The following is a 60948-nucleotide window of genomic DNA, read 5'->3' on the forward strand; positions in this document are numbered from 1 at the left end:
TGTGAACTGAGATCATATCCAAGAAATTATATTAACTTAAACATTTCTATGGCCAGTAATAGAATAATTTCTTTTTTTTTTTTTTTATTTGGAACATGCATCCCATATTTATAATGGAAAGCAACTGGGATCATAAACTTGTACTTAATTTTAAAAGCTTATTTCCTTATTTTAATGCAAATAGTATAAATATTTGAAAATGTAAAGTTGTTCCTTTGAACTCAATAAACCTCTTCTGCCGCATGAAGTACAGCAGGAGCATATGCCTTTGTCAGACCCTGACCTCCACTCTATTTTTAATCAAATCAAATGAAAGACTTCTCTGCAGTTTTGTTGTTAATTGCCTTCCAGACATAGAAACATACTTTTGTGTTTAGTCATTCAAATATTTGAGATGCTGGAAACAAAAATAATCAGGAAACCTTGACTGGGCTAATTTTCTTCATTTCTCCATCTGAATGTGTCCATCTGTCAAAACATTCTTGCGCAAAACACGTAACGTGAAGTACCGGGTTTGAATTCTTTCTGTGAATAGTTTGCTAATTTGTACAAAACCCATTTAAAATTCAAACCAATTTCCCTATCTGTGCTTTTTTAAGTTATGTCTTCAATGACAGAGGAAATAGAGCTTTGGCTACAGCCAGGTCTAAGGCAGAACTTTGTGGTTTCAGCAAGGTAACCCTTGAATTTGCCAGCAGTGCTGTGCAGGAGACCATTTCCCTACCACGCAGTTGTTGGAGGCATTCAATTTCTTATTCCCAGCCCCAGGACAACCCCCAAAGTATTCTCTGTTTTCATTAGGGAGGTAGAGGAGGAGTGAAAAGGAAGTTCATCAAGTAATGATGCTGGAAGCTAGAGCAACTGGATCCAGATCCATCCATGTTCCAAGATACCTTTGTTCAACTAAATTAGGAAAGATGAATAAAAAAAATGTAACATTCATCTTCAAGCTCAGTGCTCCAAACATCCAAGTTGTGGGATTTTGGGGCTTAAAAATTCCTGAGATGGACATGGGTCTCTTCTCCTGTATTGCACAGGTGCTGGAGTGGTACCTGATGTTTCAGCAGAAAACATTTTTGGACACAGAGAAGACAAAGAAGCTCCAGATAAGGAGGAATTACATTACACCTTAGATCTATCTGTTCAGTTTTTTGCAGAAATTGCCCCGCAATTATTTTGTTTTCAAAACACATCTTGATCCCACAAACATTCTGCACGTTTTCAAGAGGTGACGTAGGCGCTCTCACAATGCCAAATTCTATTTTTGTTTTCCCCAGAGTATAGCAGGAACACAACTCCAAACCAACAGTCTTTAAAATATTCATACCATTTTACACGTTCAGCGCACCCTGCTGACATTCAGCATGTGAGAGAGTTTATAAAAACAGGGCCTAAACCTGCTGACTCTCCAGAAAAGAGCAGGACTTGTCCTGTGATCTTAATAACTTTATTTGCATAAACAGTGCTCAGTTGAATCAGAAATTATAAAGCTGTAAGTACATTCAGCAACAAAGGTGCTGTGCCTTCGCTGCCAGACAGATAGGGATGGAAGTAAAGAGTGATAGAAATTTCATGTGGGCTTTTTCATGTGTTCATCCTTGTGGAAATTACCAAGGATAAGTGAAACAGATATTAAAATGCAGTCAGTGTTCTTCGTTCCTTGTTCACCAGGTGACCTTAATAATCCCTTTTCAATGTCATGTAAAATATGTCAGAGATTTCAATAGTTTTGGCAGCTTTTCTCACAGAAATACTGTGAAACTCAAGGGAGAGCACAGAAAATAACCTAAACTGTAACGCTTGGGTTAACCAACCTCGACAAGGATTTATTCCCTGAAATGGATGGGATTTGCTGGATTATGGTAGTACCAGGTGGAGTTTTAATTAAACCTCTATCCTGCTCTTGGGTCTACAATCTGTGAATTAAAAAATGCCCTTTCTTCGGAGAGGAAGGAGAGAAGGAAGGGAGGAGGTGATGCTTTGAGATGCAGGAAGTTGCCCACTAAGCACAGCGTGGAAAAACAAACTCCTGCTTGAGCACCTTACAGACTTTTCACTTGGTCTTCCTCAGGCACAGCTTCCTACTCTGTAGTTTCTTTTTGAAGCAGCTTAGAGACACGAAGTTAGTACAAGTAATGTTTATATTTCTCCTCTTATTACCCTCCCTTTCTCTGCTTCAGCCTGAGAACTCCCACACTTGACTATGGAGTTTAGGAAAGGAACAGATGGCAGCAGGTGTGATCAAAAAGCTTACGCTGCATCTGGACCTGCAGGTCTTCTCTGGCCCATTTGCCCACTCCATCCCTCATCTGCAGTTTCAGCAGTGAAGTCAAGCGTAGTTTGCTTCATGTAATACTCCAGCTCTTCTCTTGAATGGAGATATCAAGTGGCATATCGGTTTCATTTCAATGCTTCCCTTTTTTGCACAGTCTTTTGTGTGACTTCTGTGGGTGCCAACACAGAGTCAGTCTTCCTATGATACCCAACATAAAAAAATACTGGAAAACTCAATGTAAAAGAAATATAATTTTATAGATTTAATTTTATCTTTGATACTTGCCATGAAACATACCCCCACCAGCATAAAACCGAACATTTAGAGTGCTTAAAAAACTTTTTAAAACAAGCCTACGAAATACTGATATTTATTAATGAGAAGAGTATAAAAAATCTTTGTCCAGCCAAGAAATACCCGGAGTCACCACCTGGAATACTAATTTGCCTTTACGGTATTCACAACATCCAAACTCCTATCCAGATTTGTCTGTGGTTTGTTCTTTTGGGCTTGACATCTGCTGTATATCACAGTCCTCAAGTGAATACGATATTAGGAGACATTTAAGCACAGGTAATTTGAAAAAGAAACGTGAAAGCAGAAAAGCAGGTGAAACAATGATCAGAGAGACTTGGGTCACGGTCGTGGCAGGGACAGATAAGAGTGGTGTGAATTGAAGGGGTCACAGTCCAAGCCAGCAGAAAAGAGAAAGTCAACCAGCTCCCAGTTTCTCTGGTTAAAATGAAAATGCTTGTTTGTCCATCGTACTCTTGAAATACAGAATGTTACTTTGGGATTGAAATAGTAAAGATGTGTTAGTTAATTATTAACCTTGTAATTAAAAATGAACCAATTCTAACTGTAGAATTTAACTAAGAATTTAATTTACAACACATTTTCTGAAAGCTGAGTATAAAATTGGTCATTAAAAAGCTTTTTTTGGTTCTGATTATTTTTAGAATATAACATGTGCTGTTTTCTAGAACCCTTGAAGCCGATCTAAAAAGAGTTGGGCATTCTGCTAATGAAATCTCTGGGAAGGCAGAAGGTACAGCAGTGCATGTTTGTATCCTAAATCTTTGTTCTTGAGAATGTGGCCATTCAGAGTTTTGCTCTGACACTTGAACAGCTCAGCTCTTAAATAAATGTTGTGCAGGTGTGTGTTGATGCTTTGGCTCTCCAGTATCTTTAAAAGGTAAAGGGTGAATAAGAGGCAGATTTGCAGAAAGCCATATTTGCCTGCTCAGTGCCATATACTGCTTTATTTCTGTACTTATTTCACTTCTGTAACTTGGATTTTTAGCATTATCTTTCGAATTACCATGTCAGAGAAAAAAGAAGGAACAGTTCTGCAGGTAGTGGCACACATGAATGTGTTTGTTGTGGATTTATCACATAGGAACTGAGTGTTCCAACCAAAACTATTCTATGATGCTATGAGTTCTGTTTTTTCTTTGTTTCTCTAACTAGTTTTTCATCTTTGAACTGAACGGACCACCACAGCACTATGGACTGTGAGTTGTAAACCCTGCATAGAAATGTTAATTTGTTGACAAAATGTTTTCATTAGTGTTTTTTTCGAAATCATGGAAAGTTTTCCATCACTCATATCAGTCACCTAGCTTGTTTTCCTTGAGACCTCATGCATCAGGCTTCTAAGAGGATTTTCCATATGGGACTGGGTAGGACAGATACGGATCCGAGAACTTTGTGAGTAGTCAGTGGTCAGAAGGGCATACACAACAATGCTCCGTGGCCAAAAAGATTTCCATTGAAAAAATGATTACAGGGCAAAACCAAGAGGTGGCTGACTGCCTAAGGTTTTTGGTTTCTCTCTATGTGAGATTAGCTAAAACTCTTCCCATTTGCCTTGCCAATGCACCAGTGCCCCTCTGACATTCAAGGAAAGAGGAATTTAATTTGCCATGCTGCCTTATGTGCTGCAAAATCTGACATTTTTATCTGGACTATACGATGTAAAGCAGTGAGCTGAGGGACCAGGTTCGTGTTACAGCTGTTGACAGCTGATGTTTTTCAGTCGGTCATGCAGCAGAGCAGAGCTCCGCTTTCCCGTTCCCAGCGAATGGCCGAGCCACTGTTGCAAGGGTGACAATGTGTAACGATGGAAGTTGGGAAGATAAAATTGAAGTTGACATGAGAAGCATGTGACAAAGAAGCCCCACAACTGAGATACCCATAGCTGAACAATCTGTGAGAAAGCTGTTCAGCACCTGGCTGATACCCAAGGAGTCACGTTAGTCTTCTCATCACAGAGGGTTGGGGAACGCTCCTCAATAAATTCCAGTAGCAGACCTGGAATGAAGTGGAGCTGATGCAAGCTGGCACCGTTTTAAAATTCACCGTGTGTTCTAGTTGAGTTAAGGTGTATTTCTGCTGCTTTGTGCTTTTTGCATCCTTGATCTGCAAGAGTAATAAATAGAGCGTGACCTCCTGCAGTTGCCATTGTAGCGTCACGGGCACTGAACTGTTCAACCTGCAGTGAGATACCTGAATGTCTGCAATTAGGAATGCAATGATTGTTCTTTTTGAGCAGCTCAAAATCAAGCCACACTACTCAGTTTATAGTGATTTTAACACGCCTTGTAGCCAGCCAAGAAATAAGCAACAAAATGAAGCATTTCCAACATTAGTCATGTCCAGCTTTCCTTGGACCATCACTTCACCTAAAAACGTGTGGGAACCCAGAAGTTATGTGCTCGTTTTGACCTAGCCAGCTTAATTAACGTGGCTGCATTTCCTACTGCCTGGAGCTCCTGAAAGCTAATTGTTAAGCATAATGCATTACATTAATCCAATTTAGACCTGACAAAAATTGCTTTTCTTCTGCCAAGGCATCTCCTGAACTGAGAACTGTCATTCCCAAAGTAAGGGGCACAACCTTCCGGGGGACTGCAAGCCTAACAGCGGTCTAATTATTTATGCTAGTGTAATGAGGCTGACGACAGTGGGACAGACTGCCAAAAACAAGCTGAGGAGGTTTTTATGGGTCTGACTAGAATATTCTGAGCCGGAACATTAGCTCTCCAAATCCTGTCCTTTCTCCAGCCCCTGATTTGGACCTTGGAGAAGCTTTTTTAGGATGATGAGGAAATACATATTTTCAAATGTATTTTCTTTATCTCAGTCTCTGAATCTGCTAAATTTTCATTCAGATTAATATTTTCTTCAGTGGCTGTGATAAATATGGCAAGTATTATAAAAAATTCTGTAGGTCCTAATTGGTTTCCAATGACTCAGCAGCACATGTATAAATGGGGATAAAAAAAAAAACAAAAACGGAGGTGGGAGAACAAGAGAGTCTTTAGAAAACGCACTGACCATTTTACTGAGTTGCCAGAACAGTTTTGTGGTGCATAATTAAGGCGGTTTTGTTGGTGAAGAACTCAATGTTGAAGTAAATTTCTCAGCCTACCCCCTACCTTCTACTGCGCGAATCCTTAGCCTGTTTTTAAGTTAAGCAATGTTGTTCACCTTGGATTCTGAACAGTGGATTAGAGAAATCTTATTTGGAGATAAGGAATGGCCATTGGATCTCGCTTTTTATATTTCACTCCTCTGTTCAACATCCATGTCATAGAGCACAAGCACAGGCGACGTAATTTACTATTTCAATTTTTTGAAGTTAATAACTTCAATACTATTGGAGTTCAGGTGTCTCCTTATGCAAAGAGTGAGTCAAATCATTGATTATAATGCTAGAGGTCATATGGTAAATTATAAATTAAACGGTGGCCCTGAATGCAGAGACTTAGCCATCTTTTATCATACGCTGGATTCTTAATCACTGTCAACTCCCTATACTTTCCTTTTCAGTGAGGAGTAGTGATGTTATGCAATGTTACTGTGTAGATCGTGCCCTGTTTTTTCTAGTCCTATTTTGAGAAAATACATATGAGTAAAACTACATTTTTGGTGATGCTCAGTCTTCCCCCAGCAGTTAACATTTCATCTATATTAATGTGACACGACTTTATACTTTGTGGTTCTGGCAGATGGAGGAATGATTTTCTTCACATTTTTCATACGATGAGGAATTTACAGGAGCTGTTTCAGCAATAGCAAGCAGAGGAGGTTTTGATTTGTTTACCTAACATATGTGTCACATATAAAAGGCGATGTCTTTCCACCATAGCTGTTAATAACTAGCAGTTCCAAATGGATATGTGCCAATGCAAAATCCACCACCACGATTAGCAGTAATAGGAACCTCAGCTGACAGCAGCAGGGAAGGCAGTAAAAGTTAAATGCCTGTGTGGATTGTCCCTCCAAGTTAAAACTGGGGTACATTGGCAAAAAATAGCAAAACTCACACCATTGTTACCTCTGACACTGCTCTACTCCAGTAATAATTAAAGAAAATGCTGACGTCTGGGACTCTCTGTTTTTCGCGTGACATAGATCCACCCATGACCAGAATGTGAGTATCGATACCAACAAAACATCTCCAGCTACAAATACCTATAGATGACTTTCTAGTGCTTGAGGATACAAATAGCCTTTTGAAGAAGGTTAGCGTCGAGAGGCACTTGTCAGTTAGGTAGCAGTTACTAACTCCTAGCTGGTGTTGCACATGTGCTCCCACAAAGTCTGCTGTCCATTAAACGACAGCAAGAAATCAATTTTTTTCTGAGTAGAAAATTCTTCCAGGAGCTACAAAAACTCTGCAAAATAGTATTTGTGGTAGTGCTTCCATAGTATAGAATATGATCTTGGTCTGGAACAGGTATCATCAGCGCTGCAATAACAACAAACCCTCCGCCTTTTCATGACCCGTCGCTGAATTATGCTAAACCCTGTACAAACGAAGGAAAAAAATTAGGATTTGAATAACTATTTTATTGCATAATGTTAGCTGACAGAATACATTATAGCTTAGCTCAAGTGTCTTCGGAGCCATTCATGGTTTATTGTCTCACAGTGTCCTGTACGACATACTTTCAAATTATCAAGTATTTTCCATACTCTAGCAACGTGCCTGAGCACTTCAGAAATATTTCAGGCTTAAGAGTTGTCCAGACCTATCTAACCTTTGAATTTGCGAATGCAGTGAAACAGCTGATTTGTAGGTCAGAGTGTGCAGAAGGCACAGCTGGTAACCTTGACCTTGGAGAGGCTCTGCAGCTGCGGTTGCGTTGCAGCATTAGCAGTGACACATCTTTGTAACACTTGGCACCTCCTGAAATGTCCTATCTTAAACTCTGGGTTTGCATCCCATTCCTTGTGTTTAGTATGGACGGATTTAAATCTCACAGGCCAATCAAACATGTCAGTCCTCTCCTGGTCATTCCGAAAGCACAGGGCAACCACACAACAGAAGCTTTGCAAACATATGGGGAAAACCCTGTGGTTTCATCAAGAACTTGAGCTTGTGCATGAATGGGTATGTGCCTAATGGATGCACATAGATCTGGACACTCTTGCTGTGGAGTTTTCAGGGCTAGAGCAATTGCTTTGGTGTTGACAATTAAAAACATCCACGTGAGTAGATGCCTGGTGTCATACGCTGACAATGGTTAGAGCTTCAGTGATAATAGTTTGCCAGGAAGCAAGGCTAGTGAGAAAAAGCCAAATCCAATTAAAATGTTTTATCAGGTAAAGGAGTGTTTTGATGGCAGGACAGAATTATTCACTTTAGACTTTACTCACCATGCAAAGTAAAAAACTCTCCATAAAAAAAAAAATGTGTCCTCTTACCAACAATATGTACTAAACGGTGCTTCTAACTAGTTAGGTCTAGCAGCAACACCTCAGGAGCACTGCCTATCCAGATCAGATGCCGTTTCCCCCAGTTGTAACTGCTCCCTGGTGACTGCCCAGACACTGAGAGTGTTTGTTCGAGCTTGGGGAAGCTCAGTGTAAGGTGTCACAGCTGATGCAGGTTGCCTGCTGGATAGGAAAGGTCAGCCCCTATAAAATCACGAACAAACAGAGCTCCCAGGCAGCTGGAACAATCTCTCTAAAGAACAGGGCTCAGGCTGGGAGAGTGAAAAGCAACCAAAGAGCGTGTGTTTTACTGCTTATGAGAAGTGAGTTTCTGGATGAGTTTAAAGAGAAAATATCCCATGAAGAGAAGTTTATAACCCAAGTGCACCAAGTCCAAGTTTTTCACTGAGACGTGATTGCTTTTTAACTTCATGAATAGCGAATAGGGAAAAACCATGGAAACACATAATAAAACAGTAAAATGAATGCTAAAACTTTTAACAGCACTGAAGGCCACCATAGACCACAACCAAAGATGACAATTCTCTCAAAAGGGCCTTGCCCATCTGCTTTGAACTTGTTGAAACCACAGGAAGGTGTCTACGGGCTTGTGAGTAGATTAGAAAATTGCACTGCTCCCAGAAAAGAAAAAATAAAACAAAGTAAATCCCAACCCTTCATGTCTCCCTGCTGGCTGCAACACAAGACCTTCAAGCCTGGAGAGGCCTTAAAAAGTAGAACACTGCAGAATTTATCAGTAGACACAAGACACCTATCTAACTGCAGGCCTTATATAGAAGGACAAGAGAACCAGGTTGAAGACGAACAATAATACGAAGGGTCAAGGCACCTCTTGCCCACATGAGCTGCTGAAGCAGAGTGTTCATAAAAGCAGGGTTTACTTCTTATAGAAACTGTCTGTTGAAGGACAGGACACGGGGTATTCCTGATTCATCTTGTCCCAGAACTTTATCACATGTAATCTGCATAGTCCGTGTATGACACTTAGCACAGTGAAAAAAGGTCAGTATAAAAATACTGCTCTCTCATTCCTTACCCATACTATGAGAAAAGCACAGTTTATTTTAACAGGAAATAATACTTTATTATAAAATCTGCATGTAAACAAGTAACAAATTAATTGAATAACAGTTAATGGAAGTGCAAATTAACTTCATAAAATGATATCTGTTCTGTATTTAACTATATAATTTGTTTTCTCCCATTCTAATGTGCTTCTACTCCCCCTCCCCACATTTAAGTTTAAAAAGATCTATCATTACTTGGTTTATACTAAAAAGAATGTACGAGCCTGCGTACAAGTTTATGTTTTGCTCTGCAAACGAGACAAGTCTATGGTGATACTCATCATCCTCCTTTATCTTTGCATCTCCGGTATCCACAGGACAAGAGGAAATATAACATATGTACACAGTGAAATTGTGGGCACCTCGAGCCACTTAATTGAAGAGAGTTCATTTACTCGCACACATTGAAACTTAAACCTTTTATCAATGAAGCAGACATTGTAGTGTAGCTTCCAGACTTGCTTGTGCACCTTAAGGCATTTAATGAGAGTCTCAGTTGATAAGTCATTCTTGTTATCACCATGAGGATCATCCACACACTTCTCATAACAGTCAAATGCTTGTTCATCAGCCATGTGCAACACCTGGCCTTGCTGAATGCATCTAAAGCACAGATAAGTCATGGCAAGATTTTGATTTTGCTTTGAAAGCCATCTTCTTATTGTTCTTCGCCACAATTCTCCCGAGGAATCGCTTTGCCTTTTTGCCTATGCTTTCTCTTCTTTTTGTGTTGGCCATTCTCCTGGCGTTGTCTTCTTTACTGTCCTTGCGCAGCCTAATTTGCCGAACAATACCTTCAAACAGGTCCTTGACATTATGATGAAGAGCAGCTGAGGTCTCGATGAATTTGCAGTCGAACACGACAGCACAGGCCCGCCCCTCTGGAAGGAAAGAGAAAAAGGGGAAATGAGTGGAGATGGACTTTTTCTCTTTGTGCGTACTGGCAGAAAAGAAGAACAAAAGTTGCCTTTAAATAAGGAAAAGGCCTTCACTGCCACAACAGAGCTTTACTGCATTGTGGGGAAAATGCAAATTCACACCCATGGTTTTGCCCCCTTACTTTTCCTGGGTTTGTTGTTACATGGTTGGGAATCTCATTTGACCCATGGCACTGAATATAAGGCAACAAGAGTCCCATGGGCAGACAGACCATCCCAGGATTCTTTAAAAGCTAAAGGTGATACAGGAGTGGCACTCAGATGCACGCTTGCTGTTCGATAGTAAACTGTGTGAGGTACAGAAAGAAACAGCTTTTCTGGAAGGTGTTGAGGAATTATGCACCTCTGCCTTGCTGTTACAAGGGAGAGTTTCCATGCTAGCTACAAACAAAGCTGATACAGTCCAAAAGGTCAGGTCATTGAAGAGATAATCAGAGGTCATGAAGTTGCACACCACTGGATTTGACTAGGACTGCATTCAAAGTGCAAGTTGCTCAGTGTTTCAGATGTAAGAATACAACTCTGGAACGTTGCTGCAGTGCAAATTCCCATGTTCAACTTGTGGTAAATAACAGCAAAGTTGTAAGCTTGAGCAAAGTACTGATGTCACCACTAGGACAGGTCAATCATGCACTGAAAAAGGTGATAGCTTCCCGATGAATGCCAGTCAATTCCCTGTGCAGGCATTCAACACAGGGAACAAGGCAAAACCAGAGAACAAGAGAAGGCTCGTCATCAAGGCACTGATATTTCAGAGAATTCTTGGCAGTGAACCAAACTCAGACCAAAAGAAACCCAACAAAACCACCATGTTTAAGTAAGTGAAATTAATATTGTGTGGTTGGCAGGGGATACTGTGCTCTAGTTACCAAAACGCTAGCTGGAATAAGCTGAGAAAATTCCCACTGATTAAAACTGCAGAACATACACAAAAAAGAGTTAAGATGTGTGAGCCTGGTCCCACCAGCTCAACTCAGCCATGACGGAATCACTTCCAGAAGAAAGAGCGATGCACAGGCTCTATGGGATCACCCTCTCCAAAGGCTGCCTAGGTTCTACGATGCTGCAGTCCTGTCCCTTAACAGGCACAGCTCAGATTATCACCTTATGACTAGGAAGTGCTGCTGAACTCAACATACAGTGAAGCAATTCCAGTTAGCACTGGCCAAACCCAAGTCCTACAGAAACTCAGATGCTAAGGCTGCAGCTCTGAAGCACTTTTTCTCCTGTACTGCCGTTCAGAGCTTTGCTCTGTGCAGTCTCAAGTCTACATCTCCACTGGTTCCTGTGGTACCGAGTCCCTCAGCATGAACCAGCTGGCTGGACGTCTCTGCTATGCCTCCAGTCATACATTTTTCTACATCAAAACCAGCCCGTTTCTATTTGCCATGACCCTCCAGAGCCTTCACTACTAATTTAGACATTACTGTATGAATTAACAGTGTCTCTTACCATCAACTGAGACTTCCCGGGACCTGACCAGGTCGCTTTTATTGCCCACAAGAATAATAGGAATGTCTTCTGTTTGCCTTGCTCTTCTTAGCTGGATTCTTAGCTCAGAGGCCTTTTCAAAACTAACTTTGTCTGTCACTGAATATACGATAATATAGGCATCTCCCATTTTCATACAGTGGTTCTGAAGCCATTGGCTGTCATCCTAAAACAAAAGGCAAAAAATAGATTTGTGCACTGAAAAATCTATTCAATTATGTCTGATCAATGATTTAATTATTGGAATCACCTTAAAGATATTTTCTTTGCTTTATTGTAAAGAGTCAGGAAAAGTAAGCCAACCTCCAATTTCTTTTTTTTTTAAGATTGTTATTTAAAATACATTACAAAACAAAACTCTCTTGTTTCCAGAAACAATATCAGGTCTGCACTGATCAGATCACAAATCCCTAAGCATCAAGGGATGCACGCTCCAGCCCTATTCGGGTTTTTTAATTGCCTGTCTAGCCACAAGAAATTAATTGCAGGAGAGAACAAAGGCAGGATGAATTCCATTCTTTAGAAGACCTCTTGGCCTGGAGGTGTTCAACACCAGGCTGGAGGGACCTTGGGCAGCCTGATCCAGTGGGAGGTGTCCCTGCGCATCGTAGGGGGGTTGGAACTGGATGATCTTTGAGGTCCTTTCCAACCCAAACTATGGTAGGATGGTAGGATGCTATGATGTTAATGTCACTGTAACGTTACCGATCTGATCGAGGCAGATGCGGTTGTTCCCTTTCTACTTTTTAGAGCGAACAGTCGAACAGACGGAAAAAGAAAACCCATCTCTGTGCGTACCTGCTCCCAGATATCGAACACCACGAGAGATGCTTCTTCTCCGTCAACGATTATGGACCTGTCGTACGTGTTCCCTATGGGAAAAGAGTCGAGGAAGCGGGCGTTAGGCTCGGTGCCCGCCGCCCGCTGCCCGCGCCGGGAGCGGGGGATGCTCTCACCTGCCTCCTCGGCCTCGGCGCCGTCCTCCACGCCGCCGAAGATGCGCGCCAGGCTGGTCTTGCCCACGCCGTGCTCGCCCAGCAGGATCACCTTGTAGAGGCCGCCGTCCGAGTCGCTGCCCGACGAGGTGACGGAGTCGGAGGAGTCGGAGGCCCAGCTCTGGCGGAGCGGCTGCCCGGGGCTGTACGAGGTGCAGCGCACCAGCCCCGACAGCTCTGCGGGCGGCAGCGCTCCGCGCAGGTCCCGCTCGTCCACGGGCATGCTGCGCCGGTGCAGCGGCGGCTGCGGGAACGGCGTGCTGCCCCGCCGCCTCGACAGCTGCCGCAGCGGCTCCCCGCCGGCCAGGGTCATCGCGCTGCGGGGAGACGGCAGCGCTCAGCGGGAGGACCGACCGGGCACCCGGCCGGGCACCCAGCTGGGCACCCAGCCGGGCATCAGCACCGACCCGGGCATCAGCACGGGCACCGGCACTCAGCTGGGCATCTGCACCGACCCGGGCATCAGCATGGGCACCGTCCCGGGGTGGGCACGGGCACCGATCCGGGCATTGGCACCGGGCACCGGCACTAATCCCGGGGAGGGCACCGGCACCGATCCCGGGCACCGGCACCGATCCCGGGAATGGGCACCAGGCACCGATCCCGGGAATGGGCACCAGGCACCGATCCCGGGCATGGGCACCGGCACCGGGCACCGATCCGGGCATTGGCACCAGGCACCGGCACTAATCCCGGGGTGGGCACCAGCACCGATCCCGGGGATGGGCACCGACCCGGGCACCGGCATCGGTATCACCCGGGCACCGATCCGGGGTGAGCACCGATCCGGGCACCGGCACCGAGCCGGGAATGGGCACCGAGCCGAGCACCGAGCTGGGCATCGGCACCGAACCAGCACGGGCACCGATCCGGGCTGAGCACCCCCCGGGCAAGCATCCGCGGCCGCGCTTACCTGTCGTCTAAGCCGAGGAAGGTCGGAGAGTAGCAGTGCGAACGCCTCCGTGCCCGCCCGAGCTGCCGCCGGAGCCCCCGGAGCCGCCGCTCCTTATGGCCCAGCCCGGCTCCGCCCGCCGTGACGCGCGGCCGGGGGCGGCACCAACGGGGGACCCCGCTCCGCTGGATGCTGCCCGGGATGCTCCCCCGGGATGCTCCCCCGGGGCTCCCGCGGGTGATGGGCGGGCAGGATCCTCCCCGCGTCCCTTTCCCGGTCGGGGATGCGCTTCCTTCCCGGGATGCTTCGGATAACGGCGTGGGAGACAGCACTCCTGTGTCGGCAAGCGGGGAGGCTCTTCCCCGCATCCCTGCTCCCTCCTGGGATGCCTCCCTGATGCTCCCGCGGGTGGATAAGTGCGGGAGGCAGCCTTTCTGTGTCTACGGGCGGGCGGGATCTGCCCCCCATCCCTGCTCCCTCCCGGTCAGGGCTGCTCTCCTTCCCTGGATGCATTGGATACTGGTGTGAGAGAGCTCCTGCTGTACACAGATGGGTTTCCTCAGCGTGCAAGGCTCTGTGCATCGCCCAGGAGCTTAGGTAGAGCGCTGTGTCTGCGGATGAGTTAGGGAAAATACTTGCAAATTGCAATATTTGCATTACTTCGTGCTTGCTTTGCTTAATGATAAGGAGCAGGTTATGAGAAAAGCACCTGTGTGAGCTGAATGCAGGAACAACCACAGAGCCACAGATAAAATGATAAGAATAAATTTATTTTAGTTTCCTCATCGTCCGGGGCAACTCCAAACCAGCACCCAGGAAGAGGGAATACAAGTGGGAGCGCAGGCACCGTGGAGCTCGGTCCTTGCTGGAAATACTGCTGCTTTGCCTGTATCTATCAGGGAAAGGTGAAGCTGTGCTTTCATCTCTCACAGCAGGGCAGGAATCTCAACTGTTGTTTCTAGGATGGCCTCGAGTCAATCACAGGTCTGTGTTGCTTGAACACAGAGGGTTCTACTTATTAAACACACAAGAATAGACAAAGATTAGCCTGATTTGTGTGTTTTTCTACATCCCATGAGCTTGTCAGTGTGTCCACATGTGATGTTAACGGTTTGAGAGGCCATTATAAAACAGAAAGGTCAAATTCTTCCCTTGATTTCACCTGAGCAGCAAAGTGAGATGGTGAAAGTCTTATCTCATGAGCGGCACAGTCATGACCGTGTGATCGGGAGAAGAAACGACTGACCAGATAACTATACTGGTATTCTGAATGGCTCACCCAAGCATCGTGTATACAGTTTACTGTTCACCTAGCAACCGAGACATGTCAGACATTTTACAGCCAAAATAACTCTGGCTCCTGCTCCCAAAAGATTATGGGCTGATCGGTACGGGAAAATCCCTGTGACTCTGTATAGGGATGGTTGCCATCCAATAGGGGAATGTTTAAGGGTTTCCAAATCAGCTGCAGAAAGGAGGCTAAAGAAGGCAAGAGATAGGGAGGTGGTGGGAATGAAGTTACAGACGAGGGGAATAAAGTAGGGGAAAGAAAAGAATCTGTGGGACTGGGCTTTGGGGCTGCATAGCCAATACAATATAGCAACCTGGCTCAGGAACAGCTCATTTGTTACAGCACATTAAACTCCTGAGGCTCCTGGACCGCGACAAAGATAAACATGAAAAATACTTTGAAGGGACAGCCCACGGGGAATGGATATTATTTTCCTCTGAAATTAAGGGAGTTAATATTCTGTTATTTTCAGGAGCTAATTATAATCCTCCTGTCTGTGCTTTTAGGGTGGGTTTGGCCCCTTCACCCTGATAACTGCAGTTTGAAGTGTTAATGTGGCAGTTAAAGATCACCGAGTGCTTGCAGCGTGTTCTCTCTGCCTGTCTCACAAAACAACAACCAAAATAGCCTTGTCAGTTCGAATAGCCAGAGCCTGGTGGTGAAACGGAGTGAGTGCGTCAGTTAACTGCACTGAATTGTAAACCTCTGGTTAGCGTTTTAAATCAAATTTAAATAAGTTATGGGTAGCATCTGAAGCACACCGTGGTTACTTAACTTGGATAAAATGGAATCTCCCAAAGCCTCTTGATAAATCTGGATTTATATACAGTTCATTACGTAAAGACGCTTCCAGAAATGGTTTGCCTTCAGTTCACTTGTTAAAGATTTGAATTTTTCTACTTAAAATGCTCACCTAAAAAATCTTTTAAGTGGGTTTGTGAGTCTTTCAGACCAGTCTTTCCTGCATTCCTTTACTGTGTGTCAGGGTCACACTTTAGAAGTCAGCTTATACAGTGCGGGTATTTTTAATTCTTTTCTGTGTGAAAGAAGGGAAATCTGAGAAGCATCAGAGCCAAAGACACTGTGATGCTTTTGTGCCACATATAGCACTACAGACTGGAACCAAACTGAGAACAGGATTTTCAGTGGCAGGACTAAAAGAGCCGTATTTCATTCCAGGCCTTTTGCTGGTAAGAATTATGGATGTTTTCACGATGTAAATCCTTTATAGACCTGTCTTGGCCAAAAAATAACAGGAAAGGCATATATAAGAGTGCTCAGTAAAACCTTTGAGAGTGTTTCAGCAGGAAAAGTGAAAATAAAATAATACCTAATCAAAATAATACCAAAAACTCTGTGGCCAGGACTTGTTATGTGCCAGCAGCCAAGTGCAACCAAGGTATTAATGGTTATAGAACACCGCTGTGGTTATAAGATACTGCCCGGATCTGGCACTGGGTTCTGCGAGTTGTCCTTTAACGGAAAGTGAGATGGCCTCGGATTAGGTCCCTGGGGCTTTGCTTGTTCCTAGAGGGATAAGTACCAGTCGCACAGAGGAGCGCCGTGCCAAGGCTGCTAGGTCTGTTCCCATCCGCCACGGGATTCGTGTCTGGAACCAAAGAGAGGAGGAGATCACAGGGGTCACGTAGCTTGGTTATCTCCTTTCATCTTGATAGGTCCAGCTATTTTGTGAAGTTGGGAGGCATTAGCAGATAATTTGGATTAATCACTTGAGACACATAGCGTGTAATTCTATTTGCTGCCAATTATTGCTATATACTAATGTGTCCATTACCAGGCACCTGCTGATTTCAGTGGGGTGCGTATGAGACCACAGGTTTGAAATGCTGATTTGTTTCTCTGGAGGGTTTTCAGATCACCTCCTTCCTCCACTGACCTCCATTCCCACATCTATGTCACCGTGCTTCTAACAGATACATTCACTGTAATTTATTTCTATTTTAAAGTGATTTTCATGTCTTGCTTTTCTACTCTTATTTTCTATTGTTCTAGCTTCTACTTCTCTAGGGTTTGCTTTAATTAAATAAGTGCTCGAGACATGTACTGTACACATGATGTTTTTAGGAAGCCTAATATGCCATTGCTTATGTATTGAAATGGCAAGTGGAAATATTCTAATTGTATTGGGTTTTACAGCTCCATAAGAAGGGATTACATTTTTTTTTCAGTTTTATTTCATCTTCACATGATTTTCATTTTCCTTATTTCATATGCTTTTCACTTAAGGTGCCTTTCTTTGTGTTTTACTGTTGTAGCAATTCCAGTTTCTCTTTTCCTGTTGTCTGATTCCTTTCTTACTCTCTCTCTCCTTTTTTCCCATTTCAGTTTTCCTCTAGCTTTTGAAACGTATCATTGTTCCCACCTGGTGCACTCTCTTCATCTGAGTACCTGTCATCTTATGGAAAATTTAAAATGTGTAGTCTAATCCTAGTTTTCCAGTTAATTATTCCTGCCTGGGGTAATAAAGCTTGTGTCTTGGCTTTCTTTATGCTGTATTAGGTGCAGAGAGGTCTAAATGAGAAGCACAGACTTTGCAGGGAGTGCAGTGATAACTGAGCACCTATAGCCCAACACCTAACCTCCTCCCCTTTGAATTTTCAGACAAAAAAGCAGAATTTTAGGGGTTGAATTAACTATGTTATTCTACCTCATCAGTGTTCAAGATTAAATGCCATATTAAAACTATCATTTCTATTTTTTACATCAAATTAACATGATTACTGAGTTCCAGGTTTTGTTTTTGCTGCTGGAAATACCTTGGAATTGTTTCACGTGTGATTAGGAATAGTGGAAATCCTTTGAACAGCCCAAGGACTGGATTAGCAGCAGTGAGGCTGGGGAGAAGGTCTTGTTCTCAGCGTGGCTCTGCACTGGAAGTTGTTGGTTTCTCCTTATTGTTCAGCTCATCTGCGCTGCCTCGAGTCCAGTTCCTCAGCCATTATGTGGGTGAAGTTATTGCTATACAAACTGCAGAGACATCCACAAAGGTCTGTGCTTGCCAAGTTGCGTGAAGCGTTACTCCTGCAGAAGCATGAGTCTGGCCACCTCCCAAATACCTGTACTATAAAAGAAATAGCAGCATCTATTATTATTTTAATTACAGAACTGACAGAGTCTGGCCAGTGGGAGAAGAGGCAGAAGCAGCAGTAGGAAATGTGTTGGGTTTTTTTTAACCTAAGCAAGAGAGAGAGCCCTACAGGGAAATGGAGGAGGGAATAAACACCCAATATTATTTCCTTATCCTGCAAAAAATAAGATATAGTGCAAATGCTTTGTCAAGTTTTCCTCCTCTTCACCCTTAAAATCACAATTACTATGTGCTGAAGAGGCATGGGCTAACTGGTTCCGTTTGTGGGTTGTAGTCAAATACATATTAGACCTTTTCACGTGCAGCATGCAGTGTTTTGCATTATAGTGCAGTTTATATGTAGGGATGTAAAAGCAGGCTGCAGTTTGAACTGTACAAATAATTGTAGCGATGGTGAAGCCTTCAGCCCCAGCGCTAAATCCTTTGTCAGAAAGCCTGATAAATGTCACATCCAGGCTGAACCTGTGTTTTAGCCATTCCCAAGGGAGGGCAGCACAGCTCTTTGGCCAAGGGGCCATGCTTTTCCTCAGAATTACTCTTGCGTTTAATGGCAGGTAATATTTTTGATTGAGTTGGAGCTGCATCTGTGAGAAATAGGAGCTTTGGATTCAATAGAAATCAACATAGCTTGGCGCTCACACAGAGTGCCAAGGGGGAAATGCAGACAGAAACTGAACTAAATCCATTATTATAGCTACAAAATTAATCACACATTAGTTTCTCTCACAGCCGCTGTGCTTCCTCTCTGCTCCAGAGCAGAAATTCTAAGAGTCACTGATAGGTACTGCCAAAGAACACAGTACTGTTTGTGTTTTTCAGGTAGAAAATGATAAAATAGGTAATTTTTAAGTCCATTGCTTATAACAAAAAACAAAGGCCTCTATCGTTCTGAAACTCTTGCAAAAAATAACTTGGGATAAGAATAACTGGAATTGTGGTTCATCTTCCTGCTGCTCTGGATTTCTCACTGCTTTGAGTAACCTCGGATATTTCCGCTATGAGATAACCTCATGACAAACGACTCAGGTGAATCATTGCTCTGAAAAAAAGACACTGCGTGTGGCATATCCAATTTCATTTTTGCCTCTGTAGTTCCCCTACTTCTCTTTTAGCACACTGTAGTAAACTATCCATTTAGAATATATTTGGGAAAAGCAGTCTGTCCCAGTCTAACTTCAAACTTGCTCTAATTTCTAGTTTTTTCAGATTCACATTTACATTTTACTGACATGGTAACGACTTGTGTTATTCCCTGCTCCAAGAGTCAGGGTTTGGATACCCCCTGAGTTTCCTCATCGCTGCGGAACAGACACATTAGCACGTACCGTGTGTGATCAGCTGTTTGCTCCTATTGCGTTTCAAGTTTGGAGTAAAATCAGACCATGACCTAAGATATTTCCATAATTATTTTCTTTTATCACCCCTAATTCCTCTTTTTCAGCATTAAACTTGTCACGGCCTATATGCATGACATACATCACCCGTCCATGAGTGGAATGCTGAATATCCCATTACAATTCCTGTGGGATGTCTACTCCTTAGTGTGGATTTCAGAGGCCCTTTACAAGACATGCCTAGAAGTCTGATACCATGAAAAGGTTTCTGAATTTACAGATCGCGACAGGCAGTTGTTTAAGGAGTTGGCAAAGTAAGTGGCTGGCTCACTGTCTTACTGAGATGGACATAGTGGTAAGGAAGCAAATTGCAAATGCAAGATTTATTGTTTACCAGCAGTAGCTCTTGGCAAGAGGAATGAATCCATTTACAATAACAAATGAAAGGAGCTGTACTGGGTCAGACTCAGCTCACAGCCAGTTTCCAGCAGCTGTTAGTAGCGGATACCTAAAGAATGGACCGTAAGAATGCGATAAACATGACTAAAGCTCCCACACAACTGCCAGGCTAGAAGTATTCCTTTTGTTCAGAGGTCCTTGATGTGTTTTCTGCATATGAACTTTTCTAATTGCTCATATTTTTCTAATTGCTTTTTAACCCATGCAGATTTTGATATCCCTCAACACCCCATTTACTGCCATGTGAAGCAGAGAATAAGATTTCCCTCACGTCTCCTTCATACACATAATGATTTTATAGCTTTCTTCAGTAATTACCTCTCTCAGCTGAGGAACTTGGAGTGTTCAGTCACTCCCTGTATAAACACATTCCCTACTTGCCCTCCTCTTTCCTACTAAATCATTTTAGAAGTCTGGGGACAAGAAGCACACAGATTAAAAACACAGATTATTCAAACTGCATGTGCCCATGAATTTCACAGTGGATAGTGATGCTTTCTTTTGTTAATCCTGAGAATTCCTAGCATCTGTTTACACTGTCAACTGAGCACTGAGTAACATTTTCATGCAGCTGCTGTAATTCTCTTTTATTGAGGAACTAAGGATTTAATAAGCACGGAGTTGGATAGAAAACAGCCTGAAACTGCCCTTGGTAACCTGTAGTCCCCTGAGGAAATGACCAACATGCTTCTAGTGTGCAGGGTCACACAAATCTGTCACTGAGAGAAGGATGTAAGATAGAAACACGATTTGTAGTGTTTCTGACACTATAAAGTGAAACTTTAACTGTGCTGCCCTCTTCTGTGTACGAGGTATGAAAAGAGGACAGCAGTTTTTTAGGCTGTCTTTTCTCCCGTGGATAACTTTGGGTTTGTGTCCAAATACGCATGTGTAATGCTTAAAATCACTGCACCTCATATAAGGTTCCTGCTGGGGAGTGGTGGTGACCAGAATTAAAGCAGAGCTGCCCTTTTGCTTTAGGTGATGAAGTCTGATCTTGTTACCCTTCTAGGGAAAAATCCTTTTTCTCTTTCATTTCAAGAAATGAAAGCTTGAAGCAAGGACAAAAACTCAGTCACAGGGGTGACTTAGAAACTAGAAAGGCTTTACAGTTCTTTATAACCAGTAAAGAATTCATGGTGTTTGCCTGTGGTGGGTGGTGTCATGGAATCGTTCATGTAGGTTGTATAGGAATGTGTCTGTTCCAGGAGAAACTCAGAATCTGCCCAGTTGGGATGTGGCGAGTTTGGCAAATTCCACAGTGGCATCTCAGCAGTAATTGGCATCTTCTTTTAAATGTCCTTTCCTGCTTTGCCTCTGCTGCTGTACAAGATATTCTGATGCAGAACTTCCAAAAGTCTTAGTGTAGAATGATACTAGAATCAAATAAACTTCGCTATTTTCACTTTAACTTTTCAAAGATATTTCTGGGTTTATTCTCGAGAAAGACATGTAATAATAATTAGGATAATCATCATATGCTTCATTACATACCGCTTCCTTTCCTAAAAGTATAGAATAATCAGGACCTGGGCTCAAGGTAAAATACCGAGAGCAAGCATAGGCGAGACTGAGGTAGTAGAGTGGTATGAAGTGTGTACCTTCTGTAAAGAGGGTTAGAACTCAGCACAGTCCTGAAAAATACTATTTAATGGAAGCAAACACAGATCATTTCAAAGCCAGCCCTAAGTGGAAAAGGCTGAGTAAGAACTCAGTGCTAAAAGTCTCTCAGTCCTAAAGATAAACCAGCAAAATCTTGATAGACACACATCAAGGACATTCTACACCCAAACCAGTTACAGTGAAGCGATTAAGCAGCTTCCCCATATCTAGTGAATACCCGTGCACGAAAACCTTTGGCGAGGCAGCTGTGAGCTGAGCTGCTGATCCATTGGAGAAGTGCCAGGGAATTATTGCTCAGCTCCCAGTCTCCGAGTGTCTCCAAGTTTGAGGGCAGAGTTCCCTGTCAGAGGTTTCTTTGACAGGCACTTTGCACTGTAAACCTTTGTGCTTGAGGCATTTTAAATGGGCTCCCTTAAGTTTCCAAATCACCAAAGCTACTTGTATTCAAAGAACTCAGCCATCATCCCATTCTCTGGTGGTAGCAAAATTGAGTATATCGGTTACCTTTCATGACATTTTTCTCGGTTTACAGTTTGGGAAATCACATCAGAATCAAGCCTTGATGGTCTTTCCCCTTCTCTACTCTTACTCACAGCAGTAATTTACATGAAGTAGGCAGACGCTTCCTTGGCATCAGACTCTCACGTCAAAAGCATCCAGCCTGTGACTTCGCTGCCTGCTCATACACCCAGGGCTGCGGGGGACAATGGTCTTTATTCAACAGTTAATGTCAAGAAGAATGTGATGAATGCAGTAAATTGCTTTTCTGCAAAGGCTCTTTCACGCTCACCCCTTCCTTCCATAATCTTCACCAAAGAAAGGGTTATATATTTGCATTACTCCTCTGCTCGAGCACATCGGCACCACCAGAACCGCTCAGATGAATTTACAGCCTTCTAAGGTAACAGCAGCATGTAGCTAGGCAACAAAAAGAATATAGTATTTTTCAGGAAGAAGGACTTTTCTAGATGATCTCATACAGATGCAGTGCTCTTTTTTTTTGCCTTATAAGAAGAAAACGCTTCATCAGAGAAATGAGTCTGTTGTACTGTCATCATCAAGTCATATCGATATATAGGATTCCCTGGATCAGCTATGGAAAGAAAGTAACGGTACATTGCGTGCTGTTCCTACTTATTTCTCTATATCTAGTACATATTTGTAAGGTTTTTTTACAAAGACTAAATCCCATGAACCGTTTTATGGCAGATTTCATTAACCGTCATCCTAATTAGAATGGAATGCTTCAATAATTACCAAGTCAGATGAAATAAATTGTATCTCAGTTCAGCTGAAACCGTGTCAGCTTTAAAAAAGAGCTTTTATGAATGGAAAAGACATCCTGTCATATGTGCTGTCCATCACTATGTGTAGGGACAGAGCTGCTGTGGGTGGTGAACACTGATTTTATGTGTGAGAAGGGATTTTGTTAGGCACCAGCCGGCAAACTGCTGTGATCTAGCAGGTATGGCATAGGAACCAGTGCCGATCGGATGAGGGTGATGAACTCAGCAATCAGAGGATGTCAGAGGTGCCAGGCCAGCTTCTGGGCTTTGAGGGGACCTTCCCAGCCTCGAGAGGTAGCAGGGGCTCTGAGATGCCGGACGAAGACATCTTGCCTTGTTTCTCATCTGGGTTTGTGCTGGCCAGGTCTCAGGACAGCCGCTGGCCGGTGTGAATTTTAGCACCATCTGCCAGGTACCATCGCCAGACCCTGAGCTGAGATTCACAGTCTCAGCTGTCCCCTGTGTCCCACTGCCCCTATGTTTCCTATTCTATATCTCACAAATGTGACTTTTTGTCTGTATATGCAGACTTGCAGAGCTTTCCGATTTTGTTTCCCAGTCTAGGAGCAGCAGGACAGCCTGTGTGGCTGAGACAGGCCGACAGACACAAGGACGCCAGGGAGAACCCAGAGCAGGGCAGTCCCTCTCAAGGTGTCCAAGCCTGTGAGAGCCCAGGCTCTGCACATTGTGGTGTCTGTGGCAAGTATTTTGTCTGATACAGACCTGACTGTAGCTAATTGGAGATGTTGGCAGGTTTTGTGTGTGTATTTCCTCTCTTTGCCTTGTTATTTCATTTGTGTATTCCAGAGCCTGTTCTTTGGGGTGGCTTCCGTTCTTCCCAGCTGGACCAAGGCACGATTCATACTGTGTTGTCTCTTTCTTCTTGTCCTTCTTCACGGTGAGGAAGGGATTGCCCAGTTAGGCATGCAAGCCAAGAGGAGATGCAACTTATCTGTAGGCAGTGGAAGACTCAAGCAGCTCTAAGAGAATAAAACCTGGACCACAGTAAAATGCAAGAGGAAGGTAAGACCTCACCATAACACTCATAGCGAGGTTCTGTTTTTAAGGATTGGTAGAATACATTGTAAGTGCTAAACTAGTCTGATACATTAACCGATGGGTATACAATCTGCATCTAGGCTATAGTGTGTATTCAGCCATGAAGGGCAGAGAACTATTAATTACATGGCTTGGTAACTGTGTAAATACATCTCCTGTGGAGTTAAGAGCTAAGACAACTGATGAACTGCAATGTGTTCGTGCAAATGGCACATGTGTTTAAAGTAGAGCAGTTATGATTGAGGCTACAGCTGAGACAGTGTTTACTTTTTGGTTGAAAAAATAAAGTAACTCACAATTGTTTTACTAGGAATGGTCCAATACTCTTCATGCCCACAAAAATAAATGTGACAGGACTTCATCCCTTCCATGCTAAAAATATAAACCAGTGTATAACATCAATTAAAGCTCCAAGTTTGCAGGATCGGACCCAAAATGGTGAGTTTAAAGGAGAAGGGAAAGAAATAGTTTCATTAAAAGCTCCTGTTCCAACCTCCTAGTCAATTTTGTCATTACTAATAATCATTAATAAGGTGAAATTTGACAGGCTCTTTACATTATTGACTTAAATTTCAAAAACCAGTGTCTAAAATGCATTGTTTTGAAAAACAGTCAGCACCAATTTGAAGAGAAACCATTTATGTGACTCATTCCTAATTATTTTCTGTCTACCTCAAAAGTAGTTGTGCTTTTTAAAAAGTTGGCTGCAATGTTAATGAAACTATTTTCTGATTTGCAGTAATAAAACCAGTTTTGTTCTAGTAAAACTGTTAGGGAAAAAAATTGGACTCTATTGGCATTTATTATTTTTCTCTGCAGGCATTTCAGACTACATGAATTATTTATTTGTCACTTTGCAGGAGAAATAAAAATATTGCTGCTTAGATACCTTCATAATCCTTAGAGAGGGCGTGTGCCAGCTCTTCCATTAGCAGAAGTATAGGAAAATCAAGCTGCCAGGCATCCTGGGGTTAAGCAAACTCCTGACAATCTACTGAGGTTATTTTGGTCAAAGCCATGTGTGACACATCTGATGGGAACCCAGATGAAACTAATTTGGGTTGATTAGGAAAAAAAAAAAGTGCTATGATAAACCATCATCTCAAAGTGACATAAAAACAATGAGGAGGGTCACATCCAGCAGAGTTGGGCAGCGATGGCTTGCCAGCCGCTTTGATTCTCCTCTTGGCTCAGCGTGGACACGGCTGCTGCCCACACTTTGGCCTCTGTGCTTGGGATCTGGCAAGGTGGCATCTCCCTTTGTCACCTTAGAGCACTAGTTTCAAGTAGACTCTTGTCCTGACGATGCTCCTGCTGTTTGTGGCTTTACCTGCAGTGGGACAGCAGAGACTTTCTTGCTCCCTGGAGCAGCAGGAGGGCTCTAACGCAATGGGCAGTGCAAGAGCCCAGCAAGAGAGGGCTGGGGGGACCCACTGGGAATCTCTCCGTTGGGCAGCCAGCGTGCAGGGAACAGGGAAACCAGAGGACTCGGACACGTCTAGTACAAGATAATGGCAGCTCACTTACTGGGGGAGGGGGTCTTCAACAGAAAGTGCAGGGAGAGGATGAGAGGCAGCAGTTTTAAGCTGAAAGAGGGAAAATTGAGATGAGATCTTAGGAAGAAATGTTTTGCTGGGAGGCCCTGGCACAGGGTGCCCAGAGAAGCTGTGGCTGCCCCATCCCTGGAGGTGTTCAAGGCCAGGTTGGATGGGGCTTGGAGCAACGGGATGCAGTGGGAGGTGTCCCTGTTTATGTGCTTCCTAGTAAGTGTTTCTGGCAAATAGTTGCAAGACAGACCAGCACACTTAGGCACACAGGTAATAGGCTCAGCTTCCCCCGGTTTTATTATTTTTGAAAATACCTACCTTTCTGTAGTAACATTTGAAGGATTTTGCTATAAACTTTTCTTGAGTGTAAGGAAAAAGGCTGACTGGCACTTGCCCAGTCTGTATTTACGCCAAACAGTGCACTTGGGAAAGGAGGGTAAAGCGGTGCTGTTGTCTGCTTGATGGGCGAAAGGGAAATGTTTCTAACAGCTCTGGAAAAAAAGCGTTCTAAAACATGTAGTTTATAAATCAGCTCTCCAGAGGGAGATCTTTATCAGAGCACTTTATTGATATAAACACATCAATCCTAAGCATGGCCAGAAGACAGAAATAGCCTTTTTTAACTAACTGTTCCCAGTGTGCGATGCACACTCCACCCAAGCAGCACAAGAATTATTGCTATCAAAGCGTGAAGCTCTTCCTGGCACTTCTTCCATGGACCATTTATTTGTGTCTCTGGTTACAAAGCTGCTGAGCTGCTTCCCTGTCACTCATGATGAAACTGGGGGATGAATAGTCTTCAGAAGTTTCATACTGCTGGCACTGGGCAGCAAGGGCAGTATGGAAGCAGCTGGGAGACACAAGATTCCTCCCTGGGAGCGGGACTGGGGGGCCAGGCCTGTGTATGTGTGGAGTGGTGGAGCCCGAGATGCACAATGGGTGCTGGCCTGCGGGCTCAAACTCAGGGCAGGTTACTCCAGTGCACATCACAGCCAGCAGCCCTCGGGAGTTCCTGTTGTGCTGTTTGCAGATCCAGAGTAGGGGATGCCATCCAGCCACTCCTGGAAGGCTCTTCCCAAGCCCAGGAATGTGAAACAGATGTCTGCTGTTGGCATCTTTCCTGAACTTCAGTGAGGCTGTTTGTATTCAACACAGCTGCTCTAAAGGGTTACGGTTTCTGATGGAATGTGTCCTATTACAAAGCATTCCAGAGGCTAAATCTAGGGGTAGCTTTCTGGAAAAAGAAAAGTCTGGAATATTTGTAACAAATTAATGTTTTCTTCTCTCACTTTCTTTCCCTCCAGCAGGAGCCACCTAACGATCACTTAAAACAGGGAGCAGAAGATTTTTGCTAGAACTAGCAGCATGTTATCACTCAGCAAGTATCCAAGCTGGGGGAATTCCCACAGGAGGAGCTGCGATCTTCAGCAAAGTGCCTGTGGTTTGCCCTGACTGGTGTTTCTGTCATCTCATATATATAACGTCCATATATATAACATCACTAAAAGAAACATCCAGTCTAAAGTAAGCAGCAGAAAACAAACATTTTTTTTTTTTCTCTGACATCCCAGAATAGAGTCCCTTACTGAAAAGTCATCCCCCAACTGCGTACTATAAATTCAAACCATCTAACCACATACTGTTGCTTCTCTGAAAAACCTAAATGCACCCCAGGGTCACTACGCAGAATGCAACTCATAAAGCAGTGCCACTCTCCCAATAAATTATTTAGCACAATTTTTATGTAGTGGTGAAAGCCAAGCAGAGATTCAAGAAAGCAGAATTTACTGATTCCTTGTCTCTTCGGAATGCAGGTTGAAGCAATCTGTTGGCAATTTAGTCATCCTTCTGTTTCCCCCTTGGCACATTTTTGCATTCCTTTCTTTCCCAAAATCTGTGTGGGCAAATTTCATTTTCCATTAGAAAAAAAAAAAAAAGCAGAAAACAAAATCAACCCAGCGAAGCATGCTGCCTGTGAGCTGCCTGCATGCATTGCCATCGCTGATGGTTTATTTGTGGTGCAAAGGTTGGCAATGTCAGAATTAATAAGTTCAGTGATTCAGCAAGAAGCAGAGAGCACAGACAGTATTAACAGCTGGGTCATTCTGCTCCTCTCCCAATATTAGAACTCCATGAATACTGTCTTTATTTCCCATTTGTACATCCAAGCAATCGCTGATCATCCAAAGGATGCTACACCAAATCAGCAGATGAAGGCTGCTGCAGAGCTGGCTTTCTGTAGAAGCCGCGTACAAACTGAGAGCCTCACTTCTGAAATGGGAACATTTGCATTTGTTTCTGCTCTGTTTTGCAGTGTGATGTTAGGTGCCACACTGGGATCACCATTGCCCATTTCCTCAGTGGCTCAACACAAACTAGACTGGACTAGAAGGCAGCAGGTTACACAATGAGAATAAGCTTCACCACTTTTAAGACAGCATCTGAGACTCTCCAAGTGGAACTACTGCTGAAATGTAAAGCATCACCATCAAAGAGGTGAGCACAATCGACTTTTAAGGTGTATTAATTACTCTCTAGATAACTCTGCACACATGAACTTATACAATATGTGATGTCTGAAGCTAAAATCGTACCAGCGGTCCAAAACTGTCATATGAATGTAAAGATTTTAACTGCCACTTAGCATAGAGTACTTGTCAAGTCCAGTGTGCAAAATCCACTTCCAAAATACAGTTTACAACTAACCTTTGGATAATGAGAAACCTGTTAAAACCAGGTTGAAACAGACTTCTTTAAAGAAAAATCCTACCTATGCAATAACTAATAAAATGTAGGGGTCAGTTTTCATTATATTTTTGTAGCTGCCTGTAAACCCATTTCCCACATATGACTTTTTGCAGGCGTAATAAAACATTTCTCTAAGAAAACCCAAGTGGTTTTATTTTGCTCATAGGTACATGTATAGAGTAACAGTAGCATCACCACTTATATACAAAATTAGGTTAACACAGCAGGACAACAATGATTTCCTCATCGGGCAATTACGATCGAGCAGACAAACACTGATTAACCACTTCCAGTAAGTGAGAGTTTTCCAAAGCAGCTGCTACCCGTTCTTTATCAGCAAGCTGTTTATTAACTGCAGACAAAAACATAAGAAGATGATCAAAACACTGGCATACAATATCTTTTTTAAAGCAATCTGCATCAGGACACGTAACCACAGTTGCTATGGCACTCAGGTAGACCAGTAGTTCTGCAGCTGCTCCGAGCACTGCACAGTTGCAGCCTAAAATCAAAGCTACCACTTTATGGCAAGTTAATCGCAAGCGGAAACAGCTTCAGATTCAGCAGCAGGGAGTTACGCACGCGTAGGTGTAACGCAACAAGAAATTTCACCCCAGCCTCTTCCCATTTCCGAGTCCTTCATAACCCAGGCAAATCAATGACTAGTTGAGAGCACAGGCTGCCTGAGGAGATGTTTCAAGTACAGAACAGAACATACCTAAGTGTCATTATTACACACTCCTGTTCTGTAACATCCCTCGGAAGCTGATTCATGTAAAGTCCCCAGTACTAAACACCTGCAGGTGAGGGTGTCTCTCTCCAATTTTTAAACTTTAAAAATAAAGAAAAGCACATACTAGAGCACTGAAAACCTTACCTGCGTGCTCAGAGGCGTGTGTTCCTGGTGTAATATGAACATCCAGCTTAAAGCATCACAAAGAAAAAGGAGGTAAATTAAGAAAACATTGGAAGCTCAAGTTCAAAATATTTAATAAGACAATAACAAAAAGAGAGGGGAAAAGGACATTTGTGCCAATGGCAGTTACTGTGTATAGTAGAATAAACCAAAATCTAAAACCAGACTATTCTGCATTCCCATCCAGTTAAGCCTCCTTCAGACAGGGACGAGAGGCACCAACCTCTCCTCCTCCTGCACTGTAGAGTGCTGCAGGTAACTGTTCTCCCTAACCCCTCACCCTGGCATGACAGAACAGAACTGCAATAGTGCAGTGATATTTCAGTACACTGCCCTCTCTGGTTCCTGGGGCACTTCCCCCACCCATAATATGAAATATTTTTCAGTGTTAAGTTAGTTAGCTGCACTTTTTTTTTTTTCTCCCCTTTTTAATTTCAAACCCTCCCCTCTTTGCTTTCTGGAGCGATCTGATTACTCACCTTAAACCTCTCCGGCAGTGATCGAATCAATTTTACCTTTATGGAGAGGCCGATGAGCGTGGCCATGCTGCAGTGAGGAATGGTGGGAGTGAACTCCACCGCCACCGTGCTCTCTGCATCATTCACCTGTGGAAAACCAAACACTCTCCATGCACAAACCTCACTGCCTTTACCTCAGTAATAGCATGTTATGTAGAATGATGCTTGGGGCAACGCTTTCCTGCTTATAGTTTTCTTCACTGACATTTTAAAGACTATGTTTATTTGCACTACTAGTCCAGTGTTCCAAATGTTTCTGTGGGAAATTATTTGTTTCTTTTATCAAACTATGTAAAAAACCTGCAACCTTAAAGAAACCAAGGTGACAGAATGTAATGGTGACCTATTTTGGCTCCCTATACTCCTAGGACTACTAGTTTACTGCTAGTAAACCTCTCTGAGTTTTTGTTAGAAACAAATAATTCATAGAATCATAGAATGGCTTGGATTGGAAGGGACCGTGAAGCCCATCCAGTTCCACCCCTCCTTCAGTGAGCAGGGACAGCTTCAACCAGCCCAGGTTGCTCTCAGACCTGTCCAACCTGACCTAGAATGTTACCAGGGATGAGGCTTCTGCCACCTCTCTTAGCAACCTGTGCCAGTGTTTTGCCATCCTCAGCATAAAAAATTTCTTCCTAATATCCAGTCTAAATATCCCCTCTTTTAGTTTAAAAACATTCCCCCTTGTCCTATTGCAACAGGCCCTGCTAAAATGTTTTTTCCCCAACTCTCTTTTAAGCCCCTTTTCAGCACTGAAAGCTGCTCTAAGATCTTCATGGAGCCTTCTCTTCTCCAGGCTGAACAACCTCAACTCTCTCAGCCTCTTTTCATAGCAGAGGTGTTCCAGGCTTCGATTTAGACTAGACGTAAAGAATAATTTCTTCACCATGACAGTGGGAAGCTGTGGCTGCCCCATCCCCGGAGGTGTTTAAGGCCAAGCTGGATGGGTCTTGAGCAGCCTGATCCAGTGGGAAGTGTCCCTGCCCATGGCAGGGGGTGGAAGTGGATGATCTTTATAATATCCCTTCCAACCCAAACTATTCTACGATTCTATGAATTGCAGCTTTCTCTAGACTCTCTCCAACAGCTCCACGTCCCTCCCGAGGCTCCAGAAGCAGGCGCAGGGCTCCGGGTGGGTCTCGCAGAGCGGGGCGGAGGGCAGAACCCCCTCTCTCTCCCTCTGGCCCCACAGCTCCGGCTCCGTGTGGCCTCGGGGCTCCCGCCCAGCCGCCCCCAGCCCCGCGAGGGCCTCACCTTCACCCGCACCTGCTCCACCACGTTCAGCTCCTCCAGGGTCAGGGGGTGCTCGGGGTCGTTGATAGAGCGGATGAGATGTTGCTGGGTTAAGGAAAGCGGCGCGGAGGCCGCCCCGCCCGCCTCCCGCCCGGCGCCGCCCCTCAAGGATATCGAAGATCTCCCGGTCGTCGATGGCGTCCGCCAGCTCGTCGTCCTCCTCCCGGGCCGTCACGGGCCGCTCCCCCGAGCGCCGGTACACGAGGGGGTTGGCGTTCTCCAGCGGCGCCCCGCCGCCCGCGCCCACCATGGCGCCTCCGCTGCGGCCCGGGGCCCTTTCCGCGGCGCACCGGGGGCGCGGCGGCCGCTGGGCTCGGGCTCGTCTGGGCTCGGCTCCCTTCGGTTCCGCTGGGGCTCTGGTCCGCTCGGCTCCCTTCGGCTCGCTCCGAATGGCGGGAGCGCCCTCCTGTGGGGAAGGTGCGGAACCGGCGTGGGAGGCGGAGGGTGGGCGGGCTGGGGGGGCTTCGTTCTCGCCTCTCGGGGGCTGTGGGGAGGAGGGGGAGCGGCCCCGGCTGTGTACGGCTTTGAGCCTAAGAGTGGGAAGGAACGGCTCGGCTCTGAGGGGTGTGAGGGAGCCCTGAGGGAGCCTCGAGGGGAGCCCTAAGGGGAGCTCTGAGGGGGAGCCCTGAAAGAACCTCGAGGGGAGCCCTAAGGGGAGCCGAGGGGGAGCTCTGAGGGAGCCCTGAAAGAGCCTCGAGGGGAGCCCTAAGGGGAGCTCTGAGGGGGAGCTCTGAGGGAGCCCTGAAAGAGCCTCAAGGGGAACCCTAAGGGGAGCTCTGAGGGAGCCCTAAGGGGAGCCCAGGAGGAGCTCTGAGGGGGAGCGCTAAAGGGAGCCCTGAAGGAGCCCTGAGGGGCTCTGGGGGAGTCCTGAGGGAGCCCTGAAGGAGTCTCGAGGGGAGCCCTGAGGGGAGCTCTGAGGGAGCCTTAAGGGGAGCCCCGAGGGGAGCCCTGTGCTGTGCAGGGTGAGAGATTAAAGAGCGTGTTAATTGCAGAACGTTCCTGAGGGAAAATCACTCAGCGACGGTGTGGCCGCCCCTTGAATCCTTTGTTCGCTTTTGGGCCCCTCACAAGAAAGACATCGAGGGGCTGGAGTGTGTCTGGAGAAGGGTTTAACCTCTCATTTGCAACCCTTTTTGTTAAAAAGCTAGTGACTGACAAACCCGTTTCCCAGGCAGGATGGATTAGGTGGCGTACGATCTGTGCTGGAGAAGTTGGCTGTGCAGGCTTCACGAGTGTCCCTGCGGGAGGTGAATTGAGCGAAAGTCTGAAGCTGGTGCTTCGCAGCGGGATGCTGATGACACCATTCATCCAGGAGATGCAGAAGTCAAAGGTGGAAGGCAAAGACCCGTTACACAGAGAGTGTTTGCCAGTTGAAGGCTGGGTGGTGTTGGTGGAGCAGGCTGGGCTTGTAACCCCGGCTATGAAGAAGGCCTCGAGGCTGATCTGCTTAGGGCAGGTTCTTCACCGATTGATGTTGTGCTTCTACAAACTGCAACAATTATTTAGGGACTTTTTCAGCCAACAGGTGAAAACCAACTGTTAGATTGCTGGCCTGTCCCCACTATGCAAAGCTATTTTATGGAGAAGGAGAGGTCATGGCCCTTTCCCTCTTGTTTTTGAGGGAAGTGCATGCCCCATAAGGTGTTGGTAAATACACCTTGCTTTCTGACCTCCGTTGAAGCTGCTTGTAGAGAAGGAGCTGTAATCAGACCCTCAGTTTTAATCTCCCCTTTAATTATGAAAAATGCAGGAGGCCTATTTTCATTCAAGAAGGAATAAAGAATGAATCTGGAAACTGCAGGGCAGTCCCTGTTGGAAAGCGCGTATAGTGTCAGTTATAGAATCATAGAATCATAGAACAACCAGGTTGGAAGAGACCCACTGGATCATCGAGTCCAACCATTCCTATCACACATTAAACCATGCCCCTTAGCACCGAGTCCACTCGGTCCGTCTGTACCATTATGGTACAGATGTGCTAGTCCTGATTAAAACTTCCCAAGAATTAACTACTTTGATGTGTTTTGGTTTTTCTTTCTTTCTTTCTTTTTTTTTTTTAATTATTACTTCCTAGCAATTTTTAATCTGCAACCTTGGATTTTTTGGTGAGGTTTTTGTGTTGGTTTGAGGGTTGTTTTTACAAGAATTTAAGTGTTGACAGCTCTGGAACATCTTCAGAGTGTCACTGTTTTCTCTGCTTGTAGGATTAAGAGGCGATTAACTATGATTAGACCTTTTGTTGTTGTTCACAGGTGGTGTTGGGTCATTTTCAGATCATCCGTTCTCAGAATCAGGCAATGATTAGGTGCCGTACCCGAAGGGATTGTATATACACTCTGTATCAAGTACAGCTCTGAAAGTGCTTAATGCAGTGTGTGTTCAACAGGGAATTTAGCTGCACTCCCTAGTCAAAGTGCCCTCAGCAGCGACCTTTGTACCATTTTCTTCCGCATAAAACCAGACAATAATCTAGAGTCCAAACAGAGGTGGAAAATGTCTCCTCAAAGCCAGATTTCTTTGCTTTGCACTTTGTTTTCTAGTATAGTATTCGTCACTTCTGGAGCAGAAGGTGAGATGCAAAATCTCTTATTATTGCTGTTGGGGAAGCGGCTGCACTCACAAGTTGCACTGTAATGATTTTCCAAAGCAGTGCATCTCTTAGACTTATGTTAGCAATCTGCAAAAGTATCCTAGTAAGTTTGGAGTAAAATCTCATGGGTTTGTGAGATTAAACGATTTCTGGTATGATTTTATGAAAATAAAACTTTCTGCCTTTCCTAAAAGGTAGAAAGGCAAAACATTTCCAAACTATCTAAAGAAAATATTTTTAAGATCTTGTTGAGTGATAAATCTAGAAAATGTTTTTGACAGTTGCCGTTGGCTCTGAAATTTGTTTTTAAGCTTTACACACAGTGAGTGAACCATTTCTTACCTGGCTTATCTTGTCACTGACAGAGCCAGCTGCGGGAATGTTAGGCAGGGAGTGTCTGTCTTTGCACAAAAGCAAAGTGAAAACTGAACAGAGTTGAAAGGAAGAGGCTGAAATCTTCTAAATTAAACAGTTGGTAAAAGAAATACTTCATTGGAAAGTCTGATAATTAGAAAGATGCGATTTAGATTGTCTTTTTTACCTTATGTGTTACTTAGGATGGAACAGTGCTGAGCCGGAAGTGACTATCACACTTGGACGGCTCAAAGGGAGACAGACAAATGTGAAGGGGACAGACAGACTTGTAAATGTTTTCCTTGGGATTCCTTTTGCAAAACCACCTCTTGGATCCTTGAGGTTTTCCCCACCTGAACCACCTGAACCCTGGAATGATCTGAGAGATGCAACTTCTTACCCACCAATGTGAGAGCCATTCAGTTCTTTGTATATAGGATCTGCTCTTGTTTGTCAGTGTTGTTGTGTTTATTGGGTTACAGAGGTGTGGTTTTTGAAAGAAATTGGGATCGACTGGTAGTGAATATGTTGAAAGTTCACAAGAACTGTGGAACAATATGTTTAAAGTTCACATTCACAAGAACTGTGGAACCGGAAAGCACAAAGAATTCATGGGAAATTCCTGTCTTTGGAAATCTTGTTCTCCCATTATACTGTGCTGAAATAATTCAGCTTTTAAAGTACAAGTGTAGAGCTGTGCTTTTACAGGTTGCACCTCTAAATGTATGCAAGTAACATAACGTGCTCTGTGGGGCAAAGGTGTGTTTTCTCTGTCATTGTTATGCTACTGCAGTTTTGTTCTAATAGTCATTTTGATTTCTTTTGTGAAGATGCCCTCAAGATCTGTCCCTGTTGAAAATAGCTGAAAGAAACTTTAAAGAAAAACACCTTCCATTCCGCACTTCTGAGGACTGTTTGTATCTAAATGTCTATAGCCCTGCTGGTTCAGACAAAAAAGACAAGCTACCTGTACGTAAACCCATTCTACAAACTTGTGTCCTACAAAATGTGTACCTAATGATAGCTCCTAAGTCAATTAATTTTGAAAATGTGATGCTGTATTAGCAAAAATAATTATTATGTAAACTTTAAAGCCCACCAATCTGAAATTCAGCTTCCAATGAATTCTGGTGATTTGGAATTCCTAATTCTCTGATATTGTCTTCCTTTTTCCAAAGAAACCTATCAAGCAACGTATGAAAGTGTATGTCACCCTTTTTTCTCCAAGGTGATGGTGTGGATCCATGGAGGCAATTTTATATTTGGTGGTGCTTCTAGATATGATGGTTCTGCACTGTCAGCCTACGAGAATGTCGTGGTAGTAATAATTCAGTACAGACTTGGACTCCTTGGATTCTTCAAGTAAGATGACCTATTTCACTTTGTAATATACTTTCTATCATGTTTAAAGCATGGGTAGTTTTGTTTTCTAAATCAGCTGAACTTCTATACCAGTTTCCCACTGTTATGGTGGTTTAAATGTATGTAGTTCACTGCTACCAGGAAGTGTCCATGAATTCCATTTGCATTGTCATTTGATGTAGCCTCCTGTCAAATCATAGTTGGGCTTATTTGGTTCTGGATAGGATGTTTGTTCTTGCCTTTACTTCCATTCATTGATGTGTAAAGGCAAGGTACTCGCCTGTGTGGGTAAACAAACTGTGAAGGCAAATGAAGTCGGTGGGGTTCTGACAGTGAAGGGCTTTAGGTCAGTAGGCCGTGCAGATCTTTCCTTGGCGAAATATGGCATTCCACACAAAATGCAAGTTGCTGAGGTTTATTTTATTCTGGTGTTAATCTCCCTGAGAAGCTGGCTTGTACTGCTTTTCTTTCAGTACTGGCGATGAACACGCTCGTGGGAACTGGGCATTTTTGGACCAAATAGCAGCTCTTCGGTGGATCCAAGAAAATATTGAACACTTTGGTGGAGATCCAGGATCTGTCACTCTCTTTGGCATATCTGCAGGATCTTGCTGTGTTTTTGCACATGTAGGCATGCTGTAGATAAACTAAAAAGTAGTCTTGGGAAAACAAGATCTTAAAAAACTCAATTAGAGTTACATTTAACTCAAACACTCAATTAGTGTAACGTTTCCTACTTAATCTGATTTTTGAAAGTCAGATTAATGGCTTAGTGTGCCAAGTCCAGACGCTTCCCTGTCACTCCATAAAAACATGTAATTCCCCACCGAACCAAGCAGTCTGGTCATGCACAAAGTTATGAGATGAGGACCTTAATGTAGAATAAGTACTTTCTGTTCTCTCTTGGCAGGTTTTATCTCCTCTGTCTAAGGGTCTCTTTCATAGAGCAATATCAGAGAGTGGAATTTTAATGCCCCCCAATAAAGATTTGCATTTTTCAACAGACGTTAAGGTAGGCACTTTTTTGTTGTTGTTGTTCTTTAAGGCCTTTATAACCTAAAATAGGCTATTTATTATATCTGATAATTTCATTAAAAGAAAAAAAGTGAAAAATTTGATCGCATATTATACAACATAGTTGATCAACTTTGTTCTTGTGGCATAGCTATAAATACATAAATTAGCAGTAAGTAAATTTTCATTCACATAGTCTTATTTTCAATCTCATTGAGTGTTGGGAATGGATTATACAGTTATATGATTATAATATCTTTGTGTAGAGTCATGTATTTTCAGTTACACACATGCCAAGATAGGCTTAGGTACATGTCCATGTACACTGTAACTTACACAGTACCTGTGAGATGTATTATGAAAAGTTTAATTAGAATCCAGAAGAGGCATTCAGTTTTTATTCAGCTATGGTCTTTTATTAATGTTAATTAATTAAACAAAAACCTACCCTAAATCAAAACATACTAAAATTAAACCTAACAGTTTTTGCCTTTGTTAATCATTTTCAGAAAATTGCAAGTTTGTTTAAGTGTGAGGCAAGCAGTTCGCTCTCCCTGATAAACTGCCTGAGGAAGCAGGAAGCAAACGACATAGTCCTTAACACTACGGTGGGTGAGGCTGTACTTTGTGACCGATATTTTTAATGGCACGCTTGCAAAACTTTAGCTCAGCCCCTGACCAGAGTTCATTGTCGGTCTGTTCTGGAGCATATTTTTCTTAACTTTTGTCAAAATACCCCCTAAATATTGAAATCATTTCACATAATTTCTCTTGTGAGCAAGGCTGAAGTATGCATGTTTTGGTGGGAAGCATCACAAGATGAGGAAACCCTTATGTAACTTCATACCGTGACCCGACCCACTGAGCATTTTATATCTTTGTGCAAAATTGTAAAATTATGTCACAGTGGCTGTAGATACTCTGATATCCTTTTTTGCACTTGGGACGTTAAACATGGAACTTTTTATTATGTGATTTGTAGGAAAAAAGGAAAGGATTATTAACAACTAATTTGATCTTTTTTTATCCTCCTTCAGGGAATCCCATTTCTACCCTTAGTTTTGGATGGAGTATTTCTTCCTAAGTCACCTGAAGAGATACTGGCTGGAAAAGAATTCAACGCAGTCCCATATATGATAGGAGTCACCAACAATGAATTTGGCTGGAATATTCGATCTGTAATTTAATGGCTATTTTTTTTTTTTAATGTTTGTGTTAACTGGTGCAGGCAGCTATGAGAAGGGATTTGCTGGTAGGACATCTTTTAAGTATGGCCAAAAGGTTTTGCATTGTTGGAAATATATACAAGGTAAACTTTGCTTGCAATGTGATTCTCTAATGACCGAGAACCAGTTGGTCATAAAACAGTGAGACAGGCTTCATCCTACATGGACATCCTTGGAACATCAATTTCATACAGTATTTTCTTATCCTAAACAATTAATGCCTCATCCAGACAGAGAGAGAGGAAAAAGAATGCAACAGTCATAGGTTTATTACTGAAAGAAAAAGAAACCAAATCCTTTTTCCCACAACACACAGATGTTACACTCACAGTGTTCAGAATTGATACACAGAATGTTTAAAATGTGACACTGATCACCTTAAACAGGTTACCCTGTATTTCACTATGAACTCTGGCCGCGGGTTATAACATTGCCCCTGTGTCCCTTGTTACCATGAAGAAAGATTGAAAATCTCAGCCGGGGGCAGAGTATGGAGATAATGCAGGGGTCCAACCCTCAGTGCATAAATCCTTTCTTGTATGAATTCCATAGGAAACTCCAATACCCGAGCAGTTGCTGTACAGCACACAAAGCTGCAGGCAGTGGATATGTGCCCCCTCTCTACCTTGTCCTCTTACCTTAATTTCCTAAGCATTCACATTCATTTATGTAGTACAAAGCATTTGTTCTGAATGTGCATAAAAACTGCATGTGCTGGTACTGAGATGAAGTAGAAAAATGTAAAGTGAAATCTGTTCTATTTGTTCTCCAGACAGAACAGTCGTTTTATGTAATGCTGTAGAAAAGAAGGAGCATTGCCTTCTCTTTACTTGAAAGGGTTCAAACAACTGGACAAGAGACAGAGAGGCTGCCAGTGACTTTTAAGAGCTCCTCTGCCAGAGGGAAGAGAAGCCTTTTTGATTCAATTCTGCCCTAGTATGTTCTAGTCTTAGAAATTTCTTAGCAATGTGTATTGATTTGAGGATAAATTGCTTAGTATGAGTGGTTTATGTAGAAACCTTTACCAAGGCAACATGCACTGCTGTAAACACAAGCTTTTCAGGACAGATGCTGCATCATACTCCATCTTTGCATATGGTGTGATACTTCGAAAATAAACACCAATAGTAAGAATAAAGTGGAATAATGTAGTTTCAATGTTAAAAAATACTGGAGAAGTTGAATGGCACTAATAACATTCTTTTTTTTTCTTTGCAGACATCAAAAATACCAGGTTTGAAGGAAATAGGAGATAGAAAATCAATCACTTCAACTACAGAGATTTTTCTGCCCATGATAGTAAGTACTGTTGCACTAATGTAATTTAAGCAGTGGAATTTCTTTTTAGTGCGTATAACAGGTTTCAGAAATTTGATGTTCTCTAATATTCTGCCTGAATCGTAGTGTTACGAGGACTTGAGGCCACATTATGCTTTGGGGAGAGTCCCAGCAAAGCCAACAGGTCTACGGTGTATGGAGTTACACAGAAATAGGATTGAGTTAGGCCCGGGGAAATACCTTTTTCCTTTCTAGACTTCAGAACCAACGATCTTATGTTATTGCATTTGTATGTAGGATTACTGTAACAGTGTCCCTAATCCTAGGAGTCTGGTAGCTAATCTCCTCCTTGATGGGTTTCAAGACAAGATTTTTCAATATGCTTAAATGAAATGTAACTTTTCAAGTGGTTACTTTGCACTCCTAGTTTCAAAATGTATCTTTCAAACAGCAAATTCTGACAGTAAACACATAAGCTGTGTTTGGAGATCCTGTTGGTCTTGCTCTGCAGTCTAATAGTCCATAAATCTTTCGAGGGCCTGGAGAGTTTACTTTTACTATCCCATCTCTTTTCTCCTCAACTGGACAGGAGCTGAAGGTGTTATCAGGAGGAGCTGCTGGATTTTTGTTGCTTCCCGTAGAGTTTTAACCCACATAAATCTGTTGCAGATTCTACCCTGGGTGTTTTTTAGGTTTGATTTTTATTGGTATCGGGTTCCCCCCCACCTTAAAAAAAAAAGTCTGAATAGGTTGTATTTGTCATCATTTTTTTGCCATCAACATGGGTGCTACCCTGGACCTTTGTGCCTCTGCAGTTTAAAAGATGACCTCTTTAGCTGCTAATTCAGTGTGATAATTTTTCTGTTTGTTTTTTGTTTCCCCTTTTTCTCTGAGGACATACCACCAGAGTTTCTGCCTGTGATAGTGGATGAATATCTAGGAGACACAGATGATCCTGCTGAGTTACGGGACCGATTTTTGGACTTGCTTGGCGATGTAGCAATTGTCATGCCATCCATTAAAGCACTGAATTATCACAGGGGTGAGCTAATGAACACCAGCAGGACATTCAAACCTCTTGCTACGTGCTGGATCAAATGACACAAATCCTGTTGTGTATAGGGAGCCCTTGAGTTTCCCACTGGGAACTTGATGAGGCTGCAAAGTAATACAAGTCTGCAGGATTGTGTGAAGTGAGTGCATGTACTCCTTTATCTTGTGTCTTGCACTTCTGCTCATAGTCACAATATATTGAGAGCAGAGCATGATAACACAAGTAAATATTTGCTAAGTGAAGTATACAGGCTTAAAAATTAAACATATTAAAACAAGCTGGAATTTGTCCTTTTGCCCACTGCTACTCGGGAAGTCAGCAGCTCTTTAGTCTGGAGATTTTCTGGTATTTAAGTGTAGACAAGTGAGGCCAAAATACCCAGAACTGGAAAATAATTTGGTGTTATTTTGTTTTCTTGAAGTTTTCCTGGAGTAAATCTCTTTTTTAAAGTGCTGTGACTTATTAATTTTGAAATAAAAATACATATTTGAATGTAATATTGCATTAAAAATGTGCCAGTATAAAGCTCTGGGCACAACTAAATATTTTAGACAGCTGATGTCAGCCATAATTTATGCATCTCTTCTTTATCTCTCTAAATGTTACGTCCTTTAGAATCTGGAGCTCCTGCCTACTTCTTTGAGTTTCAGCATCGGCCCACTTCTTACTGGGATAGTAAACCAGAGTATGTGAAAGCTGATCATGGAGATGAAGTTGGCTTTGTCTTTGGAGGACCATATCTGGCTGGTGATATTCAGCTACGTAGTAAGGAACAGAACATTCAATATTCTCTTATAAATTACTCTAACAACACTGGCATTATTCTATTCAGTAGCACTACCTCCATTTTAATCAGACAAAAGGACATATATTAACAGTGAGATCAAAATATAACCCTTTCTCCTGTAAGAATTTGTTTAATTTACCGTTTTCCATGTTCACCATTTTTTATGCTTTTACTTTTGTCATTTGCACAGTAATTCATGGTATGCATCAAAGCCTACGTAAATGAAAGTGTTTCCTTTTACTCCATTGAACTTTGAAGCAATCCAGCTATATTGTAAAAACATTCGTTAATCTGTTACTAGAACCTTTGATTCTGATTATAAACATAAGTAAATAAATATAATATTATACTTATATTAGCCTACATTAGAAACCATTGTGCAGTTGTTTTTCTGTTTGCCTGAATTTACTGAGAGCATTAAAATAGCAAGTATTTTTTCTTGATGTATTGAGATGCATTTATAATTAATAACACGCTGTAACCAAAATTATTTTCACCTGCCTGATACAGTGGGCATATGTGTAATTGTTTCTAAATGAATTTCTTGCCTCTTGAAGTGTTGAGGCATGGAATGACATCGTCTTGTGTCAGAAAGAAGAAATCTTTGCCTAGCCATGCTCTGAATAACAGGGATAGTATCAGTCCCACCAGCTAGGATGTGATCTATGAAACTAAAGCACATGGCCTACTCCTTCAGTTGTAATCGGACTCAGCAGACACGAGTTCTTTTTTTTAGTTCTGCTTTCCCAAAGAGCTACAGGCAAATCACCTCATTTCCTTATTCCTTGGTTCCTGGATTTGTAGAATAAGGATGCTTACGCTAATCTCATTCATAAAGAGTGCTGCAATCATCTCTTGATGACTGCTGATATACTAGCATATTGCAAGCACGGTGCCGCTGTTGTAATCAGTAAGTTGTTACAACACGTTCACAAACCGTAATGTTGCTTCTGTAGTAGCAAAGTTTTGATTTCTGCCACATGTAATAATGATTTTGTATTTTGTCTCTCAGGTAACGTTACAGAGGAAGAAAAGAACCTTAGTAGAACCCTGATGAAGTACTGGGCTAACTTTGCTCGAAATGGGTAAGAATCAAGAGATTCGTTACCCCTATTACTGATTTGTACTGACTCCAAAGTGAATGAGCTGTTGTTGATTCGACCTTATGTGCTGTGATTGAATTCCTCTGTGATTGCTGAAAGGGCATTCACTTTCTTACTGTTTACAGAAATCCCAATGGAGAAGGTTTGGTTGACTGGCCATCTTATAACCAAAATGAAGAGTACTTACAGATAAACCTCAAACAGAAGACAGCCAGGAAGTTGAAGGAAAAGAAGGTAGACTTCTGGAAAAAGCTGAATTTTCAAAAGACAAATAAGAAAAGAACGGAAACCAAGAAGGTTAATTTTGAGTTATAATTTACAGTCTAAACATGCACACAATAGGCAAACCATTAGCATAGTAAAAGAAATTAAAAAAACTTTGAGGATAAAATTAAGTTTCCCTTCTTTTCACCTTTTCTTCACAGTTATCATACTTGCAATTATGCACTGTAATAATTCTAACTGATCTCTTTCCCCTTTGTGATACTTTACTTCTTCCTGGATTCATGTCTACAGCAGAAGCCTCACTTATTGAATATAGGTACCAGATTTCCCCACTGCTCAAGTCTTACTGTCGCCTCCTCATGACTGAAGGCATGACATTGTTTTAATACTGTGAAATCAATAAAGACTCCATCTGGAAGTAAAACTGCCTTTTGCTGTCAGATATATCAGTGGTGGTGCAGTTCTGATCTGATTTAGATATAGAAATGTCCACTATGGGGAAAAATAAACCAAAAAAAAGCCCTAAAAAGTGAATGTAAGTCAGTTTTACAACAGAGAGAACATATTTCTGGCTTGTGTGGTACATAATCACTAACAGTAGTGCTGGAATTAAGACTTCTGTCAAATGTTAGAAAAGAGAGAAATTATCTCCACTACTCATGGTTTTTTTTTTTTATTTTCAACTTAGCAATTACTCCCTTAGAAGGATCAACATTGGTAACAGTAGTTTCACTGGTTTTGCTTTCTCATTGTACCTTACATTGTGCTCCAGGCTGTTCCCTGTGCCAACAGGGAGTTCCAGATTCTCTGTTTGCACTGGGTCACAGGCCTTCATTACCAGAATTATTCCAGTGCCTTTACCTGGTGATATGCACTTGGACTGCCAAGAACAAGTCTCGAACGCTGCATTTCAGTGTTGTCAAGAACTCCTTTCCCAGCTGCATTGCGTTTGTTTCCTGTGTCTCACTCCTAGGCTGCTCCAGCTAACCCAACCATATTCCTGACCTTACTGCTACCTCAGAGCGGCCTTAATGCAGCTCCACAGATCCTATGGGGCTCTAGGCACGTTTGCCCCTTCTTTCATCTCCCCTCTGCATCTCTGGAAGAATTTGGGATTGTTCATACCTAAAAATTTCCTACAGCAACTAACTGGCCATCCCTTCTTCCTGAATCACTTTATTGGAAGAAACAGAGTGGGGTTTCCTACTCTTTTCTGCCCAAATCCTGTTGCTACTTCTAAAGATTTCTGCCATACATACTTGAGGCAAAATGTAATTGTGAACTCTTACGCAGTTATGGGCCTACAAATGTGATACTTGTCTCTGTTTTTCAGCTATTGAAATCGAGAAAGGTAGCAGTGCAGTAAAGTAGAAAGAGGCAAACGTCATCATAAGGCAGGATTTTCTTGATTGATCCCGGACTTATGCATTATTCACAGTTTAAGGGTAAGGTGCAAAATGTTTTCTCTCAAACTGAATGCCAAACAGGATTCAAGAATCCCACTTGCCAGGTACCAGCACTGTGTCCAGGTTCCATAAGCTTAGTCTGTGTCACAAGAGTAAGAGTTTCCACATTTGTGGACCACACAGGTCGTGCTTGTTGATCCATACAGAGTATCTATGGGCAAGGCTGTAGGGATCTAAACCCCAATTTGTTTATTATCTGCTAGTAGATTGGTGCAAAGATCATTGCTGTTTCATCACTGTAATCTGTAATGGTTTATTTGAATTAAACTTTTTTTTAACTGGGTTCATGTATTACACCATCTTAAAGAGCAAAATTCAATCTACTTATTTCTGCTAATGGTTTTGTTTTCCCTGTTTATTCTTTTTTATATTATACTGTTAAATTTTAGATGGAAAAGGGGCAAATTTGAGCAATATTGTTGTGTGAGTTCAAAAGGGGATGTAAAGTATCAGAAAGTGCTAGCAATATCAACCAAGCATTTGACTAGGGGACCTTCAGTGAATGAACCTACATCTTGAACATTTGTTCCAAAGATTTTGTAACAGAAATGAGAGCTTTGAAGATGAGGAGGGTCATGGACATCCTGCTGCCATAGATGACAACCAATTGAGGGCCAGTTTTGAAGCAGACCTGTGCAACACAACTCGAAAGATTGCAGAAGAACTAAACATTAACCATTCAACAATTGTTCAACATTTGCACCAACTGGAAAATCAAAAAACTCAACAAACAGGTACTGCACGAGCTGAGTGAAAAATAGAAAAATTTGTGCAAGAAAACCAATCCATTTCTTGATCACATTGTGGCATGTGATGGTAAAAAGGATTCTGTACAACTACCAATGGCATTCTGTACAGTTGCTGGATGGAGGTGAAGCACCAAAACACTTCACCGAACTGAAGCTTCTGATCCCTGTTTGGTAGTCAGCAAGTAGAATCACCCACTACAGCTTCTTGAATCCTGGCAAAACCGTCACAGCTGAGAAGTATTGCTAGGAAATCAACAAATTGCACCAAGAGCTGCAACGTTTACATGCAACATTGGTCAATCAAAATGACCCATTTCTTCTCCATGACAACACCCAACCACACTTCTCGCAAATGACTCTGCAGAAGCTGCAGAGCTGTGAAACTACCTCACCCAGCTTACTCATCAGATCTTGCTTCTATCCATTACCACATTTTCAAGCATCTCAACAGCTTCCTGCAAGAGGAGGTTTTCCACAACCAAGCAGCAGCTCAAAATGCCTTCAAAGAATTTATCAGTTCCAGGACTCCAGAATTCTATGCTATTGGAATAAATAGACTTCTTTCTTGTTGGCAAAAAATGTGTAGATTCTAACAGTTCTTATCTTGATTAACAAATTTTATTCTAATTGGAGACACACTGCTTTAAAGTTGATGGCTCAAATACTAATACTATGCAGTACTTCCACCTTTGGCTTCTAGGAAACATTTATCAGACAGGTAAAGGTAGAAGATAATTGATGCTGAACTCCAAGGCTTGTACCCAAGGTCCCTGTTTCCATTCATTGCATTTGACAGTGCTGACATCTGTCAATACCGTATAGGCTGTATATTCATAACTATGCAGACCGATCCTGGACAGTTTTTTTGACCTTTAGCATCATGAACTCTTGAGAAACAAGCCATAAAAGTCCTGTAATGGAGTTATTGTCCACATTATTTTCTTAGAAGCTCAAATTTACAGTGTTACCCCCTGTGCCAATGCGTCCTGTGCACTAACCATACACCAAGAAAAAGCTTATACACATGCTAGCACAGCATTGCCACAGCGTAGCTGCTGCAGCACAGAGCTTGATACAGCAGGCAGGAGTCTCCAGGTTAACAGAGCACATCCTGGAGATATTCTGCACACGTTGAACGCGGACAGCTGGAGGCACCTGCCAATGGTTTGCTCTCAAAGCAGCCCAGTTTAAAGCTGGCTGGGATTTACCTACAAGGGCTATAAAACCCACCTGTGCAGAAAATCCTAGGAAGATTTGGAGGGAAGGACACAAATACAGTCAGAGCACATGGAACTACAAGGTGCATAATACATGTGCTGAACTAATTTAGTGACTGCAGGACTTTATGGTCCACTTAGCTGAAAACAAAGGCGCAAGCAGTAAATTAATGTATGGAAATGCTGTCTCTGACACCTGGGAATTTTGGTGATATAGTATTGCAAACCAGCCTTTCTGGGGCAAGAGCTACTGAGCCTTGCCCAAAAAAAAGGCAGAGCCCAACGTTTACGCAAAACTAACCCAGCTGCTTAGTGAATGTAGGCAGAAACCCTCCGTCATTTCTGTTTAGCTCTCACTTCCCTCTTTTTCGTGTCATGCTCCAATGATGGATGTGAGTTCATGCAGAAGTCCAGAACCCTCCCGGTTATACATGAATGGTAAAGTTACCACCCAAATCCTTTAATGCTCTTCCCACACTACGAAAGCTGAGAAGTCATCTATTTAGTGTTGTGAAATCCACATATTGTGTTACATACCAAATCAATGTCCCTGAACAACCAGGGCTGAGTGACAGGTGGAGCATCCACCCTGCAGGAAAAGCTAAGATTTTTCTAGTATTGTTTTAGACAAAAAATCTCCTTTAATGAGAATAAAAAATCCCTCAACTTTTACATTAGCAAAAGCACATTTTTCAGAGTGTTGTTTTGGACTTTGCTATATTGTGTGTTCCTTGCATTGAGATATTAATGCCAAAATGAAGCAAACAGAGGTACGTTTCCCTTCCTCATCTTTTCACTGGGTAGTGAGGAAATTCCAACTTCATTGTGAAAGATGGTAGTGTCACTGCAGCAGTACGACTCTCTTGGCGCAATGGGAGACTGTTTTCAAAGCATTTTACAGCACAGAATTGACGTCTGAGGTTTTGTGAAGAAACACTTGGGAGCCAGTACGAAGCTGGTGGGGTCACTCTGCAAGGCAGGAGGTCTCCCAGTTCCCATCCCCACCACAGCTGCTTGCACTCCCCTCGAGGAGCAGCTCACAGGCAGGGCAGTGGCTCTGGCCACCTGTGGCTAGGTCGGCTCACAGCTCACATGTTGCTTTTCCTAGTTAGTGTTTGCCTTGCGTAACAGTGGTACTGAACAGGGTATATAAGGCAACACCCCAAGGAGGTAAATATGTGACTAGCTCACAAAATGGCAACTGGAAAGGACACATCGCTGCTCTCCTGGATTCTCACAATCGGGATCATAGCGCTCATAGCTACCGGTAAGCTTCAGATTTGTCTTTCCCTCTCGCTTTCTATAAGGAGAGAGAGGATGTGCAGCTTGCTTCCTTAGGGCAACCCCAGCGGTATTGGAGGACCTGGGCACCCAGCCTCACCACAGAGAAATTAAGTCTGAATAGCAAATAGTTCTGAATTTCTTTTTGTGATCTGTTTGCAGTCATTTCTCTTATTTGCCCTTTTTGCAAATAGCAAAATCAAGGTCCTGTCCCAAACAGTTTTTTCTGCTGAGGCAGAGCAGACCACTATGCCACATTTGTAAACTGGTATTGAGAACGTTCACACCGATCTTTAAAATAATCTCACCTAAGTATTTGCAGTATTTGTACGTGACAGATTGTTTTCAGGTATGTTAGAAGCTTTTTCTTTTGGCTGCACGTACCTTCCAGGGTCCGGAACGTATTTTGTGTTTTCACAGATCTTTTCTTAAAAAGGAATTGTGTTTTCTTATTGAAAGCAATCTATTGGATTTTTAACTAATAACCTGGATCAGAAAGGATTAAGTGCTATATGCAATTGCTAATGTGCGTGGACAGTAAGACAATACATGTGGTACACCTGAGGGAGACAATACATACAAACCAACCAGCCTGGAGGCTGAAATAATGTCAGCTGTGCTGATGAGGGTTTGTTGAAGCCTCATGCAGGAAAATGAATTGTTTAAGCAGCAAACTGTGTATTTAGGCAGCTAAAGCTCTTTGAAACCTGACAATTACCTATGAATAGACCAATTAGTGTGATTTTTGTGCTCATGTCCCCCAGGACAAAAAGCAGAGCATCCAGAAGTGGTGACTAAACATGGGAGAGTCCGAGGGTACCGAATCAAAGTAGACGCAGCTGAAAGGAGTATAAATGTCTTTCTGGGACTTCCTTTTGCTAAGCCTCCCGTTGGACCACTGAGGTTTTCTGAACCCCAGCCACCTGAGCCATGGAAAGGTGTCAGAGATGCCACTTCCTACCCACCAATGTAAGAAATTACAAAACCATTTATCTTTTAAATAGTTTTATATTACATGCAATGCCAGGACACTGATGTACAGGCCAATCAAAAGCCACAAAGATAAATTTCTTAGTGCCATCATGTTATCACCTGCAACTGTTCCAATGAATGCATTTCTAGAGACATCCCTATAAGCTGTACTTTGTATTAAAAACTCCAATCTGATGAGCATCAGTGATGAACTAATATGGACCAGCCGGTAATATTCTTTTTGGGGAGCATTTGGCCATTACTCAGCAATGTTTATAAACCGCGGAGCTTTGGAGCAGAAATAGAATGAAGCTGAGGAAATGTTGGAATAAAACATTAGAACAAAAAAAAAATCATGAATCACACGCTTAACAGGCACAGAAGAAATGCAGACCAATTCCAGTCTATATTATAAGTGCCTTAATCCATTTGTATAACTGCCCTGGTACATTGTCTCAAGCCTAATGTGTACCATTAAGCCACTGAAGTTGTACAATGATTAATTTGTATTTTCATTCAAGTATTTTAGAGCCATATGTATTTGCAGGTATATTTCTGTAGTATTTTGAAACATGCAAAATCATACCTGCGCATCACTCTGTGCTGCTATAGATTGCAGCTCCTTTTTTAGGGATCTCCTTAATGCCGGTTCAAAGGAAAAGTTTGTAGCTTTGAAGTTTTAGTTATTACTTTTGTTTGTTATTTTTTCGTTTATTCAGGTGTCTGCAGGATAAAGTACAAGGACAGGCTTTTTCAGATTATGTGACTAATAGAAAAGATAAAGTTCTTCTGCAAATGTCTGAAGATTGCTTGTACCTAAATGTGTACACACCCGCTTCCTCAGAAAAACAGGAGAAGCTGCCTGTAAGCAAAATCATTATTAAACCTCTCACAAGATTATTTTACAGCAAACCTACAATCCGTAGTGTACACAGTTACAAGTGCAGCTCCATGCTGGTAATCTAGTGACAAGCCTTGGCCCAGTAAATATTTGCTGAATTTTAAAGGATACACAAAATCCTCAAGATTTAATTGACTTTTTAACTGGATGATGTTTGTTTCCCTCTAAGTAATAATGACAAGTCACAAGGCACTGGTTTAATGTTAGTGTTTACTGAAATCAGTGCCATTTTCTAAAACTGCAGGGCTCATATTTCAAAGACTTCTACCATCCATGAAATGTAATCTGAAAGACGTGGTAGTAAAACAGCACGGAATATTTATTGTATTTTGGTTTATATTTAGTTTTTATCACTCTTATCTGTGCTGAGTTGTTCCTGGTTTTGTCTCTCCAGGTCTTTGTGTGGATCCATGGAGGCGGGTTATTTTTCGGAGCAGCTTCATCATATGATGGTTCAGCATTAGCAGCATTTGACAATGTAGTGGTTGTAACAATTCAGTACAGATTAGGTATTGTTGGATATTTGAGGTAAGATGTTTTATCTCTGGTTTTGCTAAGTAATTTCCAAAATCATGTATGTGTACAAGGTCTTTATGAAGAGCTGTGCAGAATACTTGCTTGTGCAAAGAAAATAGACATTTCTCAATTACGTATACAACAGCTGGGACAATTTGCAAGTCCCAAGTCAGCTTCCAAGTTTGTTTGATTGCTACTCTAATCCAAACACTTCTGAGCCATTCAGTTTTTGGTTGTGTAGAGAAGCTCTGTGAAGCAAATGGCAGCTGATTTCTTTATCACAGACTGTATTTATCTCTGCCTTTATTCTTGCATTAAGAATTTACAAATCTGTTCTTTCTCTGCAGCACTGGTGATAAGCATGCCCGAGGTAACTGGGGGTATCTGGATCAAGTTGCAGCTCTTCGATGGATTCAGGAAAATATCATAAATTTTGGAGGAGATCCCGGATCTGTCACTATAGCTGGAGAATCTGCAGGAGGCACCAGCGTTTCTGCTCTTGTAAGTTCACAGTAACACCATCCACGTTCATTTTTAGTACTTGAATGAAAAGTCAGTTAGAGGAAACGGTACATGACACATCGCCTTGGTCTATAATACAATGTGATATCAATACAGCTTCTGATAGATTAAAATGTTCTTTTCATACCCAAATTGTGTAGTTCAGACGCAAATGTTATTCCTCACCTACTGAATTGAATTCTAGGATTTTTTTTGCAGTGCCAAAACCTCAAAAATATATCTTTCTGCAAAAATTCCTTTAAGAGGATGAATGCCTGTCTCCTATTTGCTTTGACAGTCACTTCTGCAAAGTAACCAAAGTCATTATAGCTAATCTAGACATGCACTTTGTGACCCAGTAATGCTGTAAAATGTTTATGCCAACATGGAGCACATTGGCTCAGACATTCTCCTTCTCCAGTCTCTCACAATTTTGTACAGATCACACTGTGAAACGAGGGTTCAGTGATAACATGATAAAAATTCCTGTTTCCAAAGCTCCTGCCCTCTAGCCAACAGTTTCTTTATTGCCCTTCTGCAGCACAGCCAGACTACCCTGGAGACAATTATATTCCATCTATATCTGGCTTGCAGTGTAGTTCCACGAAGTCTTGAAAGTAAGGTGCTACGGGAGGGGAAAAGGCAGTCACAAACCCCTTGTCTTTGGTAGTACTGCCAAAGCCTTTTGCATAGCAGAACTATGACCAGAGGCTGTGGACAGTCTTATGACAACAGTCATGACTTAAACAACTCTTATGGCTGTTGTTTTCGAAATGGTTTAAGTGGCAATTCTGGATATTGAAATTCTAAGCCAGTGGTCACAGCAGAGTGTTTGTCATGCATGTAATGCTTGTCTTTGCTTTGTTACAGGTCTTATCTCCCCTGGCGAAGGGCTTGTTCCATAAGGCCATTTCAGAGAGTGGCACTGCATCTAGGGTCTTGTTCACTGACCAGCCTGAGCAGGAGGCACAAGTGGGTATTTTGTGCTTTTTTTAATACTTTTTTTCCAGATAGTTTTGCATATCTTAAACTGTTTATTCCAAAATGTAAAAAAACAGAATTTGTTTTCTTGTGAAAGCACAACCACAGATATTAAAGACAGTATCTGTGTGAAAACAATGCAAGTTTGATAATGTTTTGATTTTCAACTACCCAAATACCTATACCAGGCTGAGTGAAAGCAAAAGACTAAGGAAGCAAAGAGAGAGGACAAGGAAGAATTGTGAAATGGAAAGGAGTGCCAGAACACGTACTGTCTTCAAGAAAAGTTGAGCTATAATTTCTGGCTGGAAAATGGCATCAGATTCTGAATACTCTTCTCTTGATGCCTGTTTTATGCAGATAAAGCAAGACTTTATTCGCTTTGTTTATATTTGAAAAGAAAAGCTGACTTTCTTTTTTCCAGCTACAAGAAACAACTTCCAGGAACCTAGATGTGATAATCTGGGCTATAAAAGAGTCAACATTTATAATAAGCACTGTCTTTCTAATGACAGCTCTTACTCCACCCAAAAAGACATCATCAAGAATGGTGTAATGTGCTCTTTGTTACCATCCACACGGTTGTATTCTGGCTGTGAATCTCTCAACCTGTTTATGTTGCCCTGCCTCCTCTGCCCAGCCTGGTAAGGTTACTTACCAGAACAGCTGTCCTGGTGTATTTTTGTATCAGAACATTTTGGAAGCATACATTTTGTCCTTCTGCCCAGCCCCGAGTGTGATGGGTTAGGAGGGTTTCCTATTCTTCGCTTCTGCAGCTGGACCACATCTGGCTTCAACAGTCCTTGTGCAGGAGCTTCCACTCCCCCCTGCTGGACTTGCAGGCTGGGTGGCTCACGGAGCCTCCAAGTGGGAAGTAAATTAAAAAATGAATCTTTGTGGGGTTTTTTGATTGCAGAGAATTGCTGCTGCCTCTGGTTGTGAAAAACCCAGTTCTGCTGCAATGGTTGAATGCTTAAAAGAAAAAACAGAAGGAGAGATAGTAGAGATAACACTAAAACTGGTAGGTGAAATTATACTTCTTGTGTTTAAATGACTTTTCATATTTTATCATAACAGAGTATGCTGTTTGTGGGCTATAGTATTAGGAGAACATGAAGCGAATGTAACATTGGACCTTCTTGACCTTTTCCATATTTGACACCACTGCAGTTATCTATACCTTACTTGAAAAACGTGCACAGGTTACCTCCCTCTCATTCTGTGAGGACTTTGAGCTACTTGTGCTTTGCTGTCATGCTCTACGAGGGGAAGGAAAAGAGTGTAGGAAATGTCAGTTTCTCCTGAAGAACCTTACAATTAATTAATATAATATAGTATGTCCTACTTAAAATTCCTTATCATAGTGTTGGTTTCCATCTTCCTTTGCAGTTTCAACACAGAAGATAGTTTTTCCACTGCTGCTCCACACATCCATAATAAGATGGAACTAAGAGATGTAAATGGGACATCACCTATGTTACAAACATTAAAAATATAACGCTAATCTTCACAGAATCTTCTGCCTAGTGATTTTTTTTTCTGGAAGCAAACTTTGTGTATTGATGAAGCTTTCTTCTTTTCTTTTTTCCCTTCCAGACTCCCCTGTTCATCAGTTCAACTGTTGATGGTGTATTTTTTCCAAAGAGTCCCAGGCAGTTACTATCTGAAAAAGAGATCAATGCAGTCCCATACATAATAGGAGTAAATAACTGTGAATTTTGCTGGACGATTCCTATGGTAACAGACTTATAATGTCATTATTTAGATATCATTTTAGTAATACAAGATTTTCTAATAAATATGTTTCTCCATATCATGCAGCTAATGAAATTTCCTGCTTACGCAGATGGTCTGGATGAAGATGTTGCACGTCAAGTTTTGCAGACCGGCTTAGCATTATCACTTAAGGTAACAGACCATTTTCAGAATAACCCAGTTCTGCTCCTTCACTGCTCAGGTTCTGTATTTGTTCTCATGGAGGGATAAATTCTAGATGAAAACTTTGTTCTGTTTGACAGCTTTCTGTCATGAGGCAGTAGTGTGCAGCAGACATGATGTATCCCTGTTGACACTAGCAATTGAAAATACACTTCAAATTTCTGTCCTAAATGCCCTTCTTTTTTAAAAGGAGTTCTGTGGAAATGCAAGAGTGATCCAGGTACCTAAACATTCAGAAATCCTGTGACATTTTAGAAGCCCTAGGTTGTCCAAGACCTGCATGGTACTAGTAGTTATGACACTAGACCTACAGAACACACCGCTCTGATACATTAGCTGGATACTGGAAAGGATAACCTGAGATGTTTTAAACGGCACTGAGAGACCTGTGTTTAAGTATCTTGAGTTTTTCCTTCCCTATAATTTATAATACAACCCTCTTAGCCTTCTGGTTCCCTTGTGCTATCCTAAAACACTTCTCTGAAAGCAGGTAATATTTGCAGTTTAGCCAGGGAGGTGCAGATGGCACAATCAATTAGTGCTGTGACTCTTTACAATACTCATTAACATTATAAGAAGTATTTTTGTTGTTCATTTCAGAATGTTACTTCTGAAGTTGTTGATCGAGTATACAATGAATACATAGGGAAGGCAGAAAACCGTGCTCAGGTGCGAGATGGCCTTCTTGATGCAATAGGAGATGCTGTGATTGTTCTTTCAGCCACTGAAGTGGCCAGATACCACAGAGGTGAGTCTTGAATTCAGCGTCTATTAAAAGGAATGTAGACTTCCACCCTGGGATGTGTTTGTGGACAGTATGCATCACATTTCATTTTCTGAGGAACTGACAGTGTTTTCATTTTACCAAAACAACTTGTAATGATAATTTATCATTGTTAGTGGCAGGCTTTCAAGCTAACACTCTTCTGTACTTTTTCTACTAGATGCTGGCAACCCAGTCTACTTTTATGAATTTCAGCATCGACCGAGTTGGGCAGCAGGTGTTGTGCCAGAGTTTGTAAAAGCAGATCACACAGATGAGATTGCCTTTGTCTTTGGAAAGCCATTCTTAGCCGGTGATGTACCCATACTTACTAAATTATTCTTCTGAAAACATCATTACTATTAATTTGACTTACTGGAGGACTTTAGGATAGACTTCCTCCCTTAGCAACATCAGAGTCAACACAAATATTTCCTGCCTTCAGTAGTAATTTTCATGGAGTCATCTATCTGCACCCACCTTCTTTCCTAGAGCTCTGCTCAAGTAAAACTCCCATAGCTCAGAGTAAGAAATAGAACTGGTTACATTCTATTGGAATTGATATGGCTGCTACTTGTTTGATTATTTAGTTGTTAATGTTGCCATTTCATCTTTCACTTCGTAGGGCATGCTACACAAGATGAAAATAAACTTAGCAGAACTGTTATGAGATACTGGACTAACTTTGCTAGAAATGGGTAAGAATCATAATGCTAATTGCAGCTCAAGTTCTGTCTGTGCTGCCTGAAACATAGCAGTACTTACACGGTGGTTCCTACAAATTTGTCAGAATTTATGAGAAATATTGAAGCAAATTATTACTATTCTTAATGATTGCAAGAGAAACATTTAAATGGACCTGCAGACCAAAAGGGAAAGAAAAAAAAATCCAAGAGGTATTACTCCATCTGCAATGGAGTTTTAGGTCCAAAAGTAATGAAAATTATGAAACGTTAGCTATTCCACCAATGAGCATGTAGATAAAAACTATCCAGCTATTCGGGTACTAGACTCGCATAATACGAGCTCATGTTAGTTTCTGAAATGCAGTCAAAACACAATTGAGAGGCAAACAGAGAACTAACTTTCATTATATTATTTCCAGAAATCCCAACGGAGAAGGCTTGGTACATTGGCCTCAGTATGGTCTGGATGAAAGATACCTGGAAATAGACCTAGCGCAAAAGGCAGCAAAGAAACTGAAAGAACAGAAAATGGAGTTTTGGACACAGCTCACAAACCCAATGGTGAAACAAAGACGAGAACACACGGATTTATAGGAGTTATGGAGGGTATGGTTTGCTTTTAAAACCCAAAGTCCAACAAAAGTAGTTTGTCAGGATACAGAGTTTGTTAATCACCTTCTAACTCACTGTTAAGTAATCTGTTGTCATGATCACAGTGCAAGGGGAGAATCAAGAGAAACTTGGAATGTCTGCGGGACTAAATATCACTATTTTACAAAGAAAGCAGAAAGAAACTTGCAAACTTTCACGCTCAAAAAGGCTACAACGTCTACCCTGTGGATCTCAAAACTGAATAACAATCCTGTGAGAAAGGGGGAGAGGGGGAAATTGGCAACTGTTTTAAAATCTGTTAGGAATTATCTATACAGAATATATCATAAGTGTCAGAATATGTATGTACTCATTCCCCTCTTCTTTCAGAAGAGAACAGCCAGTTGTCCTTCTTACAACCTCTTCCCACTTTCTTTAGTTGGAAATGGCTTGTAGGAAGCAAAGCATCCATCAGAAAACATCTATGAGACGGGCTTGACATCTCACAAATGAAGACAGAAAATCTCTACTTGTTTTCTTGTTTTGTAAACTGTTATAAATAAATATTACTTTTGAGTTTTTGGAACCTCCTTTTCTTTCACTTAACTAATACAGGCTAATTCCAAGAGGTTCATTCACACCCAGGAAGCCAGAAACGCACCCAGTTTCTTTCTTCAAGTTTTGGATAGGAATTTGCCAGCTTTCTTTGCAGGACCAGAGTCTCAAGGCTCTAGGTTTTTCACAGTGTTTTTTCTGGGGTGCGGTTATCAGCTCTTCAACCTTTCCTGGCAAAGAAGCCCAGATTCACTGGCTGGAGGAAGGAAGCATTGCTGTCAGGACAGACACCCACTGAGAGAGATGAGAGAGCAACACAAGATATTGTTCACTGCATGTTGTTAGCTCAACATTGAAGACAGAATAATTCCTTCTCTAAGATCAAGATAACTTGAAGCAAAACCATTATATAACACTTGCTTGGCTTTTGCAGGACCTTGCTTGGCTTTTAAAGGACTTTATAACAGTTCACTTGAACAATAATAATGTACCTGAAGGATCTGAATGGGGACATTCCCTACCCTGCATTTCAGAGTAGAAGTGCATTCATCACAGGAATACCACAAATACCAGACAGGAAGGTTAAAATTGCAAAAAATGGGACTTGCCAGCTTTGCCCAGTTCTTTGGGTCACCTTTGTCATCAGCAAGGCTGATTTTTTTAATACAGCGTGCAAGAAGGAAGGACAAATTAGACCTTGGAAAGTAATAGAATATGCATAAGATTTCTGGGAAAATTTATACATATGCATGTAAGTGGGAAATATATTCTGCAACTAGCCTTTGTCTCGTTACAGAGGACTGATGGAGATTATTCTCGCACATTGCCCAGGCCTGACAAAGGACATTTGCTTTATAAAACTCCAGAACAAGCCACAGAATCACAGAATCACTAGGTTGGAAAAGACCCCCAGGATCATCGAGTCCAACCATTCCTATCAAGTCTTAAGAAAGTTTTATTTGCTGACATTTTCGGCATCAAGGTCGATGCTAAGGAAGCTGAATTCTCTTCCCAAGCAGAACCAATATATAAATAACAAGCAGTTCTTTTTTCTCCAGCATCCTGTACTGAGACAGTTGTGGAAAGTATATTTTTCCCTAAAAACCCATCACAGCTACCAGCTGATAAAAGGATCCTGTGCTAGGAGGAACAAACCATGAATCTGGATTTCAGCTTCCATCTGTAAGATTCATATCATGCCTTTTATTTACACATTGACTTACAAACTTCACAGGAGAAGAGCTCACAGCAACCACTCCTTTTACGGGGGGCGGTGCTGCCATGGGGGGCGGTGCTGCCATGGGGGGGCGGGGCCATAGGGGGGTTGGTGCTGCCATGGCCGCCGGGCAGCGTGTTCTGCTGGGGCTGCGCGATGCTGCCATGCCGGGGCCGGGCCGGGGGGGCGGGCAGAGCCCCGCCTGGGCCACCAACAAGCTGGGGGGTGCAGCGGTACGGGGGGAGCCTGCCCTGAGGGGGAAAGGGTGGGGGATCCCAGCCTGAGGGGGAAGGGGGGGGTCCCAGCCCTGAGGGGGAAGAGGTGGGGGGGGGTCCCAGCCCTGAGGGTTAAGGGGGGGGGGTGTCCCAGCCCTGAGGGGGAAGCGGGGGGTCGCAGCCCTGAGGGGGAAGAGAGGTGGGTGTCTCCCCAGCCCTGAGAGGGAAGAGGTGGGTGTCTCCCCAGCCCTGAGAGGGAAGAGGGGGGTGGTCCCAGGCCTGAGAGGAAAGGAGGGGGGGTCCCAGGCCTGACAGGGAAGTGGTGGGGGTGTCCCCAGCCCTGAGAGGGAATTGGGGTGGGGCCCTGTCCTGAGGGGAGGCCTGTGATCTGAGAGGGGCTCCCTGTCCTGAGGAGGGGGAGTCCTGCCCAGGGGGGTGCATCTGAGCCTTGAGGAGGAGCCCCTGCCTGAGTGGGGCTCTGCCCTGAGGGGAACGTGTCCTGGGAGGGGGATCCCTGCCCTGAGGGGCCGTGGTCCCAGGGGGCTGCCTGGCACTTCTCCATTGGTACCTGTGCTGTTCCCTCTCCAGGACTGGGTGCCTTCCGTGCAGCCGAGCTGTCCCCGCTGCGAGGAGTGCGGGCAGGTGCTGGCACAGCTGGTGCAGGTTTACTGCCCGTTGGAGCGCTCCCCTTTCCACCGCATCATCCACGTCTTCGCTTGTGCCAGGAAGGGCTGCAGTGGGACAGCGCGCAGGTGAGGGACGCCCTTGGCCACCTTCTTCCCCAGTGGGCCGAGTGTGGCTCAGAAACGCCGCTTCAGCTCGAGTGGGTTGCTCCTTACATGTCTCTTGTTTTCTCACACGGCATGCTGAAGCTGGAAGGTTCTGCGCTCCCAGTATTTGCAGGCAGAAAAGAAGGAAACACCAGACTGTGGCATAAAACAGGTACAGCCAGCAAACCACCTTCATGGGTTCTGCCTTTGGTTTCAGCACACTGCACAAAGTGCAGTGTTGCGGAGATTTTAAATTAAGAATGCAGTGAGTTGAATGAGTTTCACACTTGGAGAGATCCAAAGCGGTAACCTTTCTCAAGTTCTTTCTTCAAGTGCTTTCCTGTGCTGATTTTGAGTCATGTCAGTAGTCTCCTGGATAAGTCCTGGTCATGGAATTTTTGATGCTGTGCATACTACACGTTGTTAGAAGATTAGCTTCTTGTTTGTAAACTAAGTTAGGCTTGTTTCAAAGTGGAGCTTGCAGTCAAAACTGGTATTTGATACTTTACTTGAGTGACCTAAATGTAATTTTTCAACTTTAAATGATTGGGCTCTACTGTTTAGTTTTGGGTCCTTAAGATGGTTTCTTTATTTTCTAATTTAAATAGATTTTTTAAAAGTATAATCAGTTTTAATTAATCTGGCTGAACTATTGATGACATACTTCTGGTATTTTTGCCTGTGAAGAAAAACTTCCTATTGGCTTCAGAAGATGGAAAGAAGAGACGGCTGTGAAACTGGTGGTGTTTATTCAGCTGTTTATTTGCAGTATGAAGTTTTGGTCTGGGGTAAATGATCTTATACTCCAGTAAAGGGGTGATATTTTTGTCATTGTTGCCATTGTTTTCCTCCATATCCTGCCCTCTGAGCTTGCCTGTGGTGCTGTGGTTTTGGTTTTCTTATCTGTTATGAAACTGCATTTGAAGTGCACTGGAGTGGCTGATCCTGGCAATGTTCTCTTTCCCTTTTTTTTTTGTTCTTCTCAGAAACAAGAAACAAACTTTGCTGCAACAGATTGGTGTGATGAAGCAGATGACTGGGGAGTCTGTGATGGAGCAGAATCTCCTTCACATGCCTCCCTTCAGCCACTTGGCTTAAATGAATCAGTGAGCAACTCCTTGTCCAGAGAGGTGGAGTGTGCATCCCAGTTCCAACAGCTTCGGTTGTCCGAAGCTACTGATGGTTCCCTGAGTGCACGTCCTCCAGTCAGTGAGGGAGTGGTAATGGCAATGTCCAGTTCAGCTGCTGTGTTCCAGCCCTTTTACATTAATGTTGTGGATGAGGAAGACTACACTGATTTCCTTGACACAGATCATGCTGATCAACTATTGAAGGAGTATCAGCAGAGAGAGGGTGTTAATTTGGAACAGCTGATGTCAGAAAGGTGAGAGCGAGTCTGGATTTCATCCTGAAACTGGAGGGATTATGTAGTTTCCTGTACACTGATTGATAATGTAAATTTGTTTGTAACTGGATCCTTCAGGAGTCATTGGTGTGAGTATAAGCATGCATTTGTCCTAAAAAAAATTTACTGGAAATCTTGTTTATTTCTTGTTTTCTTACAGTTTTGCAGGTGAAGTTCATAATGAAAAGTATGAGAAGAGTGAAGTCAAAACCAGGGACCACACATTCCATAAATTTATGAAAAGAATATCCACGTGTCCTGAACAGATCCTAAGGTATGGTGGTCATCCGGTTATAACAGGGAGATACAGAGCATGGACAGGGGTTGATAGTACATCAGACTACTGTTTCATTGGGAAGAGTTGTACCTTTTTTTATTCTTAATTAAAATAATTGCTAATAGGGCTGTTGCTATGCCCGTGTGGACAGACTGCAGCCTCTGGTTGGTCTTTTCTATACAAAGTGTAAGTGGATGAGAACCAAACAGGATCAGAGACCCCAGATCTGGCTGTGGGAGACGTTCCTCAGTGTAAGACCTGATGAGAACAGACCTGGATTCTCTTTGAAGACTCACTGAAATTCAAGCATAGAGGTTTGAAAGGAACAGATTTAAGGCAGAAGTACAATACACAGTGGTGTACTGTTGGGATAGATTTCCAAGGCTGTCTGCTTCTCTGAATTTTTGTAACCTTATTGTAATTGCTTGTGCCTCAGTCCTTGAGCTCTTACCAAAGTAGGAAAGGACTCATTTTAAAGCATGAGTTCTTCTGCAGCTTATCATGATTCCCCCTTGGGACCCTGCAGTCTTCGGTTTCTGTGCATCTGTTGCTTTTCCTGTAACAAAAGCAGAATTAACCTCAGAGCAACCACTTTCACTGAACAGGAGTTAATTCTGAATGGAAGGATAACAAAGAATTCAAATCATAAATTATTCATAGTACCAGATAACACACACGATTTTCATGGTTTGTACCAAATGTTTGCAGCTTTGTTCTAGAGGGTCCAATGCAGCCTGTCCAGTCAAGCTGCCTCGGTGTAGTGACAGGACCCTTGTTAACTGGTTTCTAGAACCAGGTGGAACTAACTGGTACCTTTTTGATGAGGAAGTAATCTGATGCTGTGAGGAATACCCTTAACTGCCACGTCTTAGGACTGCATTTTTCAGGCAAGTGTAGTTTGTTTATTTAAATGAGTCAAGTACAACATATTTTGGAGGCATCAGTTCAAAGCATTTGTCTGCTTTGAATGTAGCACTTTCCTTAAGGCTTTCCAAGTGTTTAACTTCTAAGTATTTCCCCTTCCCCATCTTTATTCTGAGTTTAATGACTTCTCTGAAACTTGGGCAACATTCTGGCTGGTAACAATGTTTTTTACTTCAAGCAACTTCAGAGGTTTTGGAGAATCCTGAACACTTGTTGCCAACGTGTAAGTTTTCATATGAAATTTAGAAACGAAAGATTAATTAATTTTTCTTCTTGTAGATACTCCTGGGGTGGCCAGCCTTTATTCATAACATGTCCTCCAGCCAACGTTGACAGAGGTATCCCAGCTTGCAGCAACTGTGGAAGCAACGGAGTGTTTGAATTCCAGCTCATGCCTGCGCTGATCAGCATGCTCCAGAGTGATTCAGGTGCTGACCTTTGACTTAGCTGAATGAATACCAGAAACAGTTGCCCTATTGCTAACATTCAGCCAAGTGCAGTTTGGGTTGTTCCTTGCTAACCACATACGCTTCACTGCAGTGATCATCTTGCACAGAACCTGCTCTGTGTCCGGTAGGGATTTCTCTAAGCAAAAGATGCAGTTCTAACTTACGGGAGACTATGATTGTAACTTCATTTTCTCACTAGTGAACTTCAATATAGGTAATTCCATGACCTTGGGAGTAATTTGTCTGTTTTGCCTCTTAACTGAGGCCTTGGAAGATGATAAATACTGTCAGACAAGATTACAGACTTGGAAAGCTCTTAGAAAATTCTGAGTCAGCTTGCGTTAAAATCTTTGAAATTAGAAAATGCTGTGCACGTAGAAGGCTGAGTATGTAAAATGCCTCCTGAACTGGCGAAGATTGAAGTACAGCAATGAGCAGTAGCCCCAATTTGTCTTTTTCAAACTTGCACATTACATACCTTTGTTGTTCTGTTTTTAGATCTGTCAGTGGAATTTGGGACTGCTATAGTTTACACGTGTGAGAGGAGCTGTTGGCCAACAAATCATCAAACCCCCCTTGAAGAGTTTGTTTTTGTACAAGAAGACCCGGATCAGAGATTATTTAAATAAATTGGATTTCTCCACACAGATGGAAAGTCTGTTGGGCTGGGGGGTTTTGTTACAGGTGAAAGTGTGTAATTATGTGACAGAATTTTCCTCATGTCTGGTGAAAAGTGAATTCGTTTCCTGACATGGTGCTTATTTCTGAGAATAACTGATTGAAGCATGTGTTAGCATAATTCTAAAATGTGGTGACAGAAACTTGCGTACTTTGGTTACACATGGAAACTGAAGTGTAGGGGTTGTTTTGTGATTGTAGTTACGCTTAACGTTAGGGGAGGAAAGCAAAGGAGAAGGCAGAACTGAATGCAATAGGACAACCTGTAAGCAGCCATCAGCCAGTCAGGCCAGTTTTTAGGAACGATTAGCAGCGAAT

At 42.6% G+C, this 60948-nt stretch overlaps 5 protein-coding genes across 7 annotated transcripts; 3 read left to right on the forward strand and 2 right to left on the reverse strand.

The window, feature by feature from the left end:
- Positions 1–9078: 9078 nt before the first annotated feature.
- On the reverse strand, positions 9079–13500 carry RRAD (RRAD, Ras related glycolysis inhibitor and calcium channel regulator). Its single transcript, XM_069868759.1, has 5 exons — positions 13425–13500; positions 12473–12828; positions 12315–12388; positions 11478–11682; positions 9079–9968 (listed from the first exon to the last, which is right to left on the reverse strand). The coding sequence occupies exons 2-5, from the start codon at positions 12822–12824 to the stop codon at positions 9691–9693; spliced, it is 909 nt and encodes a 302-aa protein (XP_069724860.1). The 5' UTR covers positions 12825–12828; positions 13425–13500; the 3' UTR covers positions 9079–9690.
- Positions 13501–25656: 12156 nt separating this feature from the next.
- On the reverse strand, positions 25657–30881 carry CIAO2B (cytosolic iron-sulfur assembly component 2B). 3 transcript variants are annotated; one of them, XM_069868167.1, is made up of 5 exons: positions 30699–30881; positions 30560–30625; positions 29255–29380; positions 28737–28782; positions 25657–27005 (listed from the first exon to the last, which is right to left on the reverse strand). In XM_069868167.1, the coding sequence occupies exons 1-5, from the start codon at positions 30834–30836 to the stop codon at positions 26896–26898; spliced, it is 486 nt and encodes a 161-aa protein (XP_069724268.1). In that variant the 5' UTR covers positions 30837–30881; the 3' UTR covers positions 25657–26895. The 3 variants fall into 3 exon arrangements, with proteins under 3 accessions (XP_069724268.1, XP_069724266.1, XP_069724267.1); XM_069868165.1 differs by having other exon boundaries at positions 30548–30625; XM_069868166.1 differs by lacking the exon at positions 25657–27005 and adding an exon at positions 27979–28211 and having other exon boundaries at positions 30548–30625.
- A 2154-nt stretch (positions 30882–33035) lies between these two features.
- Positions 33036–41941, forward strand: LOC138726429 (fatty acyl-CoA hydrolase precursor, medium chain-like). Its single transcript, XM_069868164.1, has 13 exons — positions 33036–33155; positions 33734–33938; positions 34361–34499; positions 34759–34892; positions 35366–35519; positions 35803–35904; positions 36416–36514; positions 36944–37084; positions 38351–38431; positions 39305–39452; positions 40080–40229; positions 41264–41336; positions 41480–41941. The coding sequence occupies exons 1-13, from the start codon at positions 33080–33082 to the stop codon at positions 41667–41669; spliced, it is 1692 nt and encodes a 563-aa protein (XP_069724265.1). The 5' UTR covers positions 33036–33079; the 3' UTR covers positions 41670–41941.
- Positions 41942–46076: 4135 nt separating this feature from the next.
- LOC138726504 (fatty acyl-CoA hydrolase precursor, medium chain-like) lies at positions 46077–54717 on the forward strand. Its single transcript, XM_069868304.1, has 13 exons — positions 46077–46278; positions 47057–47261; positions 47984–48128; positions 48560–48693; positions 49029–49182; positions 50053–50154; positions 51080–51184; positions 51760–51900; positions 51985–52071; positions 52702–52849; positions 53046–53177; positions 53490–53562; positions 53970–54717. Exons 1-13 carry the CDS (start codon positions 46206–46208, stop codon positions 54142–54144), a joined length of 1674 nt encoding a protein of 557 aa, XP_069724405.1. The 5' UTR covers positions 46077–46205; the 3' UTR covers positions 54145–54717.
- Positions 54718–56031: 1314 nt separating this feature from the next.
- Positions 56032–60642, forward strand: PDCD2L (programmed cell death 2 like). Its single transcript, XM_069868220.1, has 7 exons — positions 56032–56145; positions 56716–56879; positions 57000–57069; positions 57884–58281; positions 58463–58576; positions 59783–59931; positions 60451–60642. The coding sequence occupies exons 1-7, from the start codon at positions 56032–56034 to the stop codon at positions 60579–60581; spliced, it is 1140 nt and encodes a 379-aa protein (XP_069724321.1). The 3' UTR covers positions 60582–60642.
- The last annotated feature ends 306 nt before the right edge of the window (positions 60643–60948 follow it).

Source organism: Phaenicophaeus curvirostris, chromosome 14, assembly GCF_032191515.1.
Source record: "Phaenicophaeus curvirostris isolate KB17595 chromosome 14, BPBGC_Pcur_1.0, whole genome shotgun sequence".
NCBI classification, from domain to species: domain Eukaryota; kingdom Metazoa; phylum Chordata; class Aves; order Cuculiformes; family Cuculidae; genus Phaenicophaeus; species Phaenicophaeus curvirostris.

Bases quoted from the DNA above. Each gene is read 5' to 3' on its own strand.
- LOC138726429 (XM_069868164.1), top strand. From the start codon at position 33,080: ATGTCTCCTCAAAGCCAGATTTCTTTGCTTTGCACTTTGTTTTCTAGT. The intron at 33,939-34,360 runs GTGAGAGCCATT...TCTTTTGTGAAG, and splicing joins GCAACTTCTTACCCACCAAT to ATGCCCTCAAGATCTGTCCC. The intron at 34,500-34,758 runs GTACGTAAACCC...TTTTTCTCCAAG, and splicing joins ACAAAAAAGACAAGCTACCT to GTGATGGTGTGGATCCATGG.
- CIAO2B (XM_069868165.1), bottom strand. From the start codon at position 30,836: ATGGTGGGCGCGGGCGGCGGGGCGCCGCTGGAGAACGCCAACCCCCTC. The intron at 28,783-29,254 runs GTGAGTAATCAG...TGATGCTTTAAG, and splicing joins CACTGCCGGAGAGGTTTAAG to CTGGATGTTCATATTACACC. The intron at 27,006-28,736 runs GTAAGGTTTTCA...TTGCCCACACAG, and splicing joins ACACGCCTCTGAGCACGCAG to ATTTTGGGAAAGAAAGGAAT.
- LOC138726504 (XM_069868304.1), top strand. From the start codon at position 46,206: ATGGCAACTGGAAAGGACACATCGCTGCTCTCCTGGATTCTCACAATC. The intron at 47,262-47,983 runs GTAAGAAATTAC...TCGTTTATTCAG, and splicing joins GCCACTTCCTACCCACCAAT to GTGTCTGCAGGATAAAGTAC. The intron at 48,129-48,559 runs GTAAGCAAAATC...TTGTCTCTCCAG, and splicing joins AAAAACAGGAGAAGCTGCCT to GTCTTTGTGTGGATCCATGG.
- RRAD (XM_069868759.1), bottom strand. From the start codon at position 12,824: ATGACCCTGGCCGGCGGGGAGCCGCTGCGGCAGCTGTCGAGGCGGCGG. The intron at 12,389-12,472 runs GTGAGAGCATCC...CTTTTCCCATAG, and splicing joins CGCCGAGGCCGAGGAGGCAG to GGAACACGTACGACAGGTCC. The intron at 11,683-12,314 runs GTACGCACAGAG...CTTTTGTTTTAG, and splicing joins TGTTCGATATCTGGGAGCAG to GATGACAGCCAATGGCTTCA.
- PDCD2L (XM_069868220.1), top strand. From the start codon at position 56,032: ATGGCCGCCGGGCAGCGTGTTCTGCTGGGGCTGCGCGATGCTGCCATG. The intron at 56,146-56,715 runs GTACGGGGGGAG...TTCCCTCTCCAG, and splicing joins ACAAGCTGGGGGGTGCAGCG to GACTGGGTGCCTTCCGTGCA. The intron at 58,282-58,462 runs GTGAGAGCGAGT...GTTTTCTTACAG, and splicing joins GAACAGCTGATGTCAGAAAG to TTTTGCAGGTGAAGTTCATA.